A 72,089-nucleotide genomic window follows, 5' to 3' on the forward strand; every position below is an offset into this window, starting at 1 on the left:
TGAATGACAATAAAGTTTGTCTAAGTCTTATCTTGTCACAAGTTTAATTTGCCCTGTGTGCTGAACTTAAAATCTTACACTATTAAGTTTGCACTGGCAACAAAAAACACTTAGTATTTTTGAACAATTGATTTATCTATACAAAAAAAAAGGCTAAACAATGGGGAAATGCTATCAAAGAGCCTACAGCAACTTATTCAAATGTCTTGTTTTGTCCAGGAAAAGACACTGAAAAAAAGAGGATATGTATATTCCATAGAAATAAACACAAATACATTTATTTTGACACTTATTGACATATACAAAAAATGGTGGCAGCTTAAAACTACAGTGAGCATTCTATGTTAAATTAAATATGCACATATCTCAAACAGCAGATACATGTAAAGCCTAGATTGCTTTTCATATGTACGGAGTAACACATGCCTCCCTCAAAACAAAAAACAAAACTTTAAACAGCTGAATAAAACTCATTTAGCTTCAATCAGCTATGAACACAAACCTTCTATATTCAATTCTGAGAAAACAGTCTTTTGAGTAATGAAGGGCCTTGTGAGAAAGCACAACTTTCAGGCCAAGGGCTTAGAATGTCGGGACGAGAACAGAGAAGAACCTGTTCTGCAGGCTTTGATCTTGTGGATTAATAGTCCTTAAACTGTCCCTTACTTAAACCAGGTTGCAGATTAGAACGTAGTTTGTACATGCAGTTGAGAGAGTCAAGAAGGAATGCTCGTATGGTGTTGATCTCCATCAGAGTCAGGTTGTCCAGCTGGAGAGGGAAGGAAGCAGAGTGTCAGAAAAACTCTTAACATAAGGACCAGTTCGGAATCAAAATCCAGCTATAATAAAATCACATTTATTCTTGCACAAGAAGAGAACAGAGTTCACTTCAAATCAGTGTCTCCCAGCATGTTCTGAAGTCAGTTCTCATAAACCGAGTTTTTTAACAGTCAGGTGAAAGAGAAACAGTTGTCATGGTTACATGTTTTGAAAACAAAAGTAGTTATCTCCAGAGTTCCCACAACAATTTGCAGTAGTCTCCTCAGCAGCCACTGCTTGAACTGGGCTAAAGGCTCCTTTAACGCAGTCCATGACAAAAAAATTTACACAGGGAGACAATGACTAATGACTACTGTTAGTGCTTGTGCTCACATCAGCTGGATCGTAATATGACAGGGAACCAGGAGGCAGTAGGGCCACAACATGAGAGGATAAAAGGATAATCCCAATTATTTTTGCGAGACATTGTGACCATGGCGGTTAATCCTGTTGATTAAGAAACAATAGCAGCGCTCCAAGGTTCAACTTTAATTTAGTTTTTATTATCTGAAAATGCTCTTTGAAGCACAAAAATAATCCCAAGGTGTTTTTCTTGAATTTCAACACAACCTCCAGTGGCAATCTGAACAAAGAATGTACATACTAAAATTGTGGCAATGCTGTCACTGGACAAATCAATAATTTGACTTATTGTTTCAGCACTACAGCATCCTGTTAACAGTTGGTGGGAACTTAATGCTCAGTGTGTGATGCTTTGGGATCCGTTTTACCTTGGCATGAGCCTCCAGCTGACTGATGAAGCTGTCAGCGGAGAGGCGGAGTTTGGCAATACGTGTGTCCCAAATGTCTTTGACCAGCGTGCGGATCTCATCTGCTTTAGGAATGTTGTCAGACGCACTACACACACACACACACACACACACACACACACACACACACACACACACACACACACACACACACACACACACACACACACACACACACACACACACACACACACACACACACACACACACACACACACACACACACACACACACACACACACACACACACACACACACACACACACACACACACACACACACACACACACACACACACACACACACACACACACACACACACACACACACACACACACACACACACACACACACACACACACACACACACACACACACACGCGTAAAGTAGATCCCCACATACACAGACAATAAGGGAGCATTTTATTACTATAATACTAAGAGCACCAGAAGAAAGAAGGTGCCAATTCTGCATGTGGGTCAATTTAGTTTAAATGACTCACTAGTTCAGTAGCAGTTTGGTCAGCTCCATGTAGTACGGACTGGGAACAGGGGTAAAGGTGTCCTCTTTCCTCTCAAGCTCTCGCATATCCTCCAGTTTCTCTGTGCAGTCAACAGCAGGAAGGTCAATCATTTACATTTTACATTTATTTACTGAGCCACATTGTGAAATGGAAGAAATCAGCATACATGTAAATATATTTTAGTCAAAGAAGCTCCAATTCCAGTATTTTCAGCATCTCAAGATTACATCCTCACTCAACGAGAGGAAGTGAAATGTGAAAAGGACGTCTGCAATATTTGAAGCATAATGCTGACAATATTCTATTGTGTTTCTTGCAGAAATGAATTGACCCTACAAACATCCTGTACCACCAAAGGCCGAGTTATTCCTTAGACTTGCATTGTTATTAAATGCGATACGATACGATTTTATGGTCAGAACAGGTCTGAAATTTGTAACATTACAGAAAAGAAAGAGGACACAAGAAAAGACAGGACCAAAAAATACATCCATTCAATATAACGAACAATATCACAAGACAACATTTAAGGCTCATCAGCATGCATTTGATTGACTAACGCACAAGACTGCAATTAAAAAATACAATTAAATTCACACCAGTGAGACACACTCACTGGCATGTCCCTACATTATGATGAACACTATAGTTTATTCTGAGTCAGAAATGCACTATTTAAATGCTAAACGGACTGCATTTATATCTCACTTTTCTAGTCTATCAACCTTCAAAGTGCTTTACAACACATGCCAACACACATATTATACACTGATGGCAGGGGCTGCCATGCAAGGTGCCGACCTGCTCATCAGGAGAGGTTAGGAGTTCAGTGTCTTGTTCAAGAACACTTCGATACTCTCTGTAGGAGCCATGAATCTACCGAATATTTGAGAACCACTCTTATACCTCCTGAAATAATATATTTGCCAAAAGCCTAAATGTTTAAGAAAAAGATTTGGCCTTTAAAAAAACAAAACTATTTTTTTTAGCTTATACATCTTGGGGATGCCTGTCAATGAAAGGGTAGGGTCTTAGGGTCTGGTCTCAAAGTATTAACAGGCAGGTGGTAATTGTTGACTTAAACTCTGCCGGACCGCAGAGCAGTGATAAAAACCCATGCTGTGTGGTGTAAGTATTAATCCAAATAAACACAAGTTTAAAGCAAATTCTTGTCGAAAGGATTCTTAGGTTGAATGTTGGTAATATGTAATAAAATGTCGCACTAGACATATTTATGTATGATGGAATGACACAGTCATGAAAACATCTTGGGTTTCAATATGTCAAATGTTGATACACAGTTCTAGGTTAGCAGTGATCATCTACCTTTCAAGATATCCAAAGATCCTGGCAAAACTGGTGAAAGACTTCTTTGCACTTTATCTTACCAACATCCATCCACGCAGGAGGAACGATCCTACATTTCTGTCTCTGTTTGAAGTTCAGGGCCAGCCACACGGGAACATCGACAGGCAGTCCAGGGTTGAAGGGACCCAGGTCACCCTGAGGGCACAAAGACACAGGTTATATCGCGATACAACAAATCAGCTCACACGTCTCGTCTTCGTGATAAACATAAGCGGTGTGTAGCTACCGAGCCATACTGAATCTCCATCGTATATGTCAATCCGACTGTAGGTTTGGCATTTGTTAGCGTCAAGATCTGACCAAACAACTCCAACTGTTGTTTAATCGTGTGGCAAGTTATTGACAAATACACTTACATTAATGACTTACTTACCCCGATCAAATAGATCCTGTCTAAGCTGAAGTTTGGTATTATCGTCACCATCTCTTTCTCAGCGAGGAACTCTACCTCCGAGGAATCCATAGCTGTCTGTTTGGCTAAATTGTTGTTTATTTCCAATAGCTTTCCCCCCTCACATCCGCACTGCCGCTTGTTCCCGCGCAGCAGCGTGAATGGACCAACCTACAAGGGCGACGTAGGACGAGACAGCTACGTCATAACCGGAAGGCGTAATGTCGCGCGGTGAGCGCTTTGTACCGTTAGTGTGCAATTTAACAACTTTGGGTCTGTTGTTCATAATAACACGCACTTGCCGTATCAGAAGCTTTAGAGAAATGCGACTGAGTTGCGTTGCCGGTGGGCATTAACCATTGCTCTGAAAACACTGACCGTTCCTTTTTCTGTGCGCTTCGTCGGGACCGGAAATAATAAGTGTGTTTTTGGTTTTGTAGGTGTTTTTTTGTCATTTTAATCAGGCACAGTTTTAGGCAGTCACTAAGTAACGTTTTTTTTTTATATATATATATATAATAATTATTGAAAATTAATTTATTTACAATATCGTGGCATAGAAAAGATGACACTGGATGAAAAGGATAACTTGAAGTGTGTTTTTAAAAAAATGATATGTAACAAGTAAATGCGAATAGAAAAACAATACGTCTAAATCAATAAATTATAATTATGATTATTATCAATCAAATCATGATTAATAATAGTAATATTAGCAATAATAATAATTAATCTAAATTATTGTAGTAGTTACGGAAGGAAGAAGTGGGTCATATGGCAACGACAGTTGCAGGTAAGTGTCACTAGGTGGCAATATGCACCAGGTGATAAAGCCCTGCATTCACAATTTTACTTTGTAAAGGTACAATAGATTTATGTATCTACGTATTTAAACAACTATAGCTTCATAATGAAGACTTTTCATATCTCCTTTGTTACATTATCTTGGACTAGTATAGCTGGGAACCGGAAGGTCGCCGGTTCGAGTCCCCGGACCATGAATGGAGCGTTCATCCCCTGGGCACTGCCGAGGTGCTGTTGAGCAAGGCACCGAATCCCCAACTGCTCGGGGCGCTGGTTACTGGCAGCCCCCTCGCTCTAACATCTCTCCATCTATTGCATGTATATAGGTCCTGTTTGTGCATGTGTGTGTATTTTGGGCCTGTGTGTGTAACATGACTAACAATAATAATAGAGTGAAAATCTAATTTCCCCGTTGCGGGACTAATAAGGGAATTCTTATTATTATTTTATTCTCTATATGGTGGACTTTGGCATATTGTTGCACATCGTGCACAAAAATGTACAGGTTTCTAACTCTGAAACAGTCATATTGTACATATACATTGTTATATTAAGTATCTTTTCCATACTTTTATTGTAATTTTTTTACTCTATGTCTTTATTCTTGACAGTTGCAGTCCTTCCGTTTTTTTATTGCCTCTTATGTTTATTGTATGCACCAAACACCAAGGCGGAATTTGCCTTGTATGTGGAAACCCACTTGGCATTAACCCCGTTCTTATTCTGATATTCTCTGACCCTGTGGCATTTTTAAGGTAATGCAATTTCCCACTAGTATCACTGAAGTAGCCTACGCTATTTATCTAGTTCTTGCCATTTATTATCTACTCTCTTTTTACTTCACACTGTTAGTTAGCATGGTTTCATCAGAAATGCTGTCACATAAATTGACATATTTCACATTGTTCTCCATTCTGCAGGTTCTGAGCAGAGAACATGACCCTGACACAGTACTACAGTAGCAAATCCATAAAGACATTTTTTTAAGCTATACAACACTTAACCAAAAGATGCAGCCATGGTCCAGGTAAGGATTGTTTTCAAACATTTATCAACCTTTTCTTAACTGTCAAGGCAGTGATATAAGGCACCTGGCTAAATAACCGACTAAATGACATCACTGACAAATATTTGGTTTCAAAAGTTGGTTTCATTGTACATTCAGTTCATAAAATATCTGTAAAAAATGTGACAATCCACACAACTATTTAAGTAATTAGCTCTTACTGATTTATTATAATCTCAAATACAAAGGCAGTTCTGTATCCGCACATTTACTATCTAAATATTTTAATGTTACTTATTAAATAGTAGGATTTAGAGTGATCAGTCAAGTATAAATTACAACTAACCCAATTCTTACAACAGATACCCAACATTAAAAACCAAATCCACATATTCCTGTGATCTGACTCAGTGTATTAGAACTGTAAACAAATCTTCCAGGGCAATAATCTGAAGCCAATACACCAACATGTGTATCATCCAGAAAGAGTGTTTTTAATTAAAAATGCTCTTCACACTGCAGTTCTACATATTAATTTAGTTTCAGGGCTTAACACAAACTAGACATTTAATAAAGAACATATATCTATATCATTTCTCAGTAGTACAATCATCTCCTGAAATATTTAATAATTTAGGACTTGATCCCTGTATGGCTACTGGCTGTAAAATTTAAGAGGAAAAAAATAGATCAAATACTATATATTTATGCATACAGCTATGAATAAACACAAAACATTGCAGAAAAAAAAACATTAAAGTTGCAGTCGAAAAAATAATTGCCTTCATCACCTTAGTATCACCTTGTAAAGGCGGACACACATGCCAACAGTGCACACGGCGCTTGCCCTTGAGAAATTCTGGCCAACCGGTCAGTGCTCCACAAGTTCCCTTCAGTAAAAGGGGCTTTTGATGAAAAAACCATGCGTTCAGCAGTTTTTTGTACCTTTGCTACCGGTAAGTAGCATCATGCATGCTGAGTCGGCAGAGATAAGTGTCCAGGGCGCTCAGGACTGACTCTTAGCACAGATCTAAGACAGACTTGTTGATCACAGGGTTGGTCCAGTCATTCCTCAGATCGTCTAAGTGATTGTCAAAGTCAATCAAGTTCTCGTAGGACCTGCCCTCTAACAGAGCAGATGTGATCTTCTGTGCTTCACTCCAGTCCTCAAAGCAGTCGCTGGAAGACAGACAAAAACATCAGTTTGGGAATGAACACCTGAAACCTATCTAGACAATGTAACACTATTTTAGGGGTGCATATACGGTAAAGTCTTTAGGGAACTTGCTCTAAACACAGAGACACTTACAAAGTTACTTCTCTGCTTTTCCACTTGTTTTCATGATGGTCATAGATAAGCACAATGGGCTCAAAACAACTCATTGTTAACCTACTGTTGTCCACCTGAGGGGGAGGGGGAACAGAAAATTACAAGGATTTAGTGGCATACAGACTTAATATGTGCAGCTCTATTGTACACAACAATTCAAAGTTGAAATGTAGAAAAAAAAAAAAAAAAAAAGTAGGACCTGGTCACATGGGGACTAGAACCCTAGATCTTTGAATCATCAAAGAAGGCGACTTCACTGTGCCACCAGGAAGACACTTACAGGACCGAGCAGTGTCTCACATGTTTTAGGGACATAAATTACTGCCAATTCTGTATACTTTCAATGTTGCTAACGGTTAAAAAAAAAAGAATAGCATTTTGGATTGATTGTGTTTCTAACACCTTCCTGGCAGACAATTGTGTTCAACTTGTTTGTACATTATTAACATATCATTTTGCAGAAACCCTGACACCATCACCAACATCCGCCTAAGTCATTTACTATTACCATAACAATTGCTGCGTCGCTGAAATTCTCAGAGATCCTGGCTGCCACCTTTTCTGCAACTTGGTTGGGTCTGCAAGAGAGAGGACCGAAGATGTAGTGAGTCAAGAGAAGTTTGGAGCATTGGTTTATAAGTGCAGGGTGTTGGTGTCCATTTTGTCGTTCATACTTTGAATCCTTTGTACGTTCATTGGCTTGATAATATCCAGCAATGACGTAATTATTTTCTTTACACCAGGTATCAATCTGAGATGGGAGCAGGAGTCGTCGAGCCAACATGTAAGGACAGAAGGACAGCAGAGGTTAGACCAAAATTTAAATGGAACTACACTTAATGTGCACTTTATCGGGACACATGTCTAAAAAAAGAATGTAATCAAAGACACCCCTAAACCTATGTTAATAGCTGTTGATTCAATATTACTGTTATTTTGAAAGCTTTAGTTTGTGGTGCTGTTTAATACAGTTTCAGCGATCTAGTCACTTCAATTCTATGTTTGCAACATTGGTTAGGGTTTTATATTACATTTTAAAATATCTGTTTGCAGTGCACTTCACATGGAAGTGTTATTTATTTCTTTTTGCTGCTAATGTAGAATTTATTTGTTAATAAATAATATTAAATAAATTTATATATGTGTTCATTTGTTACCTTTTTTTAGCAAGACTACATGTTTATGTCAAGCCTGATGCCTTCACTCACATGGACAGGTCTACGGTTAATTCATTCAACAGTAGTATTGGATCAGTATTGGGGATCGCCGATACGCTCTGCCCAGGAATCAGTATCAGAATGGATCGGACAAAAAAACTGGATCGGTGCATCTTTACAACCAAGTGACCATAATACCCCTACAAACAGTTTCAACAAAAATTTACTTTTGTTTTGTAGTACTGGTTACTGCATTATTCTGAAGGCGGGGTGTCCAATCCTGGAGGGCCACTGTCCTGCATGTTTTAGGTTTCTCGTTGCTCTTACACACCTGATTCTAATGATTTGCTAGAATCATGTGTGTGTGTTAGAGCAAGGAGAAACCTATAACAAGCAGGACAGTAGCTCTCCAGGACCGCAATTGGGCACCCCTGCCTCAAACTAATGAAGTTTAAACTTGTATATTTGGCTTGAAGGCTACTTACCAGTGTTAAAGCTACTTCTAGCATTGGTGCCAGAGCCAGAGTACCGTGAAACAGCGGCACGCAGTCCACACACAAGACTGGTTCACCATGGCTGTCTTTCTTTTTCTCTTTACTTTTTTCTGCCACTAGCAGTCCATTCACGGCGCACTGAGGATACTTGGCAGCATGCAAAAGCATTTTACAGTAGGCCTGACTGGTCAGCTGAATAGGCATGTTTATAAGAAAATCGGCAGAATCGATAAAAAAAAAATAGATCCTGCAAGAGAAGTTGAGCAGCTATCGATAAACTATGAGGGACTACCCGTCTGATTCCGTTAGCTAATGTCACATACAGTATAATGCCCAGAGAAAAGTAGATATCTACCTCAGCAGTTACAGTACTGCCACAAAATGCGTTTGGCGCTTTGCCTTCTAACACGAACATGTAAGCTTTACAACAACAAAAAAATCACAATAGTCTTTTTATGCTAGAGTAATTTCTCAGTGTCAAGAAATCTAGCCATAGGAGCTAATCTTACTTCCACCTTCCACTCGTCTCTGTAGCAGCACCGGGTAGTGCCGTAAATCCCACTAGAAATATCGAAAAACGAGATTCCACCTCCCTGTAACATAATTTACGTTTTTCCGGTCACAAATCAAGGAATTTAAAAGGAGGCTGGGTCAGCAAAAAAAGTCTCAGCGGGTGCGCTTGGGCCGTTACTGTCCTTCATTATTTGCATCTTTATTAATACAAATAAAGTTAAATACAGTGAAAAAATCAGTGCTATACAAATCAAGTATGATTATATTCAAGAACGAAGTCATAACTCATAATACTTTTAGTGGGTTAGCTGTTGAGCCTCTGCGCATGTGTTTACCCCGAAAATGACTTTGTTTGGGTGACCCCGCCTTCTTCCACAATCCTTGTCACTAATATACTTCCTTTTAGACCGTCGGCAGACAGCAGCAAGGGAGAGACAGTAGGTCGTATATTTTTTTATAGTAGTATCCTTTTACTGTATAGATATACATCACATATTTATTGCTTGCACATACGGTAACGTCGTACGTATTTAAAGTGTAAGTAATGGCCTAAGAGGAATTTATGATTTTAACCGAAAAGATCAATTGTGCAAGTGACTTTGTCAAAGCGGACATGAGCTAGGACGGGCTAACTCACCGGGCTAGCTGTAGTTAGCTATTAGCATCAGAATTTAAGGCAGGTGTGTTGCTCAGACATCGGTTACATGTAACAGTGGTCTGCCATAGGGCGTATATATATGCAGTTTCAGTAAATGGGAAACTATTGAATTGTACAATATTGGCTCAAAGTCGCAGCTATTTCTGTTATTTTCCCCGGCGCTTTGACCTTGTATTTGCAGCTAACATTAGCTTAGCGGAGTAGCTAACGGAGTAGTAGAACACGGAGGAGCTTTGGTTTACACACAACCTCCTCACAATAACCTACATTAACAATTCAATAAACAGTTCGAGCATTTTCATGCAAGTTACATGACTTAGTTTGAATGCAAGTAACTGTATTTTTAGTAATATTATAGATTTCAATACAGTTTAAGAAACTATTTGTTCCAGAGGGGCCATTCAAGGGCGCATATAGTAGTTGTACACACAGACAAGCCATACACAAAACAACAACAGCAAAAAACAGTGCAAAATAAAGCAAACAACTTTACAAGCTAAAATGAAATGATGGCAGCACCGTTACAAAAGTATAAATGCTACCAAAATCCTTCTATTTACATAAATTATTGTTTATCCTTAATATTTAAAACGTGGCCTTGTGAATAATGCGGTTAATATTTCATGTTAATTTTAAAAAACATCTGTAGAAAGTACATAAAAAATATTTTTTTTTAAAAAGGGTGTATAAGTGTGCCTATGTATATGAATGAATTTAAGTGTGCTTAAGGAGTGCTAACATTTTTCATATGACCTCTTTCACAGAATGCTGGCCACCAGAGCCCTTCGCCTTGTTGGCAAACGTGCCATTTCCACATCAGTCTGCGTACGTGGAGGACATGGTAAGTCTGACTTGAACTGACATGGAGTATTTTCTATTTTTGGCAGGTGGGGGTAACAATGGATCGAGTTTGTGACTCACATTATCACCTTTTTGTCTTATTAGGACTTCTACTTTGATGATTACATTGCTGTCACACGGTCAAAAAAATCCACAATGACTTTTCAGGGAACCATAAGGTTCTTTTATTTCAGAATGCAAATTCTCAAAATGTAAATAATTGTTGAATATATTTTAAAGTAAAGCAATGTCTCTCATAAATAGCTTGAATTGGCGCTAGAAGTACATTAATATTTTTATTGTATTTAGCCCATTTCCATCCTATAATGTGAGTCCCCACCCATCTCACCACTACGTGATACCATAGCTATATACCATAGCTCTTTGCTTAAGAGATCAAATAATCAAAGAACCCTGCAAACATATTTTGAAGCCACCATAAAATAATTTGAATGAGCCAATGCCCAGCTGTTTTAGGTGTTAGTATCAACTGGATTGGCGCTCATTCAACTTACAGATAGACTAAGTTACACTTTATTTTACTACTCAGTCATTGCACATGCCTTTATTTATATATGTAGGAATATCACGTGGCATACATGGAGTGTTGAGAGCTGTTTTAATGGGTTAGCACATCTTCAACCAAATCTGAGCAAAGTTTGTGTGTATTATTTGTTAAATGTCACTAACTAATGAAACTATACATAACTAAGCTCTGTGATGGTTTTAGGTTGCAGAGTAATGTTACTGGAGGGAGGGCTGCATACTTAATTTTGTGCAATAAAACATCTATAAATTTCAGCAAATATTCAACTTATTTCACAATATTTTAACGAGATTCAGGGTTAGGCTAAAATAGCAACTTATTTTAGAAGTTGAGGAATACTGCGCGTGACATGGCACAAGATTCAAATGACGAAGAACACAATAGTGCTTTCTCTTTGAGTGTTCAATAGCATAGTCTTAAACAAACTCAAAACATTTTAGTCTTCAAATACACAACATTTATAACATTTTTGGTATGAATGAAGGCATTTAATATCAGTGAAACTTATTTGATGAGGTATTGTTTGTTATACCCTGCAGGTGTTGCTAAGGTAGAGGACTACACTCTCCCTGCCTACTTTGACAGGCGAGACAATCCCCTCCCAGATATCTGCTATGTGCAGAACCTGAGTCCAGAGCAGGCGTCCCTGAAGGAGAAGGAGAAGGGCTCCTGGGCTTCACTCTCTGCTGAGGAGAAGATTGCATGTAGGACTTAAATGCATTGCTCTCACAACTATTGGTCAAACTGATTTAATCATATTTAATAACATTATATATATAAAAGTCTATATTATTGTTAATGATAATGTCACTTTGTATCTATTACTTTTGTAATCATCTAGATTTTGTGTTTTCAATGTTTAGTGTACCGCATCAGCTTCAAACAGAGCTTTGCTGAGATGTCCCAGGGATCATCAGAGTGGAAGTCTGTGGTTGGAGGGATGTTTTTCTTAATCGGCTTCACTGGTCTGATTGTGCTCTGGCAAAGAAAGTATGGTATGTCTGCCAAAAAGTATAATAGGAAGATTGCCAATGATGTGTCTGTCAAATTTAGTCTTTTTTATTTATTTATTTTATTAAAAATATAATCAGTTCAAACAGAAAAGAATGCAATCATTTTTTATTATTTGTTATGGCTATTTGCTTGCAGTCTAATTAAGCACATTACTTGACACATGTTGTCTCTTTGTAGTGTATGGACCAGTCCCACACACATTCGATGCCGAGTACAAAGAGAAGGAGCTGCAGAGGGTGTTGGACATGAGAATGAACCCAGTGGAGGGCTTCTCGTCCAAATGGGACTACGAAAACAAGCAGTGGAAAAAGTAAAGGACCAGAGGACCATAACGCATTCTTGAAGATAGATGCAGACCAACTCAACGATAAAAGAATACCTATATTTCTGTACTTATCAGTAATCCACATTACCTCAGTCTGTGCATTTTGGAAGACCTCTTCCTCTTACGGTCATCGTGTATTATAGAAGTAAGAATAAAAATGGTTAAACTGATAAAACTTCTCAGTTTTAATTGTGTTTACTCCGACTCCTATGTTAATGTTTTTACATTGAATTGGAAGAGTAAATGACTATACCTCACCATGTTTGATTAGGTGATTTAAATGTAAAATTGGTTTTAGTGGTTTTCCATTTTATTATTACAATCTCACATACACTAGGGACACTTCACACTTGCTGGCAGTTTCTCAGGGAATCTACATGAAACCTTGCCAGTTAAAAAAAAAATGTTATAGTTAAGAGTAGGTATGTTTAAGCATGTGTGGTGGGACATGTCCTCCTCACTTTTTAATTTCAGGTATCCATATTTTCTTACCAAAATGGTAGTGGGCTACTGCTGAATACAATTTTCAGGTTAAACAATCATTTAATCCATGTTTGTGTTTACATTTGGGCCCAATATTACCCTAAAAATACTTTTTGAGAAATAGATTTTCAAGTAGAATAAAGCATTTCTATTTTTAAATAGGTTACTATCATTATAGAAAGCAGAAACTATATCATAGCATGGCATTATTTTGATTTATTCAAATGTGTATTCATGCAGGAAAGTAAATGCATTTACTGTATTTCTGAAACCAAACCTACGCCCTTAGGTGATGGTTATTTGTACATGTATGCAGCTGCGGGTTAGTAGCATCGTTTCCTGTTATTGACGCTATAGAAGTACAATGTGTGGTAGTGCTGCATGCTTGAATCTAATTGTTATTGTCATGTTTTTGAATGTAGCATGCCCTCTAAATTGGAGAGGGATAGATATGCAGCTTACAGGAGGGATTCCGTTTTTGCGTCATCTTCATGTTGTGTCCAAGTGAGTGTTGCAAACGTCATATAAAGGATTTATATAGATTTATTTAGATTTGTATCTGTAAAAGTCTAAATCCCCGACGGCAGGCTATGTCTACATCTGTGTACACGTCATGCATGAGGGTTAAGGTTGGAGAGCCACTGCAACATGCTGTGATGTCACTTACCGGATGAACCCGCAGCTGCAGTTGTTTCACGTCAAAACAATCCGGAAGACGATACAGCATGACGGAACTGTTGTCGGGACTGAGGCGAGCTTAATGTTAATAACATGAACGGTTTTATGCACTGTAGTGTCACTTAATAATGTTGCTGAATAGAAGACAAACATAGCGACTCGAGGGAAGGTTGTCCAGTGTTGTGCGACTTTGAAGTCAGTCAGAACAGCCTCGCGTTTTTGTTTCAAAGTCCATGTTGAGATATCGTAGCAGCAGATCTTGATATTAGGGTTTAGCTCATCCGCAGACTGGTCCAGAGTCACCATGGGCAATGGAATGAATAAGGTAGGCTTTGATATAGATTTGTGTTGTGTTTTTGTCAGTGGCAGTTTCATGATAGGACTCTACAAAGTGTAACTGGTATGTGTGCATTTCCTACTGTAATCATCCAATCATGACAGACAGAGAGACCTTCTCTCTGTTGAGATCTAATGGCATTGAAAAGCATTAGGAGGTTTACATTTTGTTAGTTTGTTGATGCATTCAACTGTTTTATGATGATGGATGCATGGTTAACGTTATACTCTTGTTATAAGGTTGGTACACTGGGTTGGGAGATACTGAACCAAAAGGTTTGGTGTTATTCTCCTGCTTCCACCCAGCTGAAGTGCCCAAAAGCAAGGCACTGAATCCATGTCAAGGCTGCTGTGGCTGACCTCTGACCCTCTGACGCAGAGTTAAGGATCAAATCAGTTGATTCTTATAACAGTCTTGCATAGCCAGACCTATCTCCTCAGTACAGTAGTATGGTCTGGAATAGTGACGCTGGCTTGTTACCAGCTGCGACAGGGACACTGGTTTCACCACCTCACCTTGTGAGTCAAATTGTGTGTCCTGGAGACATATATTATCCAGAGCCAACACAGAGGTGGTTTTGGTATTTGTGTTAGTGCTGCAAAGATTAATCAATTAGTTGTCAAGTATTAAATTAATTACCAAATATTTTTTGAATCATTTTTTAAAGAAAAAGGTGAAATTCTATGATCTTTAAATGTGATTTTTATTTCTGGTTATTTCCTCTGCTATGTTAACTGATCATATTTTAAGTTGTGGACAAAACAAAAACATTTGAGGAAGTCATCTTGGGCTTTGTGACACACAATCATTAGTTGCAGCCCTGGTTTATACTGTACGTCTGTCTTTCCGTGGCCAGATTTTGTCATCATCATTACAGCTGGTGTGATCCTATCACAAGATGGTCTAGCCTTTGTTTTGAGTTTGCTTTTATTGTATCTGCCTGCCCAATTTTGATACTGTGTCATAACCATTTACTTTTCGAATGATGATGAAAAGTTCACCGCTAACATAAAGAATTACAATGATGCCTAGTAGCCGTCAATAAAAAGTAAAAAACATAATGTCTCTTTGAAAGTAAAGTAAGATTTTAGTTTTGTCTTCGCAGAAGTAGATAAATGGGCCATTTGTATTTCTATTCTTACTTGCCATAACAATGTGCAGGCAGAGTTAGTCATACATTTTCTTAGTGTAAATTCAGCTCTGCACTATCCTGAGACGCCTGCTCTTTCATGGTACTAGCACTGATCTAGCACCAAAGCACAGCAGCACCCAGTGGCTGCTTGCCACTCATCACTTCATCCTGATAATCATGCTTCGTTGCTTCAGGCCTTGTATGGTTGTAGAGAATTATTTGCTGGTACTTAGTGCCTTAAGCCTTAAATCCAATCTGGCCCAACCAGAAAGAGTTTTGAAGCTGGACTATAATGAACATTTAACCTGATTGTAACATGTCTGTGACTGCTGCTTCACAGGTTGTTGATGGGCTCTACCTTGGAAATATAAGAGGTAAGACAAATAACTTTAACTTGATTGGATGTTGGTACATTGGATACATAGCCTACTGTACAGCTGGGCCGGGTCAGGCTTCCGCTACCAAAGCCAGAAGGCCACCATTATAGGCTATTAATGCATGTAGGAATGAGTGGTGTGAGAGACTGATACAGCAGAATGTGATTTGCAGCACTTTAACATTAGTACTCTAACACATACATGGCTTTGTTTGACATGCATTTTAATGTATTAATATTCCACACAATATGGACAACAAGTTGGACGATAACATTTTGCCCATATTCATTGTGAATTGTTTTTAATGTGTGCTGTGCTTTATATAGGATAATATTAAGTTTGAACTATTAAACATCAGTTTTTGTAGACAAACGTTTTTTTTTGTCAAACACATTTCAGAGTAAAGCGATCCAAAGGCCTTGTTGATAAAAGACAATTATGCTAGAAGGTGCTGCTCCTTCACATAAATAAGAGTCAGCGGTCATTACTGTGTCACTCCTTGGCCTGGAACAACCCCTTTCACAGCTAATGTGGCATTTGCAGCGACCTAACTTTAGCTGGCTCGATAATTGCTCCACATGATGGCACAAGCACGACAGCTAAAATTAGTTCAACTGACAAGAGCAAATGACCACAGGCCTAACTGTACCAGATGATGTTGCAGGACAGTAAACAGCTAACAGACCTGCCTCTGCAGCAGCTTAAGATATAACTGTTTTTTTATGTGTTTGGTTGCTGTTAATATTCCTCTTTCTCTTTCTCCCAGATGCAGAAAACAGAGAAAGTCTGTCTAAGAATGGCATCACCCACATACTGTCTGTGTACAACAATGCTAAACCCGTGTTTGAGGTTAGTGGAAAATCCAGGTTGGATGGATGGGTTAAACCATTTGTACTTCCTGTTAAAATGTTACATGGAGATTATGGTATGACTGTGCATGTAATAATGTGATGTGTCCTGTCAGCCAGCTGGGGGGGGTGATGAGTTATAGTTGGAGCAGGAGAGTTTTTTTCCTGAGGTGGATAGTTTAAATGCTGAAGTGTGTGTGTGTGTGTGTGTGTGTGTGTGTATGTGTGCGTGTGCGTGTGCGTGTGTGTGTGTGTGTGTGTGTGTGGTTGTGTGTGTCAAACCTGTGACAAGCTTCAGCTGCTTGATAACAAGAACATCATCATTAGAATCAGGTGTGTTATTGCAGGGAGAAACTTAAAAGTTGCAGGACAGTGGCCCTCCAGGACTGCAATTGGGCACCCCTATATATAGATAATGTTAAACCCCAGCACTAATCGTAAAGAATTATGTTGAGTGACTAGAAAAATACAGATCCATCTATATGATATTATTACATTTTAGCCATTGTATGAAGATTTACAAGTAACATCCAGATATGACATGCCTGCCTGTATACTTGAAATTAGTTTCAGTTTTTTTTTTTTTTACGTATGTCTTACAGGACATGACGTATCTTTGTATTCATGCAGCTGATGCATCCAGCCAGAACCTGTGAGTAAGCACATACACACACACACACACACACACACACACACACACACACACACACACACACACACACACACACACACACACACACACACACACACACACACACACACACACTCAGACAATCACATGTACTAATTGTGTCTATATGTCAGTTTTTAAATGTCCTCGTCTGTGTGAATTTCTGAAGCGCTAATGAGTCATGCAGTATTATTTCAACACTATTACCCTCCAGACTGTGGCACTGGGGCATATGTAATGCAAACCGCTACATATATTACATGAAGACTTTTGACAGAATGTTTTTTTTTATTGCACGACTCCTGTGGATAGTTGTTAGACCTTCACTACTAACAATGGCTTGTTTAATTCATGTTGCGAGTGCCTAAATTTAAGCAGTACAATAGAGCAGCTCTTAGTTTATTTCAATTATCTCAAGGCTTATAGAATGAATTCTGGATGTTCCTCAAGATCGAGCTCTTGATAATTTTGTGTGCGTGTGTGTGTGTGTGTGTGTGTGTGTGTGTGTGCGTGTGTGTGCGTGTGTGTGTGTGTGTGTGTGTGTGCGTGTGTATGTGTGTGTGTGTGCGCGCGAGCGTGCGTGCGTGCGGCAAAAAACAACGGAGTGTTCAATGTGTCATTGTTCATCAGAGGTTAGACTCTGTGTTGAAAGAGGCATGATGAGCTGTCCCTCCACCCTTGCACCTTGCAGCGGTTGCTAACACAACACATTAGTCATTGCATTTCTGTTGACTCCTTTGTAGGGTATTTTGATCTCGTGCAACATTAGCTGCAGTAATTCTGGATTAATCACTTGACACTTTGATGTCAGTTTTGGAGCTGGCGAGGGATTCTGTTGTTGCTGTACTGAACCCTTCTACTGGTTGTTCAGGGTCCCTGCACTGACAGACAGAGGTAGGGTCTCTGAAAGGGTTACATACATCTCCGATGCTTCAGCTCCTTGCTGACACCATGTGTACTGGAGGAAACACATTGCTCTCCACACCAGTGTTTCTCCAATAAGGTGACGAGTACCCCCAGGGGTACTTTGGAGTACCACAGCGCATACATTATGTTAAGTTAAAAAAAATGTCACTCATGTTTGATTCCTAAAATACTTATAGAATAATAAGAACAATAAAAATATAATGGATGCTGGATAAAACACATTTTATATTCAGTATTCATATTTCCAATACAATGGTTAACTGCCTGTTACTGTTGCAAAAAAATAAAAATGTGATATACCAAAGACAATATTGAAAAGGTTTGAGAACCACTGCTCTACAAGAGTGGAAACATTTGGGTGCAGTGTGAATAATAAAGTTGCTGACAACATAGTAGACAAAGAGACACATTGCTTGGTTGAATGCAGACTGAACACTCGGTCCTTGGTCCTCTTTCACTACAACTAATTCAAAACTCTTCATTCAAATGTTCTGATTAAGAAAATTTAATGCACAGGGCTGCTGTTAGACTGTAAGTTAGTGCAGAGTTTATATGTGAATTAAATGAAAAGGTTCAATTTGTTGGTTCCCAGAAATCTCAGTGGGACTGTGAGTTTGACATTCACTGATATCCTCTGGGGTTTGAAAAGGAACTCTAGTTGCTTTACTTTGTAGAAAAAAGAAAAAAGAAAAGAAAAAGAAAGTAGAGCTGGGTAAAATGCAAGTTAATGAGAATTGAGGTTTAGTGTTTGGTTGTATGCTGCTGATTGGGTTGAGTTGGACGTGTCTGACCTCCACTGTTGCAATCAAGTGTCCTTCCTTCAGGCGGCAGAGGAAGGAAACCTTAGTGTGACATCTGGCTGCTGGCGTCGACCACCCAGGGATTTAATAAACCCCCTCTGTCACAATCAGTGGTCTGACTGAAGGGAGTGGTGAGGCCAACTGACACACCACCATGCTCACTGTCAGCCAGGGAGCCCCCATGTCCAGGTCTGAGGACCCTCTCCTAAATGTGTAAGGTCCGCAGCAGGGACTATCGTTTTGTCTCATAGGCTCTTTTTTTGGAGCTGTAGCGGTTTGAAGCTGTCTGAAAAACCCTTAAACTTCCCTAAAGCTCTTGTGTCTGTACTGTGAGATGTACACTGGAGATCAAAATTAAAGAAAAAAATAAAAATGCTTGATTTATTCTGAAATATTATTCTTTTTTATGGTGCATAATTTGATAGAATATCCACTGAGGCTATACCACTGCTGTACTAGCGTGTTTTTTTTTTAAAAACCAAGGCACTTCAACAAAAACCTTTATTTAAAAAAAGTGAGCAAAAAAAATTAGTAGAGTACAGTAACCATTGTGTCTGAAGAGCAGAATTAAACAATGTTTTCTTGGTGCTATAGGATTCAAAAATGAATAGGAAGTGTACAGGTTTGAATGTCCCACAGGACATCACTAGTTTCTCACACTGCTCTGGTTTGATCTTGGTCCATTCTTCTTGCAGTTTCTTCCACAGTTCAGTAACTGTAGTGGGTTTATTAGACATAACAGTATTTCAAAATAAATCAACTTTTTATAATTATCTCTGAATTATTCCAAAATGTTTACTAGAAAGTGCCTAAATGATGATTTATATATTTACCAACATGTATGTGTTTGTGGAGGGCGAGGAATTCCCCTTCTTGCTGAGCATCCTCATGACCTGCCATGGTTTTAATGCACAGTGTGCACTGACCATGAAGGTGTTTAACTCATTTGCATTAAACATTTCCAAAATGAGATGTGCATTTGTGCGGGGGGAGTCTGTGTGTCCACTGTGGTGATGGTTATAACCTAAGATGTTATATTTTTAAAAACTGTTTTCTATGCGTTAATGAAATTTCGCCATAGCATAGAATTTCACATGCTCTTTTGGCTTTTTGAATGTGCAGTAGCTCAATAGTTGTTGTTTTTTCAGTATTCTTCACCAGATTTAACTTGTTAATACCTCAAATCTTTGTCACAAGGTAATTTTTCTGCATATTAAACAAGAAAGCCGGAAACCTCTGTGCTAGGAAGACAGAACAAAGTGCTGAGGAGACATCTTTTAAAGAGTTTGGATCTCAGGAAGGAGGAAAAACGAAATGTGGCAGTCGAACTATTTTAGCCTCCAGTCTGTTATTCTGTCTGCTATTGAGTAACCAGCATCTGCTCCTCAGGAGACGGTGCTATCAGCCACTTCTTGATTATGCAAAACGCCCTCAGTGTTTCCTGACAGTGAACAAGTAGGATATTTGAGGAGCAGTTGCACCACATTGTGCTGCTCTTTGTTCATTTTTAATTGAGAATTTGATAGAATTTGTATTCAGTTCATAGCAGTAGTGGAAAGAAAGTGCATTTACTCCTGTAATTCTGTACTTAAGTACAGTTTGAGGTACTTGTACTTACTTGAGTATTTAAATTTTCTGCTACTTTTTGTCTCATGTCAGTCGTCTCAGAGGGGAATATTGTATTTTTTACTCCACTACATTTTTCAGCTGTAGTTACTTCAACTTTACAAACAAAATATATGATCAACTTATGACCCTAAAGACTGTCAAAAATATTGTATTTTATCTTGTAGCACACAATAATAATGTATTATCTTGTGCGCATTAGATCAAAAAATATATCATCTCTGGGGAACTTGAAGGTTCCATATTTTACACTCTCAAAGGAGCCATTTTGCACAGGGAGAACTTTTACTTTTGCTTCTTTTTGATGAGGAGGATCTTCGTAACCTAGTTCTTCCACCACTGATTCTTAGTATTTCTTAGCTCTAAACCGGCTTGCATATTTGAGAAGAGTCTTACACATCTTTCTGACACAACCTCAGAATGAGTAATAACTTTTTTAGCTTGGAGGGCAGAAATATGTAAACATTAACGATCCAAAATAAGGCAGGAGGCTAATTGGTGTATTCGTAGACGAAATACATGAATACATGTTTGATCCTGATGATTTACATGTAATAGACTAAACACAAGGACCGTTACTTCCTTTGTCTGCCCCGGCTGTCTGCGCTCTGGTCTACCACAGACTCTCTGTTTGAGCAGACCAGACTTCTTTCTCACATGACAAGTTTGAGCAGTTGGAAGATAAATCGCTACTCCTCGACTACTCTCAGAACTAACAAATATCTATCAAAACTACTTGCCCCATTCTGTGACCTCTCATTATATTTGAGCGTTACCTGCAGTTTCTGCCGTCAAAGTCAGAACAGTATCATGTTATCACCACTTCAGAAACTTTTAAACACAACGTTAGGAGCCTCCACACAAGAGTTTCATATCAAGGTGTCCTTTCTCATATCCTATACTGAGTAATCTATTTTTAGCTTTACAACCCTTATGCATGTGTGCTTTATAACAGTTGGTTTTCCTTTCCAGATTACAGCATTTTAAAGAGTGCATCAGCTTCATCCACGAATGTCGCCTGAATGGTGGATCTTGTCTCGTTCATTGGTAGGTTTTTGTGTTTAAAGCTATATCTGGCTCATTATTGGCATCTGGGGGTGTCAAGACATAACATGTTCACTTTGAATGTAGGCTTGTAGTATGCATTAAAGCATAGAAGCAAAAACAAAGCCTGAGCAAAGCTGTTACACATGCAGTAACTTTATGACAATGACCAAAGCTGCATGCTTTGCTTTGCTGCAGCCTTGCAGGTGTGTCCCGCAGCACTACCATGGTTGTGGCCTATCTGATGACAGTCACCCACTACAGCTGGGACGAGTGTCTGTCTGCAGTCAAGGCTGTTCGCTCCTTTGTCGGCCCCAACTATGGCTTCCAGCAGCAGCTGCAGGAGTACCAGACGACACAAGTTTCAGAGGTGAACATGTGAAGGAAGACACAGACGTGACTAATGCACACACGCATACAGTACCTATAGAGAGCATCCAGCCCCCTCTTGCAGTTTGGGTGGAGCATCCTTGAATGCAAAATATTTATCTTTACAATGGACTTGTTGTATTTGATGGGTGAGGAGCCTTTTAGGGTACATACTGCATGATCCTGTACTTTTGGAGACGCATTATGTTCATGGTCGTCTACTTTCACTTTGAATAATATCGCCACTTATAGTAAATATCAGGTTATGTATCATGCCACATCTGGTTTGGATCATTTCTTTTCGCACAGATACAATTTCAAGCAATGTACCTTTTAAATATATGACAGATGCACATATGCTTGTATAAAAATACTAGTTCAAGCCTTTGTAGACGATGTCTTTGAGTCATCAGAAGACTAGGACACTGTTTTCAATTATTAATCATATTTTCTAATTTTGGGGAGTGAGGACATTTCTATTCATATTTTATGTAAAGCCACGGTCATTTTAAGATATGTTATGAACCGCTGTTAACACTTTTTAGCATTTCAGTTCACTTGAAGACGCCCAGTGTGTGATTCTATTACAGTGGGACAAGCCATTGAGTAGAGAAGGGGAACTGCAGGGGGTTTGCTGGGATTGCATTAGCTTGGTACGGCTTATCACGTGTTTAGTATTACTGTCAGCATCTTGCAACATAACATGACTGAAAAAAAGCTCATTGTTTGTAGATAATGCACTGATTTCGAGGATTTAAGGGGAAATGGGTTTTCTGTATTTGTACTTTTCCCACATCTGCCTCAGATAGAAAGTGAGGAAGACAATAATGTTGTCACTAATGCAGCTGTAACAATATCCAATGCCACTGCACCACAGTAACAGTACACATCCTGTAACTGTCTTCTGCTATTTTTTGTGAAACAAAAAAACAAAGTCCATAAACATACTACAATAGTCCAGAGTGGGGCATGAAAAAAGACCCCCATAATGACTCAATATATGATATCAGTTTTCTTATTGACGTCTTATCTACATATACTGTGCTTTTGATTATTCACTTGTTGATGTTGAGTCAGTGCTGTACTCCTTACTTTCTGGGTTGAGTGTGAGAATACTAATTTTAGGAAGATGAATGTATTAGTTCAGAGTGACTTTCACTTCATTGTATTTCATAAACAATATAAAGTATTGCACAAAATAACTTAGAATTCCTGGATATAATCTGAGAAATTGTCTTTAGTCGCTTAGTTTGACCAGCTGTGGTCGTTAAACCAAAATTGAAAATCTTTACAGGAAAGGAAGGCCCTGCATGTTGTACAAACTCGGTGTGAACTCTAGTGACAATAAATATCAAGATAATATGTAGTAATAACCATAGACTGTAAAAAATGGATGTAGCCTCTACGTTGAGGCCCATTCTCTCAACTTGATCCAATCATACTTGCCTATGGGAGTCGCCATCTTGTCATTCTTTGACTCCGCCTCATTTCCTCTTACCAAAAAAGGCTATGTATGTGACGTTGGGGGAGAGGGAGATAAATTAATCTGGCTGAATTATACCTCCGAGGAGAAGTGAGGCCGCACCCCTAATTATTCATAAACTTTAACCTCAAATAAAATAAAAACTAGCCTGGTACAAAAATGTACCCCCCTCATTGTTGTCATGGAGATATGATAAACATACAGACTATAATGTTTTTTTGTACCAGACCTTAAATAGGTTTAATTATGCTGTGAATAACAGCCTATTTAACATGGGGTCAATGAGAAATTACTCTATTATGAAACCTGTCTCTAGCGGCCAATGGGCAAACTGAAGTTTTTGGAACTTGGATCAACCAAGAAGTCGCTGTGGTTGAGGCTTGGTAACAGCTATTAATTATGCTGCTAAAGTATCTAACACCAAAAAGCCAATACTGTCTACTACCAGCAGCTTCAAGTGATCTTCACACTTCTCTTTGAAAATTTGTCGTAACCTTAAAACACTGACAAACTGAAGAAGCAAAACTCTGTCAGTTTCAAGGAGGGAGTTGTTATCACACCAAGCCCTCTCATTTCTTTGTGCTCTACTTTGAGGCCATAAAAATTCTTTACCAGCTTTAAAAGAAAACTACATACCATGTTAGATCTGGGATACAGAGTCCACATGGAGTAGATCTGGATGTCAGTTAAATAATTTTTTTGCATTTTGTTCAATGCATTTTAATACAAGGCTTACAAAACCAAAGATATGTGATTTCATGGCAAACAGGCCCATAACATCAAACACATATCCAAACGGCACAGAATATACGTAATTGAAAAATTCCTTATCTGTATAAGGTACAACATTTCAAAGGTCTCCATGGACATTTTTGTTATTTGTAAATTAATAGCTGGGAGGAAATTAATTTAATTTGCCCGTCAATGCCACTTCATATGTGCATAAAAGGTAAAGCCAGTAAGGTATTAAACACTATTTTGTAACTTTACCACAATGACATTTACAAAATACTTCTTTTTGTCTCATCTCCCCAGTACCGAGTGTGGTTACGGTCCAGCTTCCGTCCCAGTCCGTTTAATGACCAGGAGCAGGTGGGTGCCCTTCTGAGCCAGTACACAGAGCAACAGGAGAGCCAGAGGAGAGGAGCAGACCAGCGCTGGATAAATCGAGGTGTAGGTGTCTGCGCTCTGCCGTCCGACCCTGATCATCCTGAAGGCAGCAGCTGAAACAGGGGCATCTGATCATGCTAAAGTCCTGCCCAAGGCTGTCTGTAAATGGCAGAAGCTATTATTCTGTACTCGATTCCAAATGAACTCCACCTTTAAGGCCTTTATACAACTCTGAAAGCATAGGAAGAAATACATCCACTTCAAAAGCCAAGCATATCTTTCATACTTTATTTGCATTGGTCTAATAATTTTTTAATCAATGGAGATTGATTTAGAATTGGGCTACAGACTCTACTCCAATACCAGTACCTTTACCTTTCTCCCTTAACTGAGTACAGCCGCAACCGGAGTATCGGTGCTCACAGGCGCCTTACTCTAAACACCTCAACACCTTAGCCATGATGAATAAACTAGACTTCTGAAGGGACTCCTTACACCTGCAATGTTCAGCTCGGTGGCCTTAAAAAAGCGACTATTGCTGTCTTAAAGGAACATTTTGTCTCCAATTATGTAGATGTCTAGTCTGTGCTGGTGGACAGTGAATTCCACAAAGAGACTACGAGAACTACTGTTTGCCTGTCAAATGTAAATTATTGGCATAACATGTATCAGTAAAATACACAATAACCAAATGATGGTCATGGTTAGCAAATACGCTAGCCACTTAGATATATTAACACAACAAACGATACATTTCTGCCCATGTAGTAAGCCTGTTTCTATACCCAGTTGGATACTCTTCTCTCATTCCACTTGGTACTTTTGTTTCATCCTAAGTAAAATCTCATATTTTTGACACATTATATATGTACCACTGTCTGCGACAGAATCCAGCATCAGCAGTGGGACATAGTTACCTGATATCAGTTAACACTGGTGGGTAGCGGGGGAGGAAAAGCTGTGAGTTTGCTCTGTCAGTTCCCAGTAAACAAGCTGAGTTATCTCTTATCAGGCTGACAGGACAAAAGAAAAAAGTACAGCAGCAAACCCTCTGTAATTATTTAGCCACTATCAACTGATTTCATTGTCTATAGAGAACTTTGTTTTATACCATGGCCATTTAAGGACAAGCACGTAGGAGCAACATAAGGAGTAAGTTTCAAAATTGGCAAAATGTTCCCTTAAGTAATACATAGTAGGTTGAATTGGTAAGTGACATAAAAGTATTGCTGAGTAAAACTATACTTGCATATGAAGGATCTCTACAGTCCAAATGTTAGTTTCCTTCCTGATTTGAACTGACTGAAGCTCTGCTTTATCTTTTTAATTGTGAAAGAATTGATTTAAACATAATTTGTGTTATACTGTAGATTAATGGGTCACGTTAATTGTTTAAATTGTGTATTTATTGTGTTTTATAATAAAATGCTGCTGTGTTAGTTTGATTGACAAACAAATGATGGGAATGCTAATAAATCTGTATTATCAACACTATGGTATGTGTTTGCGTGTAAGGGGAAAAATCCATACTACGTGGTTAGTATCGTAGTGCTCTGCTCATCTCTAGATCTCTAGAGGCCTCTTGATAATCACACCGAGTGAAACACATAATCATGTGTTTCAGTCAGTGTTCAAGATTTGAGAGGTCTCTGGATCCTACTCAGCAGATCACCTGCTAATTCTGATTATACAACAAGACCTTGGGTGTTCATGAAAATAAACAGTGGTACATATTTTACCAAGGATTCAAAAGTACATGCGTACACACTGAGTTAAATGTCTTTTTTTTTTTATTATTAGTATTGCAAAAAGTGGTACAACATTTGAGCATATTTTAACATAACCACCTATAAGATATTTATTTTTTAACTGTATACAGAAAATAAAGCCTTTACAGGAAGAGAGAAGAGATGAACCTGTATTAAGTGAAGTTAAAACAGTACCTGATTATTTGAATTTAAAGGTAGACTATAGCTGGCGGATGATATCACTCATCAGTTGTTTATTAGGGAAAGATTATAGTGTATTTGAATCACAGTTACAGTCAAACACATTTAAAAAACATTATTCTACCTACCTAAAACAATTACTTCTCTGTTTTTTTTTTTTCAGATTTCGTACATTGCCTAATCTTTCCCCCATAATTGTGATTCCAAATCAGTCCTGTGGTTAATTTTGCCCTGTGCTGAAGATGCATATCAAGACATGAAACTTATCAGAAATGCTTCCTCACGGTTTTCACTTTCTGAAGAACATCAACATGCCCTCATAGAAATCTTCCAACGAATACACTGACTAGTTTCTTTGGAATGTATTTCTGTTGAGGAGGCCAGTGGGGTTGCATCGCGTGTACATAACTCTTAGTGTATCTCCATCTTCTGAATTGAAATGAATTGTCAAATTTTAGAAATAAATACATTCTTTAGCATAATATTCCTATACCTTAATGGGTTTATTTTGATATGAGCTTGTGTTAACTCAACAGAAAGCCTACATTCAGACTTACTGTGAATCTAGCAATGGGTAATACTGGAAGGACATGCAGTTGTAAATGAGGATCTGTTCAGTGTAATCTGTTTAATAATCATCCCCTTGCATCGCATCAGTGAATATATTGAATATATTGGTATCACATGAAACTAGATGATCTAAGGAACCCTTTGGTATCAATAATGCTAGATTATCGGTAAAGCGACTAAGTAATGCTTCAAAGTTTGGCCAAATTTTGGTGAGGGAAATTTTCAAAGGGGTCTCTTGACCTCTGACCTCAAGATATCTGAATGAAAATGGGATTTATGAGTACCCACAAGTCTCCTCTTTACAGACATGCCAACTGTATGATAATCACAAACAGTTTGAGGCAAAAAAACAGCAACATGGAAATGGAGTATTTAAACATTTCTGCATATGGGGGCCATAAATTACATAAATTGGGTATGACTGGAAAGCTGAGACTCCCCACTTTTTTTAAACTTGAGCTCACTGTATAAACTGAACTATTGTGACCTCTAGGATAATCACAGCCTCATGGACCGTTACAACCATAAACTAGAGACCTAGGTATACTGACAATAAGAAGGTTTCTGAGCACTTTACACAACCAAGTGCTCCCAATCCAAACGCCCAAAAAAAAGCAATTCTTGTAGAAGTCTCTAAATGTCAAATGGTTTTGATCCCAAATCAAAGCATGGATTCTTCTATGGAGCTCCTCCATGTCTTGGTGCCTAATGTGGTATTTGGTTGGACCATTTTTCTGAATTCTCAAGTCGTAAAAAAAACTGTTAAATTGTGCATCAATTCTGCGTAACAAATGGTATCAACCCAAAAAATGCTGCAACTACTTATGAAACATTAGTGCGCTTGAGAATGGCTTTCATATATTTAAATCTTAATGTACTAAGCCCATATGAACATATACATATATGTATATACATATATATGTATATATATATCATATATTTTTCCTATTTTAGTTATCTGTTCAAAGCATGAAACAGTTGCAGCATAGCCATTACATCTTTACAAACAGAATGAAATAGAAAATAAATAAATGAGTCAATAAAATGAAAAAAATATTTATAATATGTATTTATTTACAATTTATTTAAATATTATTTCTTTTATTACTGTTATTGAATTCATCATTAATCAAAATAATCAATTTTCAGCTCTGCATGAGTTTCCAGAAGAATATTCCAGGAATATTATGACCTTATGGAGGAATGACAGTGGGAGTAAATTATGAGAACTGGCTCTGGTAAAACACTCCATTTACAACGTTGATAGCATGATGTATAATAAATAAATAAATAATAAATTAGCTGGTGGATAGAAATATAACGTGGCTTTTTTGTGTGTGTTTATTTATATCCTGCTATTCAGCATATAGAGTTTCCCACCATCATAGTCGACTTTATAATAAGATAAGGATATGTCCCAGAGGACATGTGGAGCCCTCCTTCTTCACCATCATTAGCTACTGTACCCGCACAACACTCTTTCTGTGGTTTCTCATCCGTACTGAGAGGGCGTTGGAGGGACTCGTTACCTTGGAGAGCAGAAATCCCCCACAGCACAAGGTAACTTGTGACTCTCCGGGTTTATTGTGCGTAGCTCTGAGCGTGGGCAGCAGCTTTACAACCATCGTTTGTGTCAGGCCATTTCTTGTAAATACCCGCAGTTAGGAGAAAAAAACTTCCGGAATGGGCTGTCCTGCTGAAGCTTCAACACACTCATTGGTCAGAGGGAGGTAGCGTTGTCAAATCATCTCCCAGCTATTTCATTCATAACACGGAGCACGATAAACTTGATAGGCATGTGTCCGGGACAACTCACTTGATTAAATCTGACAGTGAGCCATCTATCAACATCTCAGGATATCACTCACAAGGCCAAGAAATCAGCTGCTCATCAAACTGTAAGTGCGTAAACTTTTCATTTATAATCTGAAATAGTATGTATACGTTTTGCCTTGATTAAAGATACATTATAATAATATGAGATAAATGTAATTAGTAAACCTAATATTTTTAAATACTATAATGAGTTATCCTACATATTTAGGTACAAGAACAATCCCCCAAACAACTTTTCTCCATCAAGATGTCAAACACGGGAGGTCGGAGACTGAAGCAGTGGCTGGTGGAGCAGATCCAGAGCGGACAGTACTCTGGACTGCAGTGGGAGGATGACAGCCACACTATGTTCCGAATTCCGTGGAAACACGCCGGGAAACAGGATTACAACCAAGAAGTAGACGCATCCATTTTTAAGGTTTGACAGCACTCTCGTGTAGTCCCATCGATACATTACTGTAGTAGATGGAGTTTTGGTTTTACGCGGAGCGCTGCGCGTAAAACCAAAACTTATCATGGGCTTCTTCAAGTCTAGTTCATTTGTGACCTAGTGGAAAATCTCATATAGACCTTTAAATGTCATTGTTATCGTTTGTTTATAGCGTATGAAGCATAACTTTAACAAAAAAACAATACATGTATTTATTTTTTTAATAACGCTATAGCCGAGTAAAGCATCAATGCTATTTCCACACTAAAATTGTAAATGTTATATTGACAACAATTAAATCATATTTCCTTTTATTCTTTCTAATAATTCTAATTCTATTACACATTTTCCTGAAGAATTAACTTTCATCCGGTAAAATTCCATCTTTGTATTTGTTTTGTCCCTTCACAGGCCTGGGCTGTCTTTAAAGGCAAGTTTAAGGAGGGCGACAAGGCTGAGCCTGCAACATGGAAGACCAGACTCCGCTGTGCCCTGAATAAGAGCCCTGACTTTGAGGAGGTGACAGAAAGGTCGCAGCTGGACATCTCTGAGCCCTATAAAGTCTACCGCATTGTACCTGAGGAAGAGCAGAAGAGTGAGTTTATTACCAAATTGATGACCTTTGACGATGTTTTTTTCCCAAAATGTTCTCAGTGCAATGCATGTTCCAGGATCAAAATCATCCATGGATACCTCCATGTAATAATTATGAATCGTGAAAATAAGTTACATGTTGGTAACATGAACACAGTCATAATGTATTCTTCTTTCACTTACAGATGGCAAAAGCTCAGTGATGCCCATGGCAGCTACCAACAGCTCTGGTGATATCACTGACATGGACTGCAGCCCTGCAGAGATAGAGGAGTTCATTAAAGAGGTGAGACTTTAAACAACTTTTACCCCCCCCCCCCCCACACACACACACACACACACATACACACAAACACACACATTACCACACTGTTGCATCTGACACTTGTTGCACCGAGCATGCCCACGCTCCCTCTTAGTCTGCATGACTTTGAAGTGTACAAAGGTGCTTTGTTGTCAACAGCTCAACGTTGTTGTCTTTTTGCAGGAGGAAGGCTGTAGCATCCAGACCAGTCCCGAGTACTGGTCCCAAGGCAGCATCAATGGTAAAACAACCTTTTCTACCACTTTACAGTACAACACATACATACCCCTCTGACTAAGCTGTTCACAGTTCAGGCAGCATTGTGGTTAGAAGCCTGTCCAGGCATTTCTCTGCCTTTTGTCTCACTTCTCAAGGACTGTTCCGTCTTCATATGAGCGTTAATGTCTTTGAAAATAACCACAGTGGAAAGCTTAATGACACGTCCCTGTGATTGTGGGTGCTAAATAGAGGTTTTATTCTGTTGAATTCTGCAATGGAAGAATTGACTAATATCCTGTTGAACTTTGCTGACTTAGAGGATTATTTCTTTTGAGATTGTGCTGGAGAAATGGTATTTCTGATGATTCAGCAAAATAATGACATGACAATGTGGTCATGTCCAATGTGGTAATAACTCATCTCCTCCTCCTGTATTTCACAGCTTTTGCTCTGCCTCAGGACCCTTTGCCGTCAGGCAATCTCAGTTCAGGTGATTATTTGTTTTAACCATAAAAGCGTCATAAGAACATCAGATCTATAGTTAAGCCTTAATAATAATAACACAAGTAGATTACAACATGCAGGCCACATGCATTCAGTCATTGTTTTTATTTGCAAAGCTCACTAAATGTTCTCTTCTCCAGCTTTCTCCCAGATGTTGATCAGTTTCTACTATGGAGGGAAGTTGATCCACACCACGCCGGTTAGTCATCCTGAAGGCTGCCGGATCTCCCCACAACAGCCACTGGGTCGTAGCGCCCTATACAGTTCAGACAGCATGCAGAATGTTCATTTTCCTCCTGCTGAACTCATCGAGTATGACCGCCAGCGCCATGTCACACGCAAGCTCCTGGGCCACCTGGAGAGAGGTGTGCTGGTCCGTGCCAACCAAGAGGGCATCTTCATCAAACGGCTGTGCCAGAGCCGTGTCTTCTGGAGCGGGCTGGGTGAAGTGGGCTCACAATACAGCTCCATGCCTTGTAAACTTGAGAGGGATGCTGTAGTCAAGATTTTTGACACAGGGAAGTTTCTTCAAGGTGAGCCTTTTACGTGTATTTGAAAGCCCAGAGGAGTCAAAATCAATGAAAAACAAATGCATTTCTCACCAAAGCTTAAAGCAAGCAACATCATAATAGACATGACTTGCAAAGATTGTCTAAACAGCTGTTCACATACTTTGTTCATTCCAGCTCTACAGCTGTACCAGGAGGGTCAGTTTCCTGCTCCTGATCCTACAGTGACTTTGTGTTTTGGAGAAGAGCTCTATGATCTCAGCAATGCCAAGAGCAAACTCATAATTGTGCAGGTGAGGCCCATGAAGTCACAACAAGTGTCTCATTCAAACATTTTACTGATTGAGCAACATGAGTCTTTTTCAACCTAAAAATTGGATTGAATGTTAGATGCTGTTGACAATGAAAGCACATATTTCTGTTCCCAATGGTAGATCACTATGGTGAACTGCCAACACCTGCTGGAGGCAGTGAACGTGCGGCGCCCCCCGCTTTACTGCAACAACCCAAGCCTGGAGATGTCTGATAATGTGGCCAGTGACCAGATGGCCCGCATCTACCAGGACTTGTGCAGCTACAGTGCCCCCCAGAGGTCAGCATGCTACAGGGACAACATGCCAATCACTGCATGAACTATAAGCAGCAACACGTCTGCCAGATGCTCTTCGGCATCTACCGGACTGAATGTACAACATATTAGGGACATTCCTTAGTTTTCTGACATGCATTCAGGTGAAAGCCAGTATCACAAATAATATAGACTTTTTGAATTTATACTAATCACAGTGTAGACATAAATATAAGGGTGAGCAAATCTCTTACAGTAGGACTTTTAAGCTAAAACTCAATATTAAGATGTCCCTAATATTTTGTATATCAGAAATGTATATATTTTTTGATGTACAGTGCTTACATAAACTGAAATTCTCAAATTCTGCTTTTTTATTGTAAGATTGTGATCATCCATCTCAAGAGAAAAAAAGCTTTTTTTTGTTAAACACAACTCAAGTGTTGCAATGCCTTCAGAACAGATTCATTCTGGTAACATATATATCTGTAAGGCCTCTTACTCAAAGCCTTGTTACAGCATGACAACAGTTTGATAGATGCAATTTAGTTCTCAATTCATTTTATTTTTCATATGCAATATCCTTTTTGTTTTTGCAGTTGAGTTGCTTCCTTGTGTGATGACCGTTTTTAATTAACAGACCAAATTGATATTTTGTCATATATTTTTCTATTTCTTACAGTAAATAAAAAGAAAATCTTAATATCAGTGGGTAAAATATTGCATGGATGCAATGTTACATTATATTAGAGAGATTGATAGGTTTTACTATCAGACTGTTTTTTATAAATTGCATTTCTAGTAAAGTTTGTATTGAACTACTACTAACTGTGTTTCATTTCATTTTTTTTGTTGAATTATTACAGAAGTGACCTATACAAACGTGTATAGTAGCCGCTTAATTGGGTCAATAAATGTCATCGTGTTAAATGTGCATATAGCTCAGGGTTTTTCAGAGTCTGAGACCGTGGGCCTCTCTCAGACAAAGGTCTGCTTCCCATTTTTACTATCCAGGCAGCCATTTCAACCATTTGATTTATCTTTACAGTATTACAATCAGTATGTGCAAGTGCAACTATAACCTTGGCTCTATATACTCTGTTACTGCATAAACACCAACAAGGATAACATAACTTTGACAACTTTTGAAAAGTAAACCTGACATGGATTACCTACCTAATGGGAGGCTCTGCAACTTGAAATCCCCCAAGTGAAGTAAATACAAACCATTGGTGCATTTCAGGTATTATTTTCTGTATGCTTGTTTCAATGCTCAAATGACTTTATCATGCATGATGGATGAACCATTCAAATGCACAATAGTGTTTAGTGCCTGCACCATTAGATCAAGCAGAAACATTTAGATACCTGGTGCATAATTTCAACCACATTTCTCCTTAATTGAGTCCAGCTCATTAAGAATCTTGATAGATATCGGATCTAGATTAGAATTTGAAATGTGACTCTTGTGGTCTGAACAATGCTTGGCTGCACGCAATACATGTATCTGTACGGTTGAAGAGGTTGAAGCAAATTTCACATGAATCTACAATTTCTGCAAACATGAACAATTATGATGTGAACTTCACATAATCTGGGACAAATGAGGAAATACTAAAGATTAAAATGAAAAATGTAGTTAAAAAAAGAGTCTTATCACACGATCAGGGAAGTCTTCATTAAAAAGGCATCCAGTTCTTTTGTGACAACAACAAAGCACTTCACGGTTCAGAGGAAACACCACTATTGTCATGAATACATACTGTTTATTACTCCGGCTCAGGAATGATGAAACTAAAACACTGTATGAAACTAAAAGAAGGATCTACTGCCTACAGCGGGGAAACTCTCGGACCCGGCTGAGTAACAGAGAAAGGACAGGAAGAGAGATGACCAACTGAAGCCAAGTGATTCACAATGAGACACCGACATCCCTTGTTGTTCTCCTGTCTCACGCAGTTGGTCATTAAAGACCAGGGGACAAATGACTTGTGTCATCTCATACGTCAAACTGGCTGTTTAGTGGCAATATTGGCTGGGTGGTGCCCACAACATTTTTGGAGTAAGCATTATGTACACACGCACACACACACACACACACACACAAAACAGCCACAAAGAAACATTTTCAGTTCCAGGCCTGGGTTTCTAATGGCCATTATAAATGCTGCCACGTATACTGCACAAATATCACTATAAATTCAAACCAAAAGACAGCATGGCTCTCTGTGGAAATTGCCTGAATAACTAAAGCTTGAAATAAATATATACTAATGTAAGGTTTTCTTTGTAAACAAAAAAAAAATCGCCAAAATAAATGCAATAAATGTATACTAACAAAAAATGAGGTGAAAATTAATGTAAGGTCTCTTGAATAAAAAAATAATACAACTTGTAGCCTAATACGACACTTTAGTTGTCCATACACATACTTTTTAAGACAGACTTTTTAAACTATTAAAAAAAAGGTTTGCTGTGTGACTCATAGATCACATAGTGAAAGAAGTCATGTGCTTTTCATATGACATCTCTGGATAAAACCTTTCACTTAAATTAGAATATTCAATCAATGGTTCACTGAATAAAAACACAGGTGGAATGTTGTCGCTCTGTGTGTGTTTGTGTGTGTGTGTGTGTGCGTGTGTATGGTGTGGGCACGCATGTGTGGTTGTCTATATGGGGGAGTTCTGTCTAAGTTCCACAGAACAGGAACTTACTTCAAAAACTGTCACAGGAAACTGATGCTACCCCCACACCCCAAATAGAATGTCTAAGGCTACGTTACAATAATGTATTTATGATACACGTATAAACCGATAATCAGGGATATAACGACTGTATTTGTGATCTTGGAATCAAAGCCTTGTATAATATCTGGGTACAAATGTTAGTTTGAACAAAATATGTATAACAAGAAAACTGGATCATTTGAATATAGAAAGTTTAGGTGAATAATATTCAGAGTGAATAATTCTGTTTTGGGTTCATTTCGTTTTACAGTTTTATTCTGTGTTGTACTAAAAAATATGTTTGTCTAAGTCTGTCTCATTATTTTAAATTTTTGTTCCAGTGTTGATCACTTTGCTATTCTGTTTTGAAAATCATCATGACTGATAGTAGTAGTGAAGCATATGGTCCTCCTGCTAAGCTTACCTGCCTGTGGTAGCTAGTAGAGTACACAATCTCGGAATCCATTGGCTATCTGTCATCTATCTGATGACAATTAAGCCTCTGGGGGCAACAGCTAATATTTCCGGCTTTCCTGTGCAGCCAGCAGATATCTGGGCAAGACTAAGAAAAAGCCAATAAAAAGCTAAATTGTCGATGGGTTCAATGATTGCATTTTGGCCAATGCGTTTCGCCTCTTTTGCTCTCCACACGGACTGTTTACCTGCATGCAACCAAAGCATGCTCAAACGTGATTGGTAAACACTACTCGAACTACAAATGGAAACAAGACTGCTTCTAGTACCCAAAACTTGTCTCGTTTCCTACAAATTCTACATTTCTCTGCAGAATCTCTTTATAGCGACCATACACATGGATCTGATACTGAATGAAACACATACCAACAACTATGGAAAAGGGGAAACAACAACAAAGAGACACAAAATGACTACAAAGAGGCACAAAATGACTACAAAGAGAGGTTAAACAACTATAAAGTGTCTTGTTCCCATGTAGGAAAGGTAGTGGGGCCTTTTGCATATATGTGCCCATTGTCTCATAAGCCGCCCATGACTGTACATTGATTTAACTCTCAGCAAGAATGTATGTGTTTTTTGTTTTTTTTTAATATTTCAGTCTGTTCTTTTCGGTGTAAATGTATAAATGTAAATCAAATGTTTTTGCCAATGTTTTGGCTATTTATCTTATCAGACATATCACAAGGATGTTCCAGACAAAATGGTATAGTCATACCAGAGGATTAAATTGCTGTAGGCCTACTTCTTTCTGTTAAGGACATTATTGCATATGTTTTTCTCCTGGTCAAACACAGGGTGCAGCTGTGAATGTGTCTGAGAGACAGTAAAATCTCAACAGACACACGAAGGACTGGAGGAGGAAACATTTTTAGAGTACTTTTTTTTCTGTTGCTCAGTTTATTGGAAACTACTATAGTTATACTTATGTCAGATTTTTTAAAGTACCACTTTCAAAGTATAGTATTGCGTTATTGACAATTTTACTTAAGAGGACAATTCGACTTTTTCCCCCACCTCTGTGGGTAGTGCAGAAGGAAGAGAAGAAGACACATGTTTGCCTGTATTTCTGCTAACAGAGTCTCTTTTCTGTCACATTTCCAGTGTCTGCAATGTGGTTCTCTTTGTATTGCAACATCTCTTTGTGGCGTCTGAGGCTTCCCACAATAAATCATTAGAGACGAGTGACAAACAGAACTGATGTTGCCAGCATACGTAACCATGGCCATTTGCTCCATAACATTTCAATATACTGTGTTGTACAGTAGCCGCTTAAAGGAAGCAGTACCTATTTTGTGAAAAGCAGCGCTTCAAGGAAATCAAGCAAAAAGGAGAATAACTGCAAAATGAGATTAAAGGAATTACATTGTCTATTTTTGTTGTTTCCGGATTTGTCTGTATTGCTGACTCCTCAGTACCGGAGTTTGGCTGCAGGCTCAGCACTGACCTTTCAGTTGAGCTGCTGTTGTTTTCCACCGCATGGATCAGCTTGAATTTAGCATGAACAATCACAAGTTCTAGCATTTAAAATGGCTTCATCAAACACGTTGTTTTCTTGGGTTGTTATAAATATTTTGTCAAGCTAAAAAAAAGTCAGTTATGTTATGACTGTAGCCTAATTACAGGCCTCATTCATGTTGTGCCAGGTGAGCCAGACAAAACGTATGCAAAAAATCGCTGTGGAGGGACGTTGTGATTACCATGAACAGGTTGTGTTGTGCAAGCGGCAGTGTTGAAGGCGTTGGTGGTGTCTCTGGGGAGAATGCTGGTTTAGAATCAGTGTGGGGTGAGATGAGAATAGGCATCCAGAGAGGAACTGGGAGAGCACTGAGGACGCCATGAGTGGAGAGACAGGTGGACGGGGAGACCACATCCTGGGACGCAGGGAGAAAGCCACCTAACCGCACACACATAGCCTAAACACACACACACACACACACACACACACACACACACACACACACACACACACACACACACACACACACACACACACACACACACACACCATGGTAGCCACTGATCAAAGATCATATCCCCTACTCAGTATCAGTTCATGTCCTTTAAACCAAAAAGCCTCGTACCTACGGATGTTTTTTTCAGAGTTAAACTGTTCATAATCTCGAATGCAGAGCTGTAAAAACTGCTTAAAAGTATTTATGTACAGTATATGAGTACTCTTATATACTCAGATACTGTACTGTAAATAATCTTTTTAATTAACATCTATATTGAAGACAACAAGACAGATATACTGATTTGTGCAAAAACGGAAATTGTGTGAGGCAGCAGGAAAGATTCTCATGTAAAAGTGAAGATAAGGAAGTATGCTGATTTACGGGAAATCAAAATATCAAACAACAAAATTCTCTTATATATCAACAACCTTCCTTCGATGGACACAGTTTTAAAGGGCAAATACACTCGTTATCAAAATGCATACATGTTATTCCTATGGTCTAAGACAATAAAAAAAAAAAAATTAAACAAGAACAAATCTCCTAACTCTAACCCAAATCCAAAATCTAGAGTGCTACAACTCAAATGGTGATGTCATGAAGTATAAAGTGTGGAGTTGCTCCGTAGACACTGAATTAGGAGATGTTATAGATGATACTGAGCGCACCACGGGGAACGTTCTGAGTATATGGGGACATTTTCTGTTTCACAGTTGACAACACTGCAATAGAATAAAGCTAATAGCTCAAAAGAAAACAAACAAAATCAGTCCCTGATTCATTGTCTATGGGGTAGACTTTATACATGATGACATCGCATGTTTGAGACAGTAGCTCATGTTCACAAATATTGATTAAACTTTTCTAGGCTATGGTAATAACATATTGGAATTCTTAATTTAGATGGTGTTCCTCTTTAATGTGCTAAAGACCTCGCAAACACACAGGATAATAGGGCAAAGGTTATCTTTGTACCTATTGTGAGCAACTTTTAATTTGAGTCAGTCCCATATGCCAACAGCTAACATGTATCAAGTTCAAAATAAACACAGGTCAAATCAGTAAATACAGTAGATTACGTTATAATGTATGGCTAAACTACATGTAAAATCTGTTAGTGTACAAAATCTAAAGTGACCACAGGCCTGTATTCAAAGTCATTTCAAAGAAGCAGAATAGGTACATTGTTTGTGCATAAGTGGGTGAGGCGACAGCTGAGAATTGCATCAGTCTCTATCCTGGTTGCTGCACTCTTTGAGAAGAGTGATCCTTGACCGCCTGATCTGTCTCTGGACAGGAAACACAGGAAGAGCTCACAACTTCTCCCCTAAAAAGAGGAACAGTCAACACAGAGGCCAGCTGTCGAAAAAGATTTAGACAATTTAAGCCACCAAACTTTGGTTTATGGGAATTAAATATGAATAGGAGGGAACAGTTGTTCAGTGCAGCAAGGCCGTTATCACCTATTTAACATTGCGTGGGGACCATTTTCAATGTACGCCTTCTGTGATCAACCCTAAAGGAGCGTCTTGGGGGGGTTAGGGACAGGGAACATTACGGGAAAAAATCCTAGATGATTTAAGTAATGTTACATGAAATTGTTCGCTAATCATGTTTAACATTACAAGGCCTACTCACATGCTTCTTGATCAGGTCTAAACAGTTGAGGTCTGTGTGTGTCTTAATATGGATTTTTTAAATTCTATTGATGAAAAGACACCTTGTACTGCTTGAAAAACCGATGCATATAAAGTCATCCCAATAGACCTCTTCATGTTTTCACAGCTCTGGACCTTGTTCAGCTTGAGATCAGGATAATGAGACCTAAACAAGTCCCTAAACTGTTTGATTTTTAAAATGTAGATGTAGATTTACACGTTAACAAAGTCCAATAGTTATTTTGTCATGCTTTCCCAGAAGGTGTCCTTTCTCACTCACCTCCTCAAACTCCCGTCTTTAATGAACAGGGACAGTATAGTGTTGGACATTGATTGTACCGACACACACCAGCACCACTTGGACAAACCATATGCAGAACTACAGTACACCTAGAACCTGTGGTGATAATAATTATAACTGGTTAAGTTTATTTATTTTTTGCTAAGGATTGTTTCTAGGAGGGCAGTGTATTGGTGCATGTTTTTTCCATCAATATATGGAATATATTATATAAATTAATATTATAATTACTGCCTTGCCTTGGAAGTTAGAACTAAAATATGTGCATGGCAGAATTCTGTTTCATATTCATGAAAAACAAAACTTATCAGTTAAGAAGGTGATGTATGTCTAGGTGGAGGGGAAGAACAGGGTGGAGTGACAGTCCCTGGGGTACCAGAGGCAGAGGAGCATGAGAGCTGTATTGACATGCAGCTCACAGCTCAGTGCTTGCTGTGTGTTTGTGTGTGAGTGTGTGTGTGTGTGTGTGTGTGTGTGTGTACATGCAAAGCACAGAGCTGACGGGATGTGGCCAGAAAGGTGATAGTTATGAAGTAACAGAAAGATACCTGAGAAAAGGAATGTCTCAATATTAGAAATTTACATTTTTTGAAAAAAATAAATGTATGCTGAATATATATGTTTAAAAAAATACCTTTTGAAAATGGCAGAGAGAAATATTAAACAAAAAAAGATCTCATCAGCACCAAAGTATATAGCAGATCTTGTTATTTTTTCGACACTACCTAAATAATTGTTTGTATTTTTTTTGTGGGCTATAACATCTGGTTGATGAAATGCAACTCCATTATTGATTGAGGAAGAGGATTTTCGTGGTTTTGTATCAGTCACATTGATTACACAACCTCTTTCTGAGTAAGAAGCACACATTAGACAGGCAGCAGGTGCTACTGGGATAGAGATTATTTAAAGTTGCTCTAAAATGGTTCCAGTACAGCTGAAGGTGACTGTGAGCCAAGCTGTGTGCCGACCACAAGCCATATAGAAAGTACAGAGACAGTACATACTTCCTTCTTAAATACCAGAATCCAAAGATGACCATCACGAGGCCGAGGTGGAATTACCTGTCAGCATGGTGCTAATATCATCTAGTGAATGTATCCAGTTCATTTCATTTGGAAACTGTGGTAGGTATACTGTGTCATCCTGGATTTATAGATTGTGCTACAGTGAACAGATACAGAAATGCATGTTTGACAAAAATCTGGATTGCTAGAGGGAAACTGAAACTTGGAGAAATTGTTAACAATTTGCATGTTTAAAAGCAGCTATCTGATGAGAGGTTAACATGTATTTTTATCACAAGATTTGCATGTTACCATTCTCTGCTCTGTTCCATGGAAGGAGACAAACTGTATAAGCCCCCCCGGGGAGCACTGAACCGGAAATTCTATTAACCGTGATGGTTTGCACAGTTTACAATTTACATCAATAGAGAGTGCACACTGGAAAGTCCTGCTTATGTAACTCAGGGCAAAAAGTAAGGCTTGTGTCATAAGGGTGCTCAAAGGACTGAGAAGGAGACAGTGAAACTGATAAAAAAAAAGAGGAAGCAGTTTGTTGTTGGAGGATGAACTGTTGTCAAAAGATATATCAATTGTAATATCTTTTTCGCTTTTTATTGTGTTTTTGCTCAAAGATGTTAGCAAAGAATGAACGACAACATGGACAAACTACACTAAGGTACATTAAGGTACTACAGCTTTGTGTTGCCATCTAGTGGCGATATAAAACCAAAGATCATCCACACACTACATTTCTTCGCATGCATTTGGATAAAAAGGTTAGAATAAAGCGCAAAGCTCTGAAATGTACGCAATGTATTTTGAACCACATGCGTGTAACATAAAAGCTTCTATTCAATTCAAAGAAAAGTACTAAACTATTCATCATTGAATATCTAAATAAAGTTTAATCGTTTTTTTCTCTCACTGCATACCATATTTTTATAATTATATATATATATATATATTATATATATATATATATATATATATATATATACATATAATATAATATATATATGTATATAAATATATATTATAATTATTTTATGACTTTTTGTTTGAACACTTTCGGTTCAAAATTTAAGATGTCCTAGATATTTTTTCACTGACTTAAATTAGTAGAAATCACAGAGTTCATAATTTTAGTTGTGGCATGGAAAGCTGCCTCTATTTTCAAACATATTTTCCTATTTTTCATCCTCAAATGCTGCATCCACTGTTAACAAACTTGGCCTGGCTCTACTTGCCCATCTTGATGGACGCTACAGTTAATTCCATTCCCTCATTTTCCAAAGTGATTCCTTGAGGAAAAGCAGATCCTATCTATCTTTGCGCTTTCTGGGCAAATTGTTTATTTGTTATTTCTGCTACATTAAAAACTTAGAGAGGCCATACACGTGACCACTGCAATTGCAGATATTCTCTTGCGATTGCCCTGCAGAATATTTTGCGCACAAACTTTATAGTTATTATAACATGATAATAACATTTATAAATGAAGCTCAAGAATGATATAAATCACAATTATTTTGCATTGTCTGCACCGCATAAATTCCATACAGCATCAATGTGACTTTATTATCAGAGATGTTGTGATTATTCAACTTGACATCTGTGCTCCCCTCTGTCTGTCCTGTCCGTTGTTATTTCAACAATTACTGCTGAGCATAAAGGAAAAGCAAACAGGAAAAAAAATAGATAAGAGGTTGTTGCTGTCAAAAGAGATTTAAGAGTCTCAATGGAGGTTATTAAGGGAAAGTTATTGGGGAAGGGCACACATTAACGAAGGTTGTTGTCTTGTGGAGGATACTGAATTCTGATCTTGTCTGGAAATCACATAAAACACACTCTGATACAGATACTCAGTATGTTTCAGGTTCAAGGTGACATATTATACCCATTTTCAGGTTCACACTTGTATTTGGGGTTTCACATTTGCGCTCTCTACATCTCTGCAACCTCATCGCAACTGGGAAATGACTGTAACAACCCTTTCTACCTCTATATAGTATAGTAATGACATCACAACCCTATGGAAGTCCTGACGACTCAGTTTGGGGACAGTTTGTGAATACAGGCTGTGTGCATTTCTCTGTGTTGATTGAGCGTTTTGATACTTTCTGAGTATTTATATAGCACCCTAGACCTGCTTTATAATTTTAGAGTACTCAAAAATCACACTTTTTTACAATATGGGACCTTTAAAGTTACTATGCTTATCCTTCTAAAGTTGTTCTTTGCTGTAAAAAATAGACTTTGTGTTAGTTACTGAATCTTAGTTGGCATTTCCCCCAAAAAGTGCAAAATGTAGACTTTTGGAAATGAATAGCTTTCATACCAGGGATAGTTTTGTGAGGTTTTAATAGTCTAAGGCTGCTCAACGTCTATTTAATGTGCTTTCGTGTCTTTTTCCGTTAACTTTAGTTTAATTAATGAGCCTCACAAGCAGATGGTGGGGAAGCCCTGTGCAGCTCCAAAGACGTCTTGAGTGTTTATGTGGCTTGTTTAGAAAGTCTTTTTTTATTACTAAGTCACTCAAGACATGACAGCGACTCTCTCTCTCCTTCTCTGTCACACACACACGCACACCAACACATTTCCAAGACTTTCCACATTGAGCCTAACGACGATCTCTACCTCATCTACACCCAATTACTCACCGACCCTAATTGAATACTTGGCAGAGAGCGCGGGTGGCGATGGCGTGCACCGAGCTAAGGAATCATCAGTCTTGGTCATTGACCCCATTAGGTAGCCTGAGTGACCTATGATGTCATTATGTAGTAAAGTGGAGGAAACTAATGGACAACATATTTCATAATGAAGATGCCGCTCACGCTTTCAATTTTTTTAGCACTGAATTTAGAGTCAAGTACTGGCTCCCACTTGTCCACACTTCATGGCTGTGCGAACAGCGTAGTTCAAGTTGTATTTTTGGACATGAAATTGAGAGAGTTCCTTCAAAGTTTGGGGATGTGAGAGTTTCCGTAGTGGTTTAAACAAGCATGTTTCCATGAGAGGGGGGCTTTTTTTCTTGTTTCTCACATGGACAGAGGTTGTCAGTTATACTTTGATGTTAAAAAAAGTGTGTGAATTCACAAATCAAGATGGTTGACCTTGAACCTTGCAAAGAGTTCACGCAAGGCCTTTTCCAGCGCAGAAAAAATCCCATTCAAACTCAACACTGGGTCATGTCCGTATCATCCTGTTGTCACATCCTCTGATGATGAAGAATGTGTGTACATGAGTTTTAATGTTTGACACATAAAAAAAAAAAACATGCTATATTTTTGGTTGTACCATAAAGGGCCTTAGTCCTCAGCCCGTAGAATTTAAAGACGGAACAGCTGTGGCTGAAGATTTACTACACCTCCCCTTAAGGCTCAGCCACGGCAGACAATCTCTCAGCCTCTTCATCGCATCCTGGATCCAGGGGAAAATGAGTGCGGAGCAGACGAGAGGACCTGGTCCGCCTTTAGCCTCTCCCAGGGGGTGAATTATGATTTCCCGAGTAAATATGAACCCAGGGAAACAGCCTGAGTGGTCATCCATCAGCCTGGGTGTCTGCATCCTCCTGAACAATGTGTGACCCCTGGGCGCAAAGAAGGTCAGAAGAGGGGTGACTTCCACCTTCATGCACATATACATATATAACAAACATACTCACACATCTCACAATACCCTGCCCTGCAGTAAGAAGACCCCAGATCACCCCCCCCCAAAAAAAAAAGAATCACACAAGATGACTGAATTTTTCAATCAAAACAACAAAAACGTTGTGCCCTTGTGATGTGACCCAACATATAGTAATGCCATCAACTGTTCACGCCGCAATTTTGAAGTTTTCATTCATTACATCTGGAGTTTTAGCACAGCGTATTACAGTGTAGTTCATATATTATAACAAAATATAGCTGCTTGATATAGGTAGACACAGTAATAATAGATGATAACCAGTTATATGGTCACCAAGTTTGATTCTTCATTCTAAAAGTGTGTACAGGTTTTTTAGCACCAAATCATCTCATGAAAATGTGTCCAGTAAAATTCTAGCGCAATTTGAATTATAGTGTGTTTTACTGTAATTGTTACCATACAAGTGTAGTAAACCAAAGTTATTTTTTAAAAATGACATTATTAAGAGTCAGACTAAAATAGTCAGAATATAATCTGCAATACATAAAACAAACCACAACCCTGTTTAATAAAGAGAAGATATGTATAAAGGTACAATTCACTGCTTTCTTTCTTTCTTTCTTTCTTTCTTTCTTTCTTTCTTTCTCTCTTTCTTTCTTTCTTTCTTTCTTTCTTTCTTTCTTTCTTTCTTTCTTTCTTTCTTTTTCTTTCTTTCTTCATGTATTCTTTATTATGTGGTTTTGTGGCCTCTAGTTTTTTTCCTTCTTTAATCTTTGTTGAGGTTTGTATTCACATTTTTGATGGCTTTTTCATTACAGTACTGTATATTTTTGCTTGAGGTAGCAATTATGTGTTGAAAGCAGTGTACATCTCTCAAGCTGTCTAATCTTGCAAAATTAACAAAAATGAAAAGGAATAAAACCTTTTGCCTGTGATTACTGTAAATGGTCTCAAGTAAAAAAAACAAAAAAAAAACGTACTGTTAAGCAAAAGGCAAAGATTTCACCATTGGTGTTATCTTAATGCGTAGAGCTATGTTACCAAAAACACAATAAGGCTTGGATTTAATACATTCTAGTGCATGATTCAATTTTTTTTGTGTGTGTGGGGGGGGGGGGCTGCTGATGACCCTGGCACCACAGTGAACTCATCATCTATTGGTCTGATGGTCATTAAGCTTGGCTGGTTGGTGGAAAGGTTTATGGCGCTGTGTAAACCAAGTGGCAGTGTGTGGAGGGATGGTATCTATCTGTATCTCTGTCTAGGATCCTGACAGCTCTGGCTTTAGTCTGCACCCAGACCTCCTACATGCATGTCTCACTGTTTACTGCCCTCCTTCTCACGCTCCTCCCTCGCTATGCATCTGTCATTGCAGCAGGACCACACGCACACATATGTGACATACACAAATACAAATAGACACATACCCTAACTCAAAATCTCAGGGTAAAGGTTATTATCTCTTGATTATAACCTTAACCCAAAACAAAGTCATCATCCTGAACTAAAAGTGACCATAACTTCTATCCTGCCCTATTAAATTCAACTTTTAAACTGAATTTAAAGTCCTGACTAACTTTTTTATAGCCTCATCTTACCAACTATAACTCAACTGGTTCTCACAGGGACATAACATGAGTGCTCACACATAACCCGAGCCACTCACTCTTTACTCTATTTTAATTTTGACCTCCCCCCTGCGTCATCAGACTCCCCCAGTACAGATGTGTCGTAAGGGAGATTGGTGCTCATTCCACACGCAATTTCCTGTAATAAAAGCAGTTTGAGATGATGAGTTCTGAGTAAGCTGATGCCAGCTGGTGATACCTGGACACTGGGGAATTCTGCCCATGTCTGACCCCAGAAAATGTTGCTTTACACTGTCGTCAATGGACATTTACTGGAGCTTGTAAAGTTAAATGTGGTGGTAAAGAGCTTCATATTATCTTTCGTGTTCAAACCTTGTGTATGTGCATGGTGACAAAAGAGCACATTCTTGTGTGTTCATTGATGGCATTTTATGTGCATCCTCAAGGATTTATGTGTGTACGTGTTTGTATGAGTAATCTATGCTGGTAGAAAAAAAGGAAGATTGTTAAGGTCTGCTTAAAAACCAGGAAGAACCCCCCACCCCATCCAACCACCCAACCACCACCACCACCAACTCCTCCACCTCCCATTTTCTGTCTTGCCCGGTCCATCCATCACTAGTCAGACTGAAGCTCCAGGCCCATACGCACTCTTACCATAACCCTACCTCTAACCCTTAAACCCAACCTGCCTTCTCCTCTCATCTTTCCCACATTAACAGACGTCCTGGGAAAGAGCCGTAGCCGCACTGTTCTTGCCTCCTCTCTCTCTCTCTCTTTGTCTCTCTCTCTCTCTCTCTCTCTCTCTCTCTCTCTCTCTCTCTCTCTCTCTCTCTCTCTCTCTCTCTCTCTCTTTCTCTCTCTCTTTCTCTCTCTTTCTTGGGAAATTACGTATTTCTCCGGCTGCATGCATACTTGCCGTAGTGTTTTGTCCTGTTTTTGCCTTGCACTTTTTATCATTCTGCTAGCCTGTCTGCACTGTGAGAGCATCCATCTGTTTGGCTGGGGAGTAGTGATCGTTTGGGTTATTTACACCTCTTATTAACTGCAAGTGTGTTGGAGGCTAGAAGTGTGTTGTTTGTTTTAGGGGTTGGTTAGCTACAAAAACCATCACCTCTCACTATACTCTAATGATACTTAGCTATGCAGAAACATCCACATACAGTAGTTTGTTCTTTATTTGTTCAGGTTTTGAGACAGTTTTCCTGTCTGCAGTGCGCCAGTTGCTAATGTCAGCATGTGAACACGCTCTCAATGATTAACATGCGTCATGCTTATTATTTCTCTGATTGACAATTCTAACTAAAACTGTTCAAAACATGTTCTGTTGAATGATTATTTATTATGGTTAGTAAGTATGGGGACATTGTTTTACAATTTAATATACTTTCATTGTGTTGTGGAAAGACAAAACCTAATGGGGTAGATTCATTGTTTTCAAAAATTAAGTAAAAAAACAGTAAAACAGTGACTGTATATTATTGTTTTTGGTACCAAAATACTCCAGTGGTCTGAATGTTACTTTGATGCACTTAACAAGGTAAATAGAAATAATAATAATAATAATAATAATAATAATAATAATAATTTCAATAATAATAATAATATTAATAATAACAATAATCATACGGACATATGATTCTGTCTCCTTGTGTAAGCATGTATGAGCGAGAAAGAGAAATCTTTGTGTTTTCTTTTTTGGTCTCAAAGGGATTACCAGAGCCAGCAGATTGCTGTCTTACATGAGCATTAGCACCAGGTCACACACACAGGATGTTGATAACATCCTGTAAAACTCCACCTCTCTCCCCATTTCTCTCCCTCCACCTTTGCATGCGCATGCCAGATAAAGATTTATCATGAGAAAACATAACCAAACAAACAAAAAACTAAAAAGAGAATAGGCTTATGTTCAAGGCCCTTAAATATACCACTGTATTTGTATGACTGGTTACTAAAGTAATGTTGAGATATGTACTAGTTTGCTGAGTCATCCAGAGTCATCCATTTCTGATCCCACTCACTGTGGCAGACAACACTTGGTTCTTGTTAGGAAATGTTAGGAAATCCCACCATTGGCTAAGATGTTAAGGTCTCACTCTGACTGTTTACACTACATATACTCATGTGTAATCCAAAATAATTGGATTTAAACATGCCAAAGCCATATTATACCTAAACATATTACTCAGAGCCGTGATACTGACCCCCAGAAGACTTCGAGTTGGCCTCAGAAAAATGTCAAGAGGAAAGATTTCTTCAAGGTGGATATTTATCCTCATTCAATTATAAACCATGACATACTGTGTAGGTACTTCTGCTATATTAACTTGGTACGCTCTTGATTTTGACCATCATTTCATTGCATTGTGGAAGTATTCTAGTGCGTCATTTTATCGGAATCACCCAAAAATGTCTTTTGAACCTTTTGGGTCTTTGTCTCTCTTCAATTTGTAATAAAGTTCTGTTTTTTTTTTAAGGAGACAGTGCAAAAATAAATAAAAATACAGAATTGTCTTCAGTTTGTTTATATTTCCCTTTGTTACTAGATGATTCATCGTTTCTTTTCTTGTTGTACTACTTTTGACAAAGTGATACTAGCACAGCCGATGTCCTGTCTTTGGTGGAGGTAGCCAGTGGATTCCAAGTGAAAGCTAATTAATTGTGTTTTTCAACAGCTCTCAGCGGTGTAGCATAAATTTGTCCTCGATGCTCTGACATTAGATCGAGTATGAGGGCTATGTTGTGTTTACTTGCACGCCTCCAGTGGGTTGGCAGCTGTCCAGCGGGCTCAGAACCGCTCGAGCCCCTCGTCGGGTCCAGCCTGTAGGCAGGATCTTCTAGGCCTGATTACAATACTGTCACAACATGACAGATGAAGGCTCTAAAGAGCTCTATCTTTAGCTCTGGGTAAGGCCTTTACTACTCCAGCCTCCACTTGGCTCTTAAGGGAAGAATGGAATGACGAAGAGTATAAGGGAAAGATGGAGCCACAGGAAGAAAGTCACCTATGTTATGGCAAGCGGTGTTGTTTTACCATAAAGAGTTATTGTAGCAAGAAGATGTGAAGGTAGCAGAAGAAAGTCATTTAAAAATGTCAGAATAAAACCTTTTGTGCAGCCATGAGCGTCAATAGTGAGTAATGTCAGTGTATATCTACAGTGAGAGTTTCTTTACTGTCTTCACTCCCCAACACAGTTGTATTGCTGTCAGTGAAGAAGACAAAGCAGCATTTACCCAGGCCTCCCTCTGTCTGTCCACCTCCCCTTTCAGACCTCTGTTGGTTTAACCCTGGTGGGCAGCAGGCAGGCCTGACAGCACCCAGACACTGTCATGTGATTTATGGCGTGCTCTGAGAGCGGAGAGGAGATGACCACTCAGATTTGACCTCTGTCGCCTTATCAGCCACTCATCAAGAAGTAGACAACACTCAGACTCATCGTCATTTTCTCATCCGAACCATGAGCCATGGCAGCTCTAAGCAGAGTTAGTCATAGTAGTTAGTTTAGCCAGTAGAAATAGTAGAGATAAAAGATGGTGGAGATAAAAACAAACTGTATATTATTTCTTCTTGTTGCCCTCATGTTTGTGGCTTTTAGAATTAGAAATCAATATCCAGATATGTGCAGATACTCATAAATATATATAAAGGGTATATAATGAGTATAGTAACTTAGCAAGAGTACATTTTTCTTGTAGACATTTCTTTTATTATTTATATGATTTATTTTAGCCTAATTCTCATAATTTACCCATATACATTTATGTTACTGGAGGTCATTTCACCTGGACTCATCTTACCCTTACCCTACTTTATTGGCATGCCTTTTTATAGATATTCTTCCCAGTCTTGTGTTTTGGTTATTGGTTTAGTTTGGCTAGTCTCTATTGAGCTGTATATTATAATTTACTTTTTTGTTCATTTATTTCGATTTATAGATAGATTTATTTCGATATGTCATAATTTGGGATTTAGTAAACTGTGGAGCAAATACATTTTAGGGACAATGCAGGTTTTTCTACTTTGCAGTGCAGTCTGTATCCTGCAGGGGGAGTCCTGCCCAATGCAATAAAACCAAAGGCATTCCCATAATCAACAGCAACAGGCTTGAGCAGAATTGAAAGGCTACAGTGGCCCATCATCAGTAACTAATGAAACACTGGTCCTGATACAGATTAGGAAATACTTGTTCAGATATTAATATCCAAAATGCAGAGTAGGGATATTGGAAGCAATTTTGTAAAGCTGTAAAAATTAGGACTCAGCTTTATGTGAGACCCCTGTTAATTCAACCATAGTGGATATTATATGTATACCTGGTGATTTCTTTTCCAACCCAAAGAAAAAGAAACATTTTTCCACTGAGTTCACCACAGAACATCTTTCAAAACAAGGACCGGGCTGAGTTTAAGGTGATGTAAACACAGATCTATTTCTGTGGCTATGACACACAGCGGTTTCTCTGGAAAGGGAACAGCAGCCCAACGTTACAACAAAGGAGGCCACACAGACAGTAGTGGTTAGAGCATCTCTCTGGACCCAGAAATGGACAGACGGATGGATAAAGGGATGAAGGGATAGATTATCATAGCCAAGTGCAATGAATGTACAGAAATATTATAGACCTATGTCTGAAAGTCCAAACATTATACTGCATGTGCTTATTTACAGACATAACCACAAGTGGACGTGGAAATTAGCTAAATGGTATACTCTTTATATCACTATACTTTACCCGTTAAAGTCAGTGTCCATTGGTGATGTTGGTTCAAACACTGTGGAAAACACAATGTGATAATGTGAGTAACCCCCCCCCCACACACACACACACAAAAAAAAAAACAACCCCTTCCATGTTAGAGAATATAGAAGTAAGAGAAAAAGAGCGCTGGAGAGGAAGAAACGAGCCAGATCACTGTGGTAAAGTCACTGTGACACAGAGACACAGAACAGACAAAAAGCTCTCTCTCGTAAACTCAGCACTGAGACTTCAGCAATCTGGCACACAGTGACACACACGCACACACACACACACACACACACACACACACACACACACACACACACACACACACACACACACACACACACACACACACACACACACACACACACACACACACACACACACACACACACACACACACAAGCCTTGACCAGTAAATATAGTTTTGTTAAAGAAATAACAAAGAAAACCTGACTCATGGAGGGAATTTAATCTACGTGTGTGAGATTCCTTTTCTCTGGCCACCACTGAGCAAGAATCGATCAGACGCCAGACAGTTGATGGCAGACGTCACCCCACACACTCCTCCTTTCAGTGAGCCCCGGCCCACCCAATTCACTCCATCCATCAATGGATTAGGTGCCAAAAACTCTCTTCTCTAATCCAACAACCTCCCTCCCACTCCAAACACACAAACATATCACAACAAGATCTTGCTCACCTACACCGCCTACCACGCTGTAGCCCATCTCCAAAGAGCAAAGGTGAATTGAGGTTGTGGTGGATCATGGTATAGGCCTGAGGCACAACCCTCACTGCACCACACACAGACACGCAATCACTAATATGCTCAGACCATAGGCTCAGACATATAACCAATAAGACGATCGTACACCAAGGCATATTTTGCCCAAGCAAGGCTGCCTAATGACCACACATGCACACAAATACACACTGACATGAGGAACAACGCAGGCATGCTGTTCTATTCATCACTTACGTATGTGGGAGCTGTAAGATAAAGAGCAGATGATTTGCGCAATGCGGGTGCATTTTTCAGAGTGTATCTGACGCAGATGAACATGACATGCGTTATTTTGTGATTCGCAAAGGTCACAGGCCAATGAATTGTTCGGTTTAATGACTGCTGTGTTTTTTTTGGAGTATCCAGTTTCAGCTGAGTCAAGACTGGGGGGCAGACGCTGGGTCAGTGTGTGAGGCAAAGTAGAAGGCTTCTTTTCTGGGGGAGTACACAAGAGACATAGATCATTGGAAGACAGCTATCAGGGCAGGTCAGTCACTCAGTGGCGGCCCAGAAAGATTGAGGGTTGATATGGTTGGGGGCATTACCTGGGTGGTGATATATCATTATATCATGGATTTCTCAGGTCTTAGGGTTTACCTCCAGTGCTATTCCACTGCCGAACCAATAGTTTACGGTATGACATTTTCAGGAAGGTGAAAATGTTTCCAGCTCACTGCAGATGCAGGCAGATGATGACTAACTAGCCACAAAAACGTCACCAAATTTACGAACAGATAGCAGAAACCATTTTAAAGAAACATTAACAGTGACAGCATTATTAAACACTGATGTCATCTCCTGTTGCTCCTGAGTGAAATTATTTCACCATGACAGCAGTGCAGCAACGCACACACACGCACACACACACACATGCACACACACACACACACACACACACACACACACACACACACACACACACACACACACACACACACACACAAACGAAAAGTCCTGTCTGGACCGGGGAAACTAAAAGTGTCATGGAGTAAAAGCATTTGTTGATACAGATGATGATAAGATTATCTGACAAGTGACATTGACACACAGCCTCCTGCCACTATGGGGAGTTGGTACAGTACATTATCAGACTGCCTAGGGTAAATCAAGGTAAGACATGTCTACTTTTCGTCCTTCCTTCATGTCACCCTTCCAGTGTTCAGGCCCAGCTTCTGGTTTATTTCCATCATGTTCAGGTCAAGTGTGACGCACATTTCAAATGGCTAGGAAAATAATCACTGCTTTTGTATTGCAGTGGTGTCATCCCAACACTAAAAAAAAACCTCACAACATTACTATTTGGGTCTCCACATATTGTGCGGCACCAGAACCAGCTTGACAGAAAAAAAGACTTTGTTCTGGTGTGTCTGTGTGGCAAAGCAGGAGGGAAACCCCCAAAGGTCTTCTGTATTTTGGGATTTATTGGAGTGCTGTAGTTGTGATAAATTTGAATTGATGAAATAAAAATTGTGTCATGTGTCAAATGTCATCACAACACAAGATATTTACGTAATCATCACAATAACTTTATATGGCCATAAATAACTTTTTTATCCTTATTCTGCAGCTGTATATTGTTTTCTAGCTTTTGTGTTGAGAGGCCTTTTTCTCACAGCAGAAATTTTGACTTGTCACTGTAAGCAAAGGTGTTACTAACAACACTAGTCCATAGGCTGTATTCAAGTGTCCCAGTGAGAATGGCAACATCAACAATACTAGGAACCTGAAATCAAAGCAGCATGCATCGTTTCGTTATTTACACCAGTGCTTTTCCTACTGTTAAAAGTCAAATGTCTTCTGTTAAAAAGGCCTATTTATATCAAACTAACATACCATTTAAAACATTTGTTTAACCATCTTAATGATCAGAAATCTGTTTTGTGATTTAAAATTGGTGAAAGTACCACACTTGCAATATAATTATTTTTTTCTGAATTGCCCACAGGGTACTTTGTTAAAGTTTTATATAAATATACATTTGGTGCACCATATTTATCATGATACTAAACTGCCCAAATAATGCTTTTCTGTAATATGCACATTTTTTTTCTTACCACTACACATTGGGAGTGTTAAAGCAATATCAACTCCATATTTGACAAAATAATCCCACTGCAATAAAATAAAACTGTAAGTTTTCACCTTGATACTGTATAATATTTTGTGTTATATATTATGATGACCCACTGCGCATGAGTGCAGGACGGTGATCACAGCAAAATAGATTAGTCATGTCTCCTGTTAAAAGAGTAATTTCATTCATCAGCCATGTTGTTATTGCGCTGACACAAAGGGTTAGCAGTTCAGATAATGCAATTTATAAGCACAAGGAAAAACAATCTAATAGAATAATGCCGAATCGTGTTGATGTGTGCGTTCATGTGTGCTTTTGTCTGCACGCCTGCACGTGTGTTTGTGGCTATGACATACACATGTTTTTTTTTGTGTGTGTGTGTGTTAAACTGCCACTGCTTGCCTGCCTGTATTTCCCCTGCAGGGATGCTGATAGTCCTTCAGATAAGCCCCATCTCCATTTACAATTACAGCTCCTGAGACTGAGTCTTTTTTCTCTAATAAGTAAATTACCTCTAATACCTTCTGTGCTGTACTTGGCTGCTCTCAGCCTGCTTGGGTCCTCATGGAAACCAGATGTTGCACCAGTCTGCCAGCATATACATACGCCATCTAATGTATGGGGCAACACACAACCAGCACTCAGAGAGGCACATACACTCACATACATGCACATGTGTTCAATGGATGTGATAAGTATAGCTGGTCATCTTTTTTTCATTCTCTCATTCAATATAAGGTAAACTCTTAACCTCACCATCAACATCTTCTATTTTATACACTTTTCTTCCTTTCAACACCACTTTCTCCCTCTCCTACCTCTCTTTATTTTCCCCTCTGTCATCACTGCTCCTGTTCTTTTATCTGTGTGGCCAGCTTTATCCCCACCGGACTCATTTTTTTCACGTAATAATAAACACAGATTTTGTATTGAAGTTAGGGCCAAATCCAATTGGCTAATGAAGGTATCAATCGATCTTGAGGTGTAGCACTACTTCCCGGTGATCAATAGCTCCACCTGGAAGACTTATTTATCCACACTGCTTGTTTGACATTCCTCAAGAGCTGTGTATCAATGATGTAAACACTGCAAGGCTGTTAACTATTGCTAATGATATATCCTCAGTTTACAGATGTATCCATCACTGGTTGGTGATAACTTCTGATTTTGGACAGTGGAAAGAGAGGGTTAAAACCGGTACCATATGTGGTGCTCAAAGTTTGATGAGTGCATGTGTGCATGTGTGTGTGGTTGCAGAAAATTGCGGGTTTGTACGTATATATGTGTGTGTGTGTGTGTGTGTGTGTGTGTGTGTGTGTGTGTGTGTGTGTGTGTGTGTGTGTGTGTGTGTGAGTGTGTGTGCATGCCAGTGGTTTGGGGTAGTGGATGCTCACACTGACTGATAGTCCATTGTGAGTGCTGTGCCATATGTGCAAGTGAACATGCTGTTTCATACCGTGTGGTTTCCAAAAATACAGAAACTCACACCCCCCAACCCGCCTCCGCCCTACACAAACACACAGCCAAACACTCAGCACAGACACAGTGAAATAGCACAGGCTGACCCTTCATGAGCACTGTTGTCTGTGACCCTTACCTGTTTCTGTGGGTTTTGCAGGCAGCTTCACACCACTGTGTCACGCATCGCCACACTGAGGGCCTCAGAACACTGACTCTTTGTACAGCCAAAGCAGCACGTAGGAAGGAGCACATGTTCATCTCTCTCTCTTTCTCTCTCTGTGTGTACATCTCTATCTTCACTTTTAATTTTCCCAGTGGTGGAAAGGAAATTTTTGTATTTTGCTGGAGAACTGAAAAACATAATACAATGCCATAGATTAAACTGTCCAACAGTACAAAAATTGTTCACATTAGCTCCACCTCCACCATACAGTATACCACATTAAAATGCTGTTTATATGTTGATGCATCATAGTAATCCAGTTATATATTTTCTCCATTAATATATCTTTATTTATAACCAATATAAAGAACTTCTAAGCCTGATGATCACATTATGCTATTTCTGTACTTAAGAAACTGTAAGAAAGTTATTTTACCCTTGACTGAGATATTAAAATCGATATTTGAGAGCAAAAAAAATCAAACAATCAAATAACGATATTTAATTACATTCTTAAAAAAATTACATTTGTTTAAAGCAACCTTACCGCGATATAAGTCTTTCTTAGAACATCTATGAATACTCATTACCTCCCCAACACCTTGTTGTTGCAGTTCCTCTGCTTGAAGTTACTCATATTGTTGACATTAGAACTCAGTTTTTAGGTATGTCTACGTATGAGGGGAAATCACAAGGAACTGAGAGTTAAAAGTTTACAAATGATGGGGAGACCCTCTGCCTAATGTCTTCAGCTTACATTATCAAACCAGAAGTGCTAATATTACATTTTTAACATAAAGTGATATAACTTAAACTAACATTTCTGTCAAAATTCCCTTAATTTTGACTATTTGACAATTGTGACTGAAAGATTTCATTGTTGGAAAATAAACTTCTCAGTTCTCTCTGATGGACAAACTTTGTAATGGAAAAACATATCTTTGACATTTCTTGCCAACGTATAAGCTGATATGGATATAAGATTTTTATCGCCCGATGTTCGAGCTCTAATTTTTCTATGTACTGTACACAACCTGAATACTTTTCCCACCACTGGACTTTCTTATGTAAATATTTTCTGAACCCCTAAATATATGTTCATGCTTTATAAGGGTATTATTTGTGTTTGTGTGTCTCATAACTGTGTGTGTGTGTGTGTGTGTGTGTGTGTGTGTGTGTGTGTGTGTGTGTGTGTGTGTGTGTGTGTGTGTGTGTATGGACATCTTGGGTGGAGGACAGTGGTCCATGCATTGAAACAGTGTAGGGCAAATGAGGCCCATCTGGAAACCATTGGCATAAGCTGAAGCCCTGCAGCTAAAAGAGCTTCTGCCCTCCTTATCCTCCTTTCGCAGGGTGAAGCTTCTCTCTCTCTCTCTCTGTCTCTCTGTCTGTCTCTCTCTGTCTCTCTCTATTTCTCTCTTTCTCTTTTTTCTGTGTTTCCATTTTTCTTTCTCCTTCTCAGACCGTCGCATTCAAACCTTCATGCAAAGAAATGTAGGTCTAAGGTAGATCCACTTTCAGAGGGACACATACAAGTATACAGAAACACACACACACACAAACACACACACACAAACACACACACACACACATATACACACACACACACACACACTAACACACACACACACACACACACACACACACACACACACACACACACACACACACACACACACACACACACACACACACACTAACATCCATGTTATTGGCAGCATCTCTTCCATTCTGACCCCAGAGGGAAGTGGTGGACCGGGCTGGAGATCCCTATCATCGCGGCCCCAGAGAGACACTGAGCTGATTGTGTGTGTCTATGTGTGTGTGTGTGTGTGTGTGTGTGTGAGAGAGAGAGAGAGAGAGAGAGAGAGAGAGAGAGAGAGAGAGAGAGAGAGAGAGAGAGAGAGAGAGAGAGAGAGAGAGAGAGAGAGAGAGAGAGAGAGAGAGAGAGAGAGAGAGCGCGTGGTGGTGGGGTGTGTGGGGGTGGATATAGAGGAGCCCTGAGGCCACAGGAAATCCACAGAGACAGGCAGACTGAGAGAGTGAAGCCTGTCAGAGAGGGTGAGGAGACTGTAAGAGAGATGGGGAAAAGGGAACTGAGGGAAACAAAGATGTTGCAAGTTTGTCTGCTACTAATTTCATCTCAGGTCCATCATTCAGCATCAGAGCACAAGAAGAACGTCACTATCAAAAGTGAGGGTTCTGAGAAAGAGTCCAGTGGAGCTGTCAATCCTCTCCAACATTGTATTATTATAACAGCCAGTGACCTTTAGTGATGTCGTCAGAGGCCATATTTCTTAGCAAGCACAAAACCTCACAATGAAAATCTAAACCTATTTTGGCCATGATGGGTTGAAACTGACCAGCTTCTGTCATGCGTGTCCCTCCTTTAAATAGTTCTTTGAGTCACTTTCCTGTTTCAGTTTTGCTCAAGTGAATGTGGATTCAGGAGGCAGCAGCGTGAGCAGCCTCTCATGACTCAAGGCCTTCTGCTGCACTTCACTCCGACCTGGCTTTGGTTGTCCCACTATTTAAATCTATTGAAAATTCATTAGCCGAAACGGTCGACCCATGGATGTTTCCCCTCGTGAAAGAGTTGCTTTGTAGGGGGGGCAATCCACGGCCCCTCAGCATGCTTCGACGGGACACTGTTTTCCCCTCTCCGTGAGTTTTTTTTCATTTGGGAATATTGTGATTTCATTCAGGCTGCTCACGCGGCCTTTAACAGTTCACTTGTAGAACCTTCATGGCTATGCACTCTCGTTTCACAAGACCACCCACCCACCCACACACACACACACACACACACACACACACACACACACACACACACACACACACACACACACGCACTCACACATAAGCATGCATGCATTAGACAGCACACTATCCAAACAGAACAATCATCATTCTTGCATTATAAAGGAAAAAAAAAAATCCTATTGGCGGAACAAGGGAAAAGAAAGTGGAAAGGTTGCGTCTAAAATACTTTCCTGTGCGCTTTCCCTCCCAACTCTACCAGTGGATATGTGTCCTGTCTGTCTCTGTGTTTGATTACTGTGACTGGGCTCAGTCTGGGGGACTCAATCACACTGGACTCCAATTGGTTGCTAATCCCTTGGTGTGTTATCTGTTTAAATGTCTGGCCCTTCCATCAACATCCCCTCTCTGCCCCAGGCCTGGACCAGCATCACCTTGGGGTCTGAGCAGAGACAAGCATTAGCTGTGGTATGGCTACTGCAGGCAGAGCACCAATTATTTTATAGTAAAGGGTCAGTTCAACCACATAAAGCGCACAAAAAGAATTCCTCTGCTGCCCCCCAATGACCTTTAATCCTGTTGATGTTGAGTTTTTCAGATGTCGTTTAAAGGGTTTTGTGCACCATAAATGAAACTCTCCATTCACCTCCTTTATTTCAGATCAGTGGTTCCCAATCTTTTTGGTCAAGGGTACCCCCACAGCCCTGTCTGATGAACTCACGTACCCCTTCAGCGATTCCGAATGTACAGTATGATCCAAATGTATGTATTTTTTCATACAGTTGAGCTTTCTATACTTAGGTTGGATTGGTTAGCAATTAGGCCTACTATTTGATGTTTTAACATTTATTTATTAGTTTTAGCAAATCATTTAAATAGTTTAGTCATTACTTGTAGCTGTGCATTCCATTTATTTATTACTTTTAGCTACGTGCATACGATGATCGCTTGATAACTATTTTTCACTTTCATAACTGCAACATGTTGTGTCTTACAACTGATATTTCTACAAATCATAATTTTTATATATTTCAAATTAGTTAAATTACTCCAAAATTTGTCCACGTAACCCCTGGGGAACAAGTACCTCTGGTTTGTTGTTTGTTTAAGATAATAAGATGGGAAAAAAACAGGTATATTGTATTTAATGTGGGACATTACATTATGCATATTCATATTTGTAAATTGATTTCAGTTTTCATTATCTGAATTCATATTGCGCATTGTAGTGATTTGAAATAAACAAATAGGAAATTAAAATTGTTTCAATACTACCAGTAGTGAACTCATTCAACTATTAAATAAGTCAGTTTTTGTACGACCGTATTAATTCATCACACACTGATATATTCATAATCAAAGTGATTTTTTTGTAGGAGAATGAATATTGGGTAATAGTTTAGATGCATTTTGAAGGGAGTAAAATAAAATTAAAAAAAAATTCCTCCAAAGGTTTTGCGTTCACATAAATGACACAGTTTTGTAATGAGCTAAAGGGATAACAGTGGTTACTTCCTTAATCAATAGCTTGTTCAGACACAAGCACATGATAAGAGACACACAGACACACATTTTTGCCACCCACCGAGGGTTTTAGAGCCATGGTGGGTATCAGATAGATGGCAGATCCGCTAAAGCTTTAAAACTGAGCTTGCAAATTACCATCACCTCCTCCAGCCCTTCACATGCATCATGTCTCTCTTTCTCTCTTTCTCTCTCTCTCTCTCTCTCTCTCTCCCTCTCTCTCTCTCTCTCTCTCTCTCTCTCTCTCTTGCATGCAGGTTCTCATGTTACTTTGTGTAGCTTTCGCATGGTTTACAAGATAGTTAAGTCTGTAGAGAGCCCTGTAACTAAGACACGAAGACCAGGGTTGTTCCTGAAAAGGCTTCTCAGTGACATTGTTTTTACTGGCAGTCGGCTCCACCACAACATACAATAGAGGCTCACACAGCCTCAACATGCCAACAGTGTGCCATGTGCCCGCAAGAAACTGATGATACAGATTGATATTTTGTTGTTTCAAGAGTAAAACTGTATTGCCAATCTGAACAAACATTGATATTAACATTTAATGCGAGCTTACGCATATGTAAAATGTAATTAATTGAAGTGCTGGTCTCATGATGAAACCAGTTACCTCTTATGTAAAATGATGTTCAATTATTCACTTCCTGCCTCACTTGTGTGTGTGTGTGTGTGTGTGTGTGTGTGTGTGTGTGTGTGTGTGTGTGTGCGCGTGTGTGTGTGTGTGTGTGTGTGTGTGTGTGTGTGTGTGTGTGTGTGTGTGTGTGTGTGTGTAAGTTAGCGAGTGCATGTTGTATGGATGGGGCATGTGTGCATTTTTTCAATGTGTGTCCTAAACCTTTGTGAGAAGACAGAGAGAGAGTACCTTGTTAGGTAAACTGTTTGACATTCACGTGGAAGATGTGATAAACAGGAAACAGCTAGACCCCCCGCAGTGTCCCACAGCCACACGCCAGGGTCATACCAAACATCTCCAATATAAACATGTCTGATACATGGACATTTATAGTTATCAGCCCTGTCAAAACATCAAAGTATTCCGTGAACATTGTCTCCTTGCATAGAAAAAGGGATTTTGTGATATGAGTCTGACTCACAAACCCTGACAGCTGCACACTTAGCAGTTTAATGTAACTAGTTTTTTTTAAAACAGTTAAAATGCCGAAAAATGAATCCATTGCTTGTGTGATTGAATACTGTAAGTGTTACTGACTGTATAAAATGCAGTATGTACTAAAATACATTTCGGTGAGAGTAGGAGCTGGTAAGATGAGTAGTCTGAGACTTGTATATCAATTCATATTCAATATCATGCATGTATTCTAGACATCAATCGGTCCATCCTCCAAAGTCCCTTATTGTTCAGGCACATCTCAAAAAAATATAATTGTATTTGTTCTCTACAGTTTAACCTATGAGGGTGAAGTCAAAGAGTCAGGCAGAAACGACATGTGTCTGTGTGTAGTACATCACTCTGGCAGTCATGTGGTAAATATTGTGTTTCCTGTCTCCTCCTTAACTGTTTTGGTAATTGGCTTGTGTTAACCCTGTGACCCAGTGACTGCAGGCCCTGTGTGTGTGTGTGTGTGTGTGTGTGTGTGCGTGTGTGTGTGTGTGTGTGTACGTGTGTGTGTGTGTGTGTGTGTGTGTGTGTGTGTGTGTGTGTGTGTGTGTGTGTGTGTGTGTGTGTGTGTGTGTGTGTGTGTGCGTGTGTGTGTGTGTGTGTGTGTGTGTGCATGGCTAGACTGAGTAAGTATGTTTTTCATACACACTATAATTTGAATACTGTGATTAATCAGATAAAGGAAACAGTTTGCAGTAACTCCTGTGCCTCATTTTATTGCATTTTACATTCATCATGTTTTTTCCCCACTATGTATTTTTTTATTTTAATCATGATTAAATTTGTTTTATCTGTTTGAAATTCTTCTTATTTGCCCTTATTTTTGTACAACACAAGAGCTGAATTTTGGTATTAAACAAGATCCATAATTATAAAGACAACAATACCCATCACTAATTATTATAATAATATCATATATAAGTCTAATTTTATTTCATTCTTTACTTCATGATGTGCACGTCTTTTCTTTTACCATTGCCATGTGGCTGTATACAGTATTTATAAATATGCCTTGAAACACTTCTCTGGCACAAGTGAAGAATCAAAAGAAAATACATCAAAATCAAATTGTGGTGGATGGATGCCACACTGCTTTGCTAATTGGGTTACATATTTCAAGTTTAATTCTACCAAGATAAGGTGCTAACATGACTGTCACAATATTTGAAGTGTTGCTTAATCGGGTGCTAGTAAAAAATATTAAAGTGCCTGTAAAGACGCCGATTCAATAAATGAGAGAGCAAGATGACAACGTTGAAGTGGCTTGGCGCAGATGTTGACATTGAGGTTGCATTAAGTAGTAGCTGTGTGACAGTTGTGTTTTCCTGCCTGGCTGCCTGGTGGCTGCTTCACTTCTTCCTTAGTGCTGGATCTGCAGTCTTACTATCCAGCCAAGTTCATCTGAATCAAGTTAAATCTACTTTTAACGACTACAACTACTGACCCTGACTTTCCCTGGGTTAGACTGAGAGTTTGTAAACAAGGTCCGGCTGAATATCCTGCTCACTCTCTTAAGGCTGCTTTGCATGACAGTGTAAACTAAATGAATATTTGTAATTCTATAATAGCAAAAAATTTAACTTGGCTCCAAGGTCTTTGGTCTGCGATGAATTGTATTTTCCATGTCATGTACATGAGAAAATAAATTATTGTAACTAAATGCCATGATTACAAGTAAACATCTACTGTGTGGGCATGTGCGTGTGTGCATGCAGTTAGTCAGAGCACGGAAAAACCTCAGGGGCTGAGACTGAGGCCAGTTAGCGCTGCTGAGTGGTTGGAGATACAGAACAAATGAGCAATTAGGGAGATCTTCTGTACTTCTCTTTTGTCCTGGGAGGCTGATTAGATTGGCTGTGACGTGCTAACAGGCAGAGGGGTTTCAGAAAACCTTCTCATCTCTCGTCCTCTGTCCCGTCGTTTCTCCGTAATCGAGTTGCCAAAACTTGTGGCTAAAAATGGTGGCAAACAAAATGTAAACAAAATGTATCATATGAAGATAGAATAAATGTTGATGTTTTAAGACAGGCATGTGTGTGGATGAAGACAACTGGAATTCAAAAACCTGTTGACATGAAAGCAAAGGATAATATTATTACTGTGCAATCACACTGCAATGTTTTTATGAACAGAATCAGTCAAGTTTCTTTTGAAGATTGTTTTTATTGACATACTGGACATAGTATTTTGCAATAAAAAATAAATAATTGTAAATATAGTAATTGTGCATTCATACATTATTTTTCAAATGCCAATGGTGGACAGCCATGGGTCATGAAAAATCTGTAGCCCTTTAGCAGCCGATTCTTTAATTAGTTCCTCCTCTCTTAGAAAAAAAAATGTGCACCAGTGAAATCAGCTTCTGCAGCATTTATTGAGCTGGACTGACAACCTGCAGAATCTCCCACAGCACAGGATTGGCTGTTGCTGAGAGGCAGCATGGGTTGCATATGTATTCTGCAGACACTGGTGTTCATTGAAACAGCACTGACTGAGCCAAAATGACATCACAAAGGGTCAGTAGTCCGATCGTGTGACATTTCAGTCAGTGTCCAATTAGGGCCGCCAGCACTTCTACTCACCCATCCGACCCTATCACACTCAGATATGGAAGCCAGGCCAAACACAACATCTCTTTGTTTCCACTGGCACTGGCCACTCAACAGAGCTTGCCTCTCATCAGCTTTGATCTGTAACACAGGCCTTTCTGCAAAACTAATCTAAGTCCATGTTTCTGGGTGTGTGTTAGGAGCAGCATTCAAGTGTTTGTATTTAAAGACTGGTGAGCCCCATGAGGTACACACTATTTCCTATACTAAGAGTGGCAGGTTTTTTGTGAAAAAGATAAAAGGAAACTGTGAGCATTTGAACCAATCCCTGAAAAACCGCTACACACTTTGTAACTTTCTCAGTAAAAGCAGATATCTTCCAATCCTTTCACATGCCATGCACTCAAAAGCAAAGAAACATTCCTTGGAAAACAAAAAGTATTTCCCCACAGTCAAATGATGAGTTATTCTTGTGGGGCAGCTGTGGCTCAGAAATAGAGCGGGTTGTCATCTATTTGGAAGATCGGAAGTTCAATCCCTGGCTCCGTATGTCAAAGTGTCCTTGAGCCTGACACTAAATCCCAAATTGCTCCCGGTGCTGTGCATGAATGTGGCTTGAATGATTTGATCACATGATGGGTAGGTAGCCTCTGCCATCAGTGTACGAATGTTTGTGATTCTGATTCTGATTCTGAAGTAGTGTAAAAGTATGGTGGCCTTGAAGTGCAAATCACAACAGCAAATCATAAAACACCATGGCAAATAGTAAAACACGACAACAAATATAAAAACACTTCAACAAATCATAACACACAATGACATTAACTTCTACTGGAAAAGTAGGCCTACTGTATCTAGCTAAAGATGGACCCTCCTGATTGGACATTTAATGTGGCAGTGCAGAGGCAGGCTATTATGGTCCATCCCCAGGGAAGAGAACACGACAGAGAGATATGAGTGGTATCTGCAGCTTCAGAGTCCATGACCCCAGTGTGTAAACAGTAGGCGTGTGTGTTGTGTCAAGACAGGAGAGGACAGTACAAACTTATTATTAGGCTCTAAAACACCCTGAATTGGGTGAATAGCATTTTATCAACGCGGTCACTATAGTTGACAAAAATCAAGCATGACGATGTACAGACTTGCAACAAAGACAAAACCTGTCTAGCATGAGAAGACTGGCTGTGTTTGACTGTAGAGCTTCACTTCCTCTCTGAAAGCACCAATTATGTCAAATTAAGAGAACAATTCTTACAAAAAGCCAGTATCATATGTCCAGAAGCCCCCTAAAAATAATGTGAGAGATCTCTTGGCTTCAAAATATACAAAAAACCTGTTTAACCGTCCTTTTGTTGAACTGTTTTTTTTTGTGTATGTTATCTCTAAAGGATTGTATTGTGTATTTGTCTCCTCATGATACTTTTTGACTAATTGTGACTACTTTTTGTTCTTGTAAAAAAAAGTCAGTAATACGTAAGTTATCCTTGGAAATAATGTAGAGTTAACATTTATGCCAAGAAAGCTTATTCGATTTTAAGGAGGCTGATGCCACTTCACCATTCCAGCAATGAGAGATACAGAAAAACAGGGAATTGGAGAGACAAATACTGAGAAACAGAGAAAGCAATGGAAAGAGAGAGAGAGAGACCAGTACCTCTCCACCGTTCTCGTGGGTGGTCCCGGTTAGGAGGAGTATAGAGGACAGGCAAACAGGCAGATGTAAACTGTAAACCAGCTTTATTCTACAACGGGGTGAAATGCCGCTTGCACTCGCTGCAGAAACAATATACAGTAAGTCTACTACACTGATATTTAAGGAAAGACACAGTGGTGATGATCATCAATTCAATTCAATTCAATTTTATTTATAGTGCCAAATAACAAAAGTTATCTCAGGACACTTTACAGAGTAGGTAAAGACCAAACTCTATGACTTATTTATGATTTACATAGACCCAACAATTCCCCCATAGAGTACGGTGGCAACGAAAACCTTCCCTTTAACAAGCAGGAACGTCCTACAGACCCACCTCTGTGGAGGACCGACATCTGTCTTGACCGGTTGGGGAGGAAGAAAAGGAGAAAAGACAGACAGATGGACAGAGAGAGACAAGGACAGACACACTTCCAGAGATGCAGGACGGTAACTATAATAATATCTACAGTAATGTGAATATGACTTACATGTTATGGCAGTTAATATAGTGGAATAGTAGAAACAAGCACAGCTAAGGTGGCAAACATGATCAGTGATGAGTAGTGGCAACAGCAGCTACGATACAGCGAGACATTGTGTTTTTATGGCTACAAATTTTATGATTTATAAGACTAATGACAGTATATGTGACTAATAGATATAGTAGTAGCAGGAAGCATCATACAAGACCACGGCAGCAGGTACCACCACTATCAGCAGAGACCTGCGAGAGGACAAAGCACAAACAGCTCCGGGGAAGAAGCTGAATCAGTAACATGCATTGATGAGACATGAATGATACAAACAGAGAGGAGAGAAGCTCAGAGTATCAGGAAAAGTATCATCCCCGGCAAACTAGGCCTATAGCAGCATCATTAAGCAGAACAAAATCATTTTAAAAATAACAACATTGCTAAGGGCTCGTAAGCCCTAGCTGTAAGCTTTATCAAAAAGGAAAGATTTAAGTTTACTCTTAAATAGGGGGACAGTGTCTGCCTCCCGAATAACACTTGAGAGTTGGTTCCACAGGAGAGGAGCTTGGTAGCTGAAGGCTCTGCCTCCCATTCTACTTTTGGAGACTCTAGGAACGACAAGTAGCCCTGCATTGTCAGAGCGCAGCGTTCTAGTCGGGTAATGATGATGATGAGGATGACAGAAAGAAATCAAATGCAGAGCAAAGAAGCATGCTGAGCAACACAAAGTGATGAGTCACAAGAGTCCAGAAAGAGAGAACGGGGGGATCGCTGTTTCTTGAAAAGTAAAATAGTTCTTCAAGGAAACTTCGGATACACACGTCATATAATAGCCACACAAACACACACACATACACACACACACACAAACACACACACACACACACACACACACACACACACACACACACCCAGACACACGTATGCATGCATGCAAGTAGGAAATGACACAATTTGCTTGTGATTCCAACTGTCAAACATGAGGACGTTGACCCCAGCTGAAAGGGAGCAGTGAGTGTAATCTCATAGCAATCAACTGTATGCTTAAACGGAGCCCCGGCCCAGCAGTTTACCTCCACAGCAGCACAGTGCCATGTGAAGGAAGGGGAGCTGGGTGGGCTGGGGTCAGCTCAGTGGGGGTTACTTTGGTGACAAATCCTCTCCTGTGCATGACCCACTGGGAAACATGTCTAGCTTTCTTGTGCCCTTCTCTGGTACACTGGGAAGGAGGCATGTTGAACTGGCTGGGAGAGACAGGGGAACAGATCTGGCTGGCTGGCTGGCAGGCAGGCAGGCACTCATCATCCCTCACCACAGGAAATTAAAGTAAACAATCAAGACCTCACATCCTCTCCATGAGACCACACGACGCTCTGATCAGAAAGTCTGTGACTGTGCATGGGAGTGAATATGTGCACGTGCACCTATGAGAAGACTGGAGTTAGCCAGTTTTAATGGATCAAAGCGCCCTGTCTTCTAAGTCTTAAGGATCTGTTCTAGTATATTGTCTTCTTTTTTTTTAATTATTATGAATTATTTTGCACATCCACAAAGATGTTTCCAAAACCTTTGTATTGGTAATTCTACTGAATTCTAATATCTGTGTTTTTAGAACTACTCCCTCTCAATCCTCCTTTGAAAGTAATAACCTGATATTCCAGGACTTCAGATTTGCTCACTTAAATAATTCCTCAAAGATCTCCCAAAGTCAGACCCCTCACCCTTGCTATTGGAGATGGGAACAGGCAAAGTATGGGATTGCTAAATTGTTATAAAGGCCTGTTATGGAATAATCAGGAAGCACGATGGCTAACGGGGCTCTGGTAAAGCTCAGTGGATAACAATGATTACAAGATGATCAAACAATGATGTTCCTTACTGAAAAAGAAAAAGGGTTTCAGCCAAGGAAGTCAAGAAAATTTGTATCATGTTGCAGTGTAGCAATTATTTAACATAGACAACATTCTTGAATTTCACACAGCCAAGTTGGGAGTCGGTGTGATTATATATGGTGTGATATAGGAGAATATATATATAAAAAGTTATAAAATTGTTTTTTAGTTTTTATTTTTGGTAGTTTTATAGTAGTTTAGTAGTTTTATATATATATATATATATATATATATATATATATATATATATATATATATATATATATATATATATATATATATATATATATATATATATATATATATATATATATTTATAATGTATCAAAATAGTTTATTAATTTTTAGTTTTAGTAGTTTGGGGACTAACAATTGCACACTGGTTGTGTTTGTAATAACTTTAAAAGGTTTGGTGTTGAGATTTGTACCCCTGATCTGATGTAAGATGAGTGTTTGTGTAGAATAAAAAAAACCTACATTTTTTTAAATTCACTAACAACATTTCTTTCCATATTTCCATTTTGTTTTGAGGTGGAGGCAGAATTCTTAGAGATGAATGTCTGAAAACCTGGTCACATGAAACCAAAACAATGTGCTTGGTCAGATAAGTGAGAGCTGCTCAGCTGTCCATTTAATGCTGCAACGAAGGCATGCTGTGTTTTCAATCATGCAAACAGAATGAATAATAGGACAACAACTTAATCTGATTGTGCAACTGCTGATGTTTGTCCAGCCTCACTTTTTGTTTTCTGTCCTCTCCTCAGCTATTCCTCCTCACCTTCACGTCCTTCCCTCTTAATCTGCCTACTTCCCCTGGCTTCTTCTGTCCTCCCTCCTTCCTCCACTCTTCCTCCCCTACCTCCCCCTCAGGGGTTCTCAGGTTACCACACGTCACTGATCCAGACAAGCTGGGGATTCTTTCATCGAGCAAATTACAGGCAATTAGGAGCCCAAAGGATAACATTTAGTGTGCAGGGGAAGGCCGATGCAAGAGAGAGGGTTGTGCTGTGGAACACCCAGATCCTGGACAGAGAGGCGAGAGAAGTGTGTTTGTGTCAAATTAGTTGTATGTGTACATGTGTAGACGTGTAGTCCTGATAACCAACTCTCCAGTCCTGCAGACATGGTAATCCAACAACCTTGTTCCCTTCCTCAGTGCTGACACACACACACACACACACACACACACACACACACACACACACACACACACACACGCACACACGCACACACGCACACACACACACACGCACACACGCACACACGCACACACACACACACACACACACGCACACAAATATACTCAAGAGGAAGTGAATAGTACCAAAGGGACAGAAACAGTCACAATGGGAGTGCCACACACACACACACACACACATACACACGCACACACACACACACACACACACACACACACACACACACACACACACACACACACACACACACACACACACACACACACACACACACACACACACACACACACACACACACACAGGAGTGTTTAGAGTAGCAGCATGGTTAAGTGAACCACAGCCATATACACTGCAGCATTCTTCAGGATATCTGCTGCTTCAATCCAATATGTCTCTCAGTTCTATGTGTGTGTGTGTGTGTGTCTGTGTGTGTGTGTGTGTGTGTGTGAGAGAGAGAGAGAGAGAGAGAGAGAGAGAGAGAGAGAGAATGAGAGAGAGAGAGAGAGAGAGAGAGAGAGAGAGAGAGAGAGAGAGAGAGAGAGAGAGAGAGAGAGAGAGAGTGTTAGTATGTGCTGCCATCATGAATTTACCATTCTGAACCAACTGTGAGAGAAGACTGTGGAGATTAAATCTGAATTGGATGAATAAAGGGGAATGGAAAAATGTATCTCAGCATCTCAGCACGATGGGATTTGATTTCTCTGAGTATCTCAAATGAGTCCAATTTCTGCTGGGGGAGCTTTGTGCTAAATGCACATTTGGTTTGTGTTCTGTTTGAGTGAAGTTCAGAAGGTCAACTTAATCTCACTGATCACTGTTAATAAGATGAAGTTTCATCTGACAATGAGAAGAATATTAGAAAGCGACTCCAGATGGCTATTTTAACTGTTGATCACGCAGGGAAAGGCTGCATCTATCTATGATAACTCTATGCCCTGTACTGTCTGGGTAATTACTTGACACATATGGACACCACTCATTTGGCAACATGCACTGGTATGTGGTCAATGTGGAATTAGCAAACTATTACAGCAAATTACTCCTTGCTGTAATGAGGTGAGAGAGGGAAGAGAGAGAGAGCGCAAGAGAGGATAAGTGCACAAAGGATGGTGCACTCTCCAGCTGTGAACAAACTGGGTCCTGGAAGAGCTAACATCATAATTCCAGGCCTATCATTGTAATCACAGCTCCATCACAAAATGGATTTTGTCAGGGCACGCCAAGTCCACTAAGAGCTGCTCCAGTTAAACATTAAGCAGCTGCTCTCTCTCTCTCTCTCTCTCTCTCTCTTCTCTCTCTCTCTCTCTCTCTCTCTCTCTCTCTCTTTCTCTTGCTTACACACGCACACACACACACACACACACACACACACACACACACACACACACACACACACACACACACACACACACACAAAGACACACTCATATATGAACATGGCTTTATTTATGTTTTTGTGAAAGGTAAGAAGTGTTTGCAGCAGAGTGCAAGTAAACCTGCATGTGTGCAACTGTGTGAAAGTGTGTGTATGTGTGTGTGTGTGTGTGTGTGTGTTTCCAGTGAAGCCTGGAGCTGGTTTGGATTAGCTCTGTGTCTTGTTCAATCTGACAACAGTGACGTGTGCCCCGGTGGCCAGTGTGAGTATGTGTATATATGCGTGTGTGTATTTGCGCATTTGCGTGCATGCGCGTGTGCATGAACTTGTGTTTGTGTGTGTACCAGTCGCATCACCGCTGGCTGGGAATGCAGAGAATGCTTCTGGCTCCTGACCCCACCTCTTGTCCTGCTTGGCCAGCCCACTCCAGAGGGACATTGATGGGGAGTGATGGGGGTGCTTGTAGGGGATGGGGGTAGTGACAGTTCAGTAACACTCACCAGAGCCCGTCGTCCTATGTCGCAGAGTGGCATCGCCCACCCTCAGTGCCAGAAGGAAGAGTTTATTTTTTTAGCTCCTGCTCTCCCGAGCGCTGGCTACAGAAGACCACCGAGCGCGGGGTCTCTCTTTCCCTCTGCCCTAAGCCCAGCCGGAAAGAGATTTATTGAGGAGGGGGGAATGAAAGAAAAAAATGCTTGTGACCTCCACTTAACTAGAAGTAAACACACGGCTGTGGTAGTTTAATCAAAAGTGCACGCTCTTCTCTCACTGTCAGAACAGCGGAGTTATGGGAGTGCAGTACACAGGTTGTACTGTTGGCTTAAGGCCAAGTCAACATGTTCATAGGTATTTTTTGGATCTTTTGGAAAATTCCTTCCAGGGTTGTTGTGTAGACAGGAAAAAAAGAGTTTGGGCCTTATAATGTCAGTGTGCCAAAAATAGTGCTGGTTCTAACCTTGCTAACAGGACATTTTACATATGTTGAATATGGAAAATGTGACAGTTTACATAAAAATGCAAAGCTACTCTTCCACTGCACCATGCAGCCAGGTAGCCGTCCGGTAGTAACTTTTTTTCAGGTTCCTTTGGCCAACATGGATTTTTTTGAAAACAGTGCTTGTGTGGACAGGATTCTTTTTGAGAGCGAAGGAGGGAAAAACCCCATTTACAAAAATACCCATTATATGTATGTGTGGACTAGGCCTTGGAGCAATGGATGGGAATGTGTTGATATCAGAGCAGGAGCCTTAACGACATCCTCAAAATGTGAGGACTCTGAAATATAGAAAAGGAGAAAAATGCTGTACTTCTGAAATGATTTTATAGAGGACCAAATGTGACGATACAATCTGGTTTGAGTGGCTGAATCCTTTTTCCAAGATTGAATCAAAAGAAGAAAAGAAGAGAAATTAATTCACATTTTTATTTGCTCACTGATTACAGCTAGAACTCATCTTTCAGACCCAATCTTCCTGTGCGTCAATTAAAACACACACCACTAATATGTCTGGCATTGTATTTATTTTACCAAAAGTCTTTTCCATTTGTTTGGCTTTTTCAGTCCACTGCTTTTAGATCTGCGGCTATACGTTTCTATAGACTTTCATGGTTATGATCAATATATTGAGCTAATGAACACACATTTATGCAGTTTAGTTTGCTCCTACAGACCTGTATAGCCTTACATATTAATATAATAATAACAAGAATAAAGGTGGCATACATTTTGAAGCTAATTTTCCTGACAAGATATTATGGTGTTTCCTAATTTTTTATTCAATGCAGCTTATAAATGTAGAATGTAAAAACAAAGTCTTACCATTGATTTTTTTTTAGTATTAAAAGCTGAATATAAACCGTGTTATGTATTTATTAATAACACTTATCACTCACATACAGTTTAATCATTTAGTTTCATGTTACAAATAAATGCAATTGGCAATTACCGAAAGAATTAAAAAGATGTAACTAAAACGTGAATAATTACAGAGAGCTGTTTGATTTCCCAGTAAAATGTCTAAAACACAGGTGCATGGTTATGCTGATACAGTGCAGGAGTGAGGCATCAGTGTTAAATGTCAGCAATTACACCAATGTTCTTACGGTAGCACTGCCAACAGTTACACAATGTTTTTTACATATCTGTGAAAAAGACATTTTTTTTGCCATCGGGACTATACTGCCAACTCCTGTATTTCACTCAAAAACTGATCCCTATCCCAACCCCCATATCTCCATAACACTACAATAACTATCTTTCTCATCCTCACCTTTCTGCTGTATTCTACGCTGGCCTACCGCTGACCTCCTCCTGTCTCCCTGTTTCCTTTCACTGCCTGACATTTTCTTGCTTATGAATTCCCTCAATATAGCGTGTAATGTGGACACACAGAGAGGTGTCCTGTGCATCTGAAATCCACACTGACCATTTTACTGAACATTCTGTGGATACACACAGCTCTCTACACGACCAGCACTAAATAAACAGGCTCCTGCTCCTCCGAGGAGCTGGTGAAGGCAGATCCAGCCTTCCGACCAGCTCCCCTCACAGGGCAGTGGCTGTGTGCGGCCTGAGCCTGGCCTTCCTGTCTAGACCAGTGGAGATGGGGTTAATGAAATGCTCAACGCTGTCTGAAAGTTGTCTGAACATTGGCTGCGGCATCCATCTTCAACTCAGTCCCTCAGGAGCATAAACCCTCATTTCTTATGTCCACCCCAACAGTACCCCTCCCTGCGCTCCATATTACCATCCACTGCCTTCCTCCTTCTCCTCCATCCTCTCCTGCTAACTCTACATTCACTGTCACTATGGAATTCTTCCTCCGCCCCATCCACGTCTCCGTTCCTCTCACGCATGCGCTCTGTCTTTTCATGGAGAAGAACCGTTTATGAGACAGTACTAGAATAAATGGTGGTCAGCAGTTCAGCATGTTGGCTTGTCCAGCTCTGTAAATATGGATGACTGAACCCAGCCAGAGGGAAAATGTGT

At 39.4% G+C, this 72,089-nt stretch overlaps 5 protein-coding genes across 9 annotated transcripts; 3 read left to right on the top strand and 2 right to left on the bottom strand.

The window, feature by feature from the left end:
- Window positions 1–579: 579 nt before the first annotated feature.
- gins2 (GINS complex subunit 2) lies at window positions 580–3,944 on the bottom strand (the record flags this gene model as incomplete). Its single annotated transcript, XM_083921439.1, has 5 exons — window positions 580–769; window positions 1,551–1,677; window positions 2,093–2,192; window positions 3,502–3,616; window positions 3,855–3,944. 5 exons carry the CDS (start codon window positions 3,942–3,944, stop codon window positions 641–643), a joined length of 561 nt encoding a protein of 186 aa, XP_083777565.1. The 3' UTR covers window positions 580–640.
- A 2,246-nt stretch (window positions 3,945–6,190) lies between these two features.
- emc8 (ER membrane protein complex subunit 8) lies at window positions 6,191–9,172 on the bottom strand. The gene is made up of 5 exons (XM_083913505.1): window positions 8,655–9,172; window positions 7,687–7,763; window positions 7,521–7,590; window positions 6,992–7,086; window positions 6,191–6,861 (listed from the first exon to the last, which is right to left on the bottom strand). Exons 1-5 carry the CDS (start codon window positions 8,865–8,867, stop codon window positions 6,702–6,704), a joined length of 615 nt encoding a protein of 204 aa, XP_083769631.1. The 5' UTR covers window positions 8,868–9,172; the 3' UTR covers window positions 6,191–6,701.
- Window positions 9,173–9,569: 397 nt separating this feature from the next.
- cox4i1 (cytochrome c oxidase subunit 4I1) lies at window positions 9,570–12,735 on the top strand. Of its 3 annotated transcripts, none has more exons than XM_083921384.1 (5): window positions 9,570–9,613; window positions 10,599–10,675; window positions 11,761–11,925; window positions 12,085–12,216; window positions 12,413–12,735. In XM_083921384.1, the coding sequence occupies exons 2-5, from the start codon at window positions 10,600–10,602 to the stop codon at window positions 12,547–12,549; spliced, it is 510 nt and encodes a 169-aa protein (XP_083777510.1). In that variant the 5' UTR covers window positions 9,570–9,613; window position 10,599; the 3' UTR covers window positions 12,550–12,735. The 3 variants fall into 3 exon arrangements, with proteins under 3 accessions (XP_083777510.1, XP_083777511.1, XP_083777512.1); XM_083921385.1 differs by having other exon boundaries at window positions 9,572–9,617; XM_083921386.1 differs by having other exon boundaries at window positions 9,585–9,713.
- Window positions 12,736–13,765: 1,030 nt separating this feature from the next.
- Window positions 13,766–25,821, top strand: dusp22a (dual specificity phosphatase 22a; the record flags this gene model as incomplete). 2 transcript variants are annotated; one of them, XM_083934230.1, is made up of 7 exons in its annotated part: window positions 13,766–14,046; window positions 15,531–15,564; window positions 16,334–16,416; window positions 17,018–17,067; window positions 21,411–21,485; window positions 21,681–21,852; window positions 24,370–25,821. In XM_083934230.1, 7 exons carry the CDS (start codon window positions 14,026–14,028, stop codon window positions 24,559–24,561), a joined length of 627 nt encoding a protein of 208 aa, XP_083790356.1. In that variant the 3' UTR covers window positions 24,562–25,821. The 2 variants fall into 2 exon arrangements, with proteins under 2 accessions (XP_083790356.1, XP_083790355.1); XM_083934229.1 differs by lacking the exon at window positions 13,766–14,046 and having other exon boundaries at window positions 15,507–15,564.
- Window positions 25,822–28,773: 2,952 nt separating this feature from the next.
- On the top strand, window positions 28,774–32,668 carry irf8 (interferon regulatory factor 8). Of its 2 annotated transcripts, none has more exons than XM_083916449.1 (9): window positions 28,774–28,861; window positions 29,008–29,217; window positions 29,641–29,824; window positions 30,009–30,109; window positions 30,311–30,368; window positions 30,789–30,836; window positions 30,991–31,383; window positions 31,537–31,652; window positions 31,794–32,668. In XM_083916449.1, exons 2-9 carry the CDS (start codon window positions 29,047–29,049, stop codon window positions 31,989–31,991), a joined length of 1,269 nt encoding a protein of 422 aa, XP_083772575.1. In that variant the 5' UTR covers window positions 28,774–28,861; window positions 29,008–29,046; the 3' UTR covers window positions 31,992–32,668. The 2 variants fall into 2 exon arrangements, with proteins under 2 accessions (XP_083772575.1, XP_083772576.1); XM_083916450.1 differs by having other exon boundaries at window positions 28,829–28,865.
- Window positions 32,669–72,089: the final 39,421 nt, after the last annotated feature.

The sequence above is a fragment of the Echiichthys vipera genome, assembly GCF_963691815.1.
Source record: "Echiichthys vipera genome assembly, chromosome: 1".
Lineage (NCBI taxonomy): Eukaryota > Metazoa > Chordata > Actinopteri > Perciformes > Trachinidae > Echiichthys > Echiichthys vipera.

Coding starts and splice junctions, on each gene's coding strand:
- cox4i1 (XM_083921384.1), top strand. CDS start 10,600: ATGCTGGCCACCAGAGCCCTTCGCCTTGTTGGCAAACGTGCCATTTCC. Junction 10,676..11,760: donor CTGCGTACGTGGAGGACATG/GTAAGTCTGACT, acceptor TATACCCTGCAG/GTGTTGCTAAGGTAGAGGAC. Junction 11,926..12,084: donor TGCTGAGGAGAAGATTGCAT/GTAGGACTTAAA, acceptor TTCAATGTTTAG/TGTACCGCATCAGCTTCAAA.
- irf8 (XM_083916449.1), top strand. CDS start 29,047: ATGTCAAACACGGGAGGTCGGAGACTGAAGCAGTGGCTGGTGGAGCAG. Junction 29,825..30,008: donor ACCTGAGGAAGAGCAGAAGA/GTGAGTTTATTA, acceptor TTTCACTTACAG/ATGGCAAAAGCTCAGTGATG. Junction 31,653..31,793: donor GCAAACTCATAATTGTGCAG/GTGAGGCCCATG, acceptor TCCCAATGGTAG/ATCACTATGGTGAACTGCCA.
- emc8 (XM_083913505.1), bottom strand. CDS start 8,867: ATGCCTATTCAGCTGACCAGTCAGGCCTACTGTAAAATGCTTTTGCAT. Junction 7,591..7,686: donor GAACGTACAAAGGATTCAAA/GTATGAACGACA, acceptor TCTCTCTTGCAG/ACCCAACCAAGTTGCAGAAA. Junction 7,087..7,520: donor GCGACGCAGCAATTGTTATG/GTAATAGTAAAT, acceptor CCTCCCCCTCAG/GTGGACAACAGTAGGTTAAC.